General features: G+C 35.6%; 3 protein-coding genes across 3 annotated transcripts; all 3 read left to right on the top strand.

The window, feature by feature from the left end:
* Positions 1–39859: 39859 nt before the first annotated feature.
* LOC111876694 (uncharacterized) lies at positions 39860–41640 on the top strand. The gene is made up of 4 exons (XM_023873269.3): positions 39860–40299; positions 40590–40851; positions 40949–41016; positions 41258–41640. Exons 1-4 carry the CDS (start codon positions 40165–40167, stop codon positions 41507–41509), a joined length of 717 nt encoding a protein of 238 aa, XP_023729037.1. The 5' UTR covers positions 39860–40164; the 3' UTR covers positions 41510–41640.
* Positions 41641–63593: 21953 nt separating this feature from the next.
* LOC111876912 (uncharacterized) lies at positions 63594–64175 on the top strand. The gene has a single exon (XM_023873470.1). The coding sequence runs from the start codon at positions 63594–63596 to the stop codon at positions 64173–64175; it is 582 nt and encodes a 193-aa protein (XP_023729238.1).
* A 4546-nt stretch (positions 64176–68721) lies between these two features.
* Positions 68722–70684, top strand: LOC111876904 (probable polygalacturonase). Its single transcript, XM_023873461.2, has 6 exons — positions 68722–68754; positions 68867–69196; positions 69312–69432; positions 69531–69705; positions 69786–69856; positions 69936–70684. Exons 1-6 carry the CDS (start codon positions 68722–68724, stop codon positions 70628–70630), a joined length of 1425 nt encoding a protein of 474 aa, XP_023729229.1. The 3' UTR covers positions 70631–70684.
* Positions 70685–72089: the final 1405 nt, after the last annotated feature.

The raw sequence follows: 72089 nt of genomic DNA, 5'->3' as shown, positions 1-72089 counted from the left end.
AAATATATAGATGTATGCAATGATCATATAAATTAAAGCATAGCCCGCATTTATTAATATATAATTAACTATAAGTAATAATTTTTTTAAGTTTTTAATGTTTTTAACATATTAAAGGGTAAATAATGAATTAGATGTATTAGGAAAATAAAAGGTCAAATTGTTATTGACGTAGAAATTTATAGTTTATACTTATGGCACACTTTACATGATTTTATTAAAAAGCATATATGTTTAATATTTAGAGTGTGTAATATAAAATGTATCCGATTAGAAATTTACCTAATATTAAAACTACGAATTACTTAAATAAATAACACTTTAATTAATAAACTTATTTTATAATGGTGATAGCTTTTTAATTTCTTAATGATTCAAAACATGTACAACTTAACGTTAAGAGACATGATTTATTGGTTTTATAAACCCAAATGACGAATGCATATCTAGTCTTGGATTTGACATCTGTTCCTACGCCTAAAAAAATCCCCCTGTTCAGTTTGTAAATCAAAATGCCAAAGTATAATTTTCGATAATCTAATCGGCATTGTAGCATCATCACAAGGTTTTTACTCCTTCATTCTCCATTTCTTAGAAATAATTTATAGGTTTCAATTTGGAGTGATCTTCATAAGCGAAGCATAAGTGTCCAATTTTTTTAAAAGAGATTAGAGAGAGTATATCTGGAATCAGAAGAAACACAATTGAAAGTATTATAAAGACAAAATGGTGGAGATTGTCAGCCTTGTTGTAACAGCCCGAATTTCCAAGTATCTTTATTGTTTATGATTTTGGTGTTTTGAGAGGGGACTCGGCGAGTTGGAACTCAGACTCGCCGAGTAGGGTCGCGATTCTGGACGCGGGATTCGCCTGGACTCGGCGAGTCTAGAATATGGACTCGGCGAGTCCGCGCTGTTTAATGAAACCCTAATTTCTCGGGTTTGGGACCTATTTAAAGGGTCTTATGGCCGTCATTTGTGCTCACCAGTCCCTTGAGTGAAACCCTAATCGAGTGTGAGCGTTTGGAGCAAAGTAGGAGGCCATTATTGATCTTGGAGGTGTCATTTTGCAAGGAAAGGGAAAATCAGCTAAGGGGAAGCAAGAGGAGCCATCTTCTGAGGGTTTGGAGTCCAGAGCATCACTATTGTGGTAATACCTTCGAGCTATCCTCTTCTATGTTGATGTTTACATTGATTTAGGGTTTATTGAACCCTTTTGTGGCTAGATCTTGTGCTCCCTTGGTCCCTTAAGCAATTTAGACCATAGATCTGGACCCTTGGAGGTCCAGAGTGTCCCTTTGCCCAAGCTTTTTGGGAATCAATGGAGGTTTTGGATTGGAATCCTTATGCCTTAGATCAAAATGCTACTTATGAGCCATGGGGTGTGTTATGGACACCAAGTTAGGGGCTTTACGTGATGAATCAGTCTAGGAAGGCCAGATCTATGAATTGTTGGAGCAGATCTGACCTTAGAAGCGAGTTTGAGTGATTGCATGGTATGGACTCGCCGAGTCCGATGAGAAGGCTCGGCGAGTAGCTTGAAGATTGCCTTGAGTTCGCTCAGTGAGTGGTCCAGTCGAGTCATAGGTTGACTCAGTGAGTCAGGGTGAGTTAGAGAGGGTTGACAGGTGGACTGAGTCGAGCTGGGACTCGCCGAGTTGTTCTTGAGACTCGGCGAGTTGAGTCGGGGTGGCCCCGCGATTCTTCCAGGTGGAACTCGTCGAGTCAGGGGGAGTACTCGACGTGTAAGAAGGGAATCCTAGAGAGTTGGTGAAAACGTCTAGACTCGCCGAGTTGCCCTTGTGCACTCGTCGAGTCCGGTCAAAGTTGATCGTTGACCGTTGACCAGAGTTGACCTGTGTTGACTTCTTAGGGATAGTCAACCTTAGAGATAAAAAGTGTTAATAAGAGATGTATGATGTTATAGGGAGATTGTAGCTCGGAGGATCGAGCACGAGTGATTTCGGGATTTGCTAGCTATCGATATTCACGATGTGAGTCTTCTCACTACACTGTACCCGGAAGGGTTTGATTGTGTGACCGGAAGGTCGGATATGATATGAGACATATGTGTTATATGTGATAAATTAATTGTTATATGTGCTATGTATGATAAGTTTAATGTGGGCCGGAAGGCATTATGTTATGGGCCGGAAGGCGAATATGTTATGGGCCGGAAAGCATTGTAGTGTGGACCGAAGGGTTGGCGTGGGTAGGACCGGAAGGTTTACCCAGCAGGGACGGAAGTCCCCTGAGACACATGGACCGGAAGGTCAGGGCCTGGAAAGGCGTATGTGCGTAAGTTGTATTTTGGGGAACTCACTAAGCGATTATGCTTACAGTTGTTGTGTATGTATTTCAGGTACTAGCGAGGACCGTGGGAAGGCGCCGGCGTGATCTGTACACACTGATAGATGATTTATGATCTTGGGATTCATATGATTTGTATTATGATATGACACGTTGAATGTTTATGCCTTGTTTTGGATGAAAATACTTTCTTTTGAAATGAAAAAAAAATTGTTTAAAAATTTCCGTTGTTACACTTGTCCTTGTGATTTTGCTATAAATTGGCGGTCCTCATGGAATATAATCGAAATGAAGAACTTTGGGTGACATGAACAAAAGGTAAAATCTTTTTTGTAGAAAACTGGCAAATTTCTCGGGTTATGTGATTTCATTTTCAATAAATTATCTGCTTTCTTTACTTCAAGGATCTTAAAATCTTTGAAGCAACCATGATCCTATAAAAGAGTAGAAAAAGTGGTTATAGTGTAGTAATCATAATGTTAGAAACAAAGAAAGTAAATTGCTACATTGGCTTCAAGAAATTTGAAAGTAGGTTGTTATTTTGATAGATTTTAGAAGTTGAAAAAATATGTGAAAATAGCAACATACTTTTATAGTGTATAAAATGTAATAAAATCAAACCATTATAAAAGGCTATAATGGGATTTTTTTTATTATATGTTTCTTTGTTAGAATTAGGATGCATCTTTTTTTGCATTAGCTTGACAAGAAACAATCACATTACAATCATTTCAACCGTGTTTAAGCAAATAAGTAAAATTAAAAAAAAATAATAATAAAAGTTTTAAGTTTACACAATTTAGGTTAAATCTAATTAGGCTACTATATTTGATAGAAAATGAAAGTTCAATGCTATTAATTGTTATTCAATAAACATAAAGACAACAACACTATGATTAAGGAAAAATAAATGAAAAAAATATTGAAACTTCATTACAATTCCTTGGATGTTAGCAATAAGATAAACAATTACTATAATTTTCAGAATTGGTCCCTGGCTTATTGGTCAATCATAAATGGTACATGTTTTCATCTAACATCATAATTTTCAAAGTATAATAAAACCTTAAATTACCTCTACATGCTCTTTATTTATTGATTTTCCCCTTATTTATTGATTTTCCCAAATTATCCTTATCTCAAAAAGGTGCTTAAGGTGGATAAGTAGTAGTTAGCAAAAAGGTAAACAAATACAAAAAAATTTCCGAATTTATCCCTATCTAAATACCAATTCATAAATGGTATATATTAAAAATTATAAAGAAATTTCCATGTTTAAAAAAAAAGTCAAATTTGGTTCCTTTTATGTTAAATTTACATAATTGTCAGTGTCATTAAGAAAATAAGTAAAAATAGGAAAAAAATAATAAAAATAATAAGTTTACACATCTTAGGTTAAATATAAGTATGATACTATATTTGACAGAAAATTAATTACAATATTATTAGTTGTCATTCAATAAACATAAACACAACACTATGAGCAGGAAACTAAATGAAAAAAAGTAATGGATTTCGCCATTTTAACAATTATAAAAAGGGTATAATGAGAATTTTTGTTGCATGTTTCCTTCTTCGGCTTAAGATGCATCACTATCTAGTGTGTGTGGAGATCAAAATTACAAAAAAACACATATATATATATATATATATATATATATATATATATATATATATATATATATATATATATATATATATCGCGAATATAAAACCATTATCTACATATTGCATTTAGTGCTATTTCATTGTAGGTTGCTATTTTGATAGATTCATGAACTTGGAAAACGAAAAACATGAAGTGCATTCTCTTCGGTCTCATGATTCTCATCTGTTTCCAGATTTCATCCATAAGATCCCAACAACATTCACCATACAAATATGGATAGTGCCTCAAACAGTAACGTAGCATATATGTATAAAAAAATGTTACAAGAATGGTCCATATCAAAAGAATGAACAAAAATAGTTTATGAATTACATGTTTAAAGTAAATGTATAATTTATTGTCCCACTAATTATTCAAAAAATAAAGAATTTTATGTTCTTATTGTTTGATTTTATGTAATCAGTTGTTAACAATTATGTTGTTTTTTCCAGAAAAAGATTGTTATACTCATGCGACATATCCCATATTACTTCCATCCAACCATGGTCAATTAAAATGTATAATATTTTTACCTTTTTATGCATTTACCAATTTTCTGTATTTTTTTCTGAATGGTGTTTGTATGATGGAATCAGGGAAGAATGGAATGGTTCATTTCAATGGAATGGAATGAACCAAATGTAACAAAATGTTGAATCTTCAATTGTAAGACCAAAACAGATGAAGCATCTATGTGTATGTGTGTGTTTTTTAATTGTGTCAATTTACCTTTCCTTTACCATATACTTGTTGAGAGGATGATACATTAGAAGAATCATAACAGAAGGAAAAGAAGAAAGAAATAAAGTAAATAACAAAATGTAGATCATATCACATAAACATAAATCAATGAACAATTATTTATTTTATACTAACCTGATGTGAATGCAGATGGTAGTTTGAAGAGATACAGGAGGATTATCGATTGAAAGCTTTGAAGACGCGAATAAAGAAAACAATTTTAGGGGATCGATTTTTATAAGTCTAATGAACAGGTAAACATATATAATCAAAATTGAAATTTAAATATTCAAAATCTTCATAATATGCGTAATTAATCACCCGTATGATTGAATTCTTGTTATGTTGGAGGTATATTTGGTATAAGATAAGGTAATTGAAATATCGATAGCTGATTTTAGGGGATATCATATATCTATTTCTTATTGTATTTACATAATTAAAACGTAATTTCAATGTTGTAAGGGAATAAATAATGAAGTATTAAAACCGATCTCCGGATTAGTAGGAGTTGATGATGTTGACTTTTGCATCAAGGAATAGACGGGAACTGCAGACAAAACATAGTTGTAGTAGTGACACGTGGCAAAAAGGTGGATTATAAGGGTAACATATGGTAGTTTAGAGAGTCTTTTATAAGAATAGAGATAGAGATTAGACTTTGATAAAAACAAATAAATGTTATAATGCTAAATTGTTGTATCATTTTGTAAGAGTTTATTTTTTTAATCAAAATAATGTTTTTGGAAAAAATATTTATCATATGTATAGCTTTTAAAATATTGCCAAATAAGTATAATTTAAAATTTTAATGTTTTTTTAGTTTCAGTTTTTTATTTCTTTTTACTGTTTTTTTATTATAATATTTTTCATCTTTTTAATTGAACATTTTCTTATCAATTTTTTTCTATTAATAATATCAAAAAGAAAAAAAATATACAAACACCATTATGACCATTTTTTTTAATATAAACCAACAATGCCTTCATACAAAAACTAACAAATAATTTTTGAATCTAAACCAACAGACATCGCCTTAAATTAAAATAACAAACATCGCCTTAAATTAAAATAATGTATGCACATCGTTTTAAGTACAAAATCTAAAATCCTTTTTATTAAATGTTCGTTTTAGTCAAGATAAATTAGATAAATAAAGGCATATATTTAATATTTTTTTGTTTGGTTCATTGGTATGACTTTATAATTTATATCCCTTTTTTTAATTTTTTTTTTCAAACAGGGTTATGAATCAAGCTACTCCGAATATTATTTATTTTCTTTTGAATTTTGTAAGCAATTGATTTGGTATATATTAATTTTAAAATATAAACATGTGTATTTTGAATAAGAAAAAAAATACTCAAATCTTTTCTTTTTTTGTGTACCTAAAGCTTTAGACGCAACAATAAAAAGAAAGAGAAATCCCTTTCTTTTTCTTCGACAACAATAAAAAACAATTAAAGAAAATGTTTTTTTTTTCTTGGTGTAGAAGTACGTATAAGCTATAACGATTTTTTTTTTCTTTTTGTGTTCCTCCAAGTGTACAAAACCATTTTTTTTTCTTTTTTCTTTTTCTCTTCTTCTAACGGTTGATGTGTAACAAAAAATCTTTTTTTATTGTTGAATGTTGAAACGAAAAGAAAAAAGCAAATTCTTTTTCTTATACTTCTATTTAGTCTATATACATACAAAAATTATTTGTCAAAAATGTTTATGTGTATATTGCATATACATAATTTTTCTCATTTATGTATATAAAGTCATACCTTATCAAGATGAATTATAGTAAAAAGGTTGAAAAAAATCATAAAAAGTATACTAAGAAAACTACAAAATAATTAAAAGACCAGAAATTTTAGAAAAATATAAACTTTTGAAACTACATTTATTTGGTATATATATATATATATATATATATATATATATATATATATATATATATATATATATATATATATATATATATATATATATATATATATATATATATATATATATGGTAAATATAATTTTTAGAAAACACTATTTTAGTCAAATAGTCCATTTTGTAATGTATACAATCCCATTTATCCACAGTAATAAATTTTCTGAATGTATTTGTTGTCCACAATTATTTTATTAAATTAGTTTTAGTTTAGTGGTAACAAGTGATTTTTTAAAATAAAAAGTCATAAGTTTAAGTCTCTGTATAAAACAATAATAATATTTAGAAGTAGATTTGTTTGTCGTTTCAAAAAACAAAACAATAATTATTTTATTAGTTTAAGATAACTAATTTCATGTCTTTGATTTTATATTTTATTGATTTTATATGTATGATATGATTTGTGCAAATTAATATTTATAGTATAACTATTTTGTGATATAATTAATTCATTAATTTAACATATTTTCATTTTTGTTTGATTACTAATGTACATCTTAGAAAATCTATAATCTATAATATGTAATAAATAAATATAACTTGTGTCACGTATCATTTTTCTAAAGTATTAGTTTAAAATTTTATCTTTTATTCTCATATTGACATATTTTTCTTTATTAATTTATTTTTTAAATTCATCATTTAATTTGAAATTTAAAATTTGAATTAAGTTATGAGATTTTCTTTATATATATATATATATATATATATATATATATATATATATATATATATATATCCAACGACATGAGATAAAGTCGGGTGATGACTTATTTTAAAGTGGTGACTCGTGAGGACATTTTAAAAAAATCTATAAAAAAAAAAATACAAATCATAAAATCGAGCATATATCTATGTCCGGGAGAAAAAAAATTAGATCATAATGATGCAAAATAAAAAATTAAAATTGAATCATGGATCAATTTTAATAATGCAAATTTTGTTTCTTCCAATTTTTTTTTCTTCCGGACATAGATCTATTCTCGATTTTATAATTTGTATTTTTTGTTATATTTTTTTCCAATTTTTTAAGATGTCCTCACGAGTTCTCACTTCAAAATGAGTCCTCACAGGAACCGAACCCCAACGACATTTCCTAATATATACAAAAACCACCTATACAACTATTTAGAATAATTATTTTATTATTATATCTAAAGTTTATAAACTTTATTCTATTGACATATATTATGAAAAATGTAAATAATCTCAAATCTATTATAATAAATAATTTTTTTTTACCACATGTCACACTCTCATTCATTTTGTCTCATGTAATTTTGTGTCTATAAAATTAATTTTTTTATAAATCCTTGGTTTCCACGGATCTCTAACCTAATACAATTATATAATAATTATTACATAAAATTCGTATGTAGAACATTACAAATGCTTTAAGATAAATATTAAACTCATATAATATTAATGGTCTCAACTCATAAGTTATGAATTAGAAATTAAATATAACTTTTCTTTTCGAACAGCTAATATATTATTAAGAAAGTTAGTAATCCGCTAACAAATAATTACAATGGAATAGATAAAATTGGATTTATAAGTCATGCTACTCGACTTATAAATAAAGTTTCTATTCCTATTAACAATCCAATTATATGAATAATCGGTTAATGTATCAATCAACAAATTCTTTCTTACATTTTGATCACTAAAAAGAACATTCCTAAAATTCCATAGGAGTCACCACATGACCACAACAATTGATTATAACAACATTCGTTTTGTCTTGGATAGTTGCATCGAATCCACTCATTGAATTACATCTTCAATTTGACTAAAACCATGGACATTAACACCACACCATTTTCCAAAATATCGCCATAATTCCACCGCTACTTTGCAAGAGATAAAAATATGTGAAATCTCATATATGTCTTCGTTACATATACCACAAACAATGGAAGGTATGTCAATACCTTTGTCATCTAGATTTATTCGTGTTGGTAGCCTGTTTAGTCTTGTTCGTCAGTAAAAAATATTCACTTTTCTAGGCAGATATGTACGCCACCTTGTAGACACCACACCATCCGGAAGAATATTATCATCAATAAATTTCCGAACTTTCGAAACAGTAAATTCAGTATATCAACCTAACTTCCATACCCACTTGTCATGCAATGTTGATATATTAACTGCTTGAAATATTTCCTCTAATTGTTGTACATGAGTTGTTGTATATAAGCGAATAGAGTACCTGATGTAATCAGCCTACTCCAAGCAGATGTAAATGTAGCTCCATTCCAACGTTGACTAATCATCCATCTCCATAATAAACAATCTAGGAGACCGAGTGTGACATCCCCATTTTCTCGTAAAAAAAAACCGATTTTGTTTATGCTTTATAAAAATCATAGTACCTCTTGTAATAAAAATGTTTGCGGAATTTGTTCCCAGTAAAACATGATAAATACGTTATCAAAGCATTTCCGAATCAATGTATTTTTATTCATTTTAAAACATTTGGGATGTCATCGTCAATACAGAAACATAAACATAAACAGAACTTACATTCATTATCACTAGTGATTTATATCTCCTTAATCTCTCAGTGTAATGTGACTCATATCAACATCTGTGATATAAATAAACTGAGTGGGTCAGATTGGGAAACCTGGTGAGTACATAGGGATTTCAATCCCACAATGTTATATCATATATATAATTTAGAACTCACAAAATATACAACTTCACCATATGTGTATAAGCAACTCTTATCTCACCCCGTCGATCCTCACAACGAGACTATCCATACTCTCAGACCTAAGATTAACCGTTTTACCTAATCCATACTCCCGGATCAGAAATGAACGGCTTTACCTAATCCATACTCTCAGATTAATGACAAATGGTTATGCCTAATCCATACTCTCGGACTAGGGACGAATGACTAATCCATACTCTCGGATTAATGACGAATGATTATGCCTAATCCATACTCTCGGACTAGGGACGAATGACTATGTCTTAATCCATACTCCCGAACTAAGGACAACTGGCTATGTCTTAATCCATACCCTCGAATTAATGACAGTTGACTATGTCCAATCCATACTCTCGGACTAGGGACAATGATCGTGTCTAATCCATGCTCTCGGATAAATGACATATACTAAAGTTCTATTCTCCGAGTATAACTCACTTGTACTCGTAAGAAAATACTACCCAATATTCCTCATAATTAATTTAGATCTACTCTTTATCCTAAATCATCATATATAATCAGGTATGTTATTTAACACGTATTTCAGGCAACAACAATTAACTCGCACATAAACATATAATTAATACTTCAATCAATAGTTGTATTAAAATCATTTTCATGAAAGGGACTATGCACTCACCTGATACAATGGTGATTCCGAACTCAGACAGTGGTTCACTTCTTAAAAAAATAATTTCCTTCGACAAAACCTAGTATTATTACCAGTAGCGTTTAGTCTATTATTCGCCAAGACTAATTAATAATCTAGCTATTATTGCTATTATATAAGTGTTAATCAATACTTATATAACCCATAATAATAGCCAAAGTACTTATTATAAGTTCCTAATAACGTTACTACAATTAAATAAAAGCTATTTAAAAAATAGCGTAGACGTAGCTCACTTACAGCGGGTTTTATGGAAAACCGAGCTATGCTGGAGCAGTAAGCTTTTCTTCTCGGAGCCGTCGGGTGCTCCGGGGCTTCCTTCTCGTGCTAGGGAGGTTCCCTAGACTTGGGAGGGGCTTAGGGAGGCTAGAGAGAAGTAAGAGAGAGAAAGAAAGGCTTATGGTGTGAAGAAAATATGAGGAGTTCACCCTTTATTTATAGGAGTTTTTATAGTAAAGTAGTCTCTAAGCTTCGTCCGTATCTTCCGCGTACGAGCTCCGTTTTCTATGTTATTTATATCCATGCGTTAGTATTTACGAGTACTACAACTTTCATTTAGACCCCGTCGGCTTATTCTTATTGTATCTCAGATTTACAAAACTGTATTCGAATTCGTCGCGCTCGAAAAGTAGAGACTAAGCTTCGTCCATATCTTTCGCATACGAGCTTCATTTTCGACGTTATTTATATCCACGTGTTGATATTTATGAGTACTACAACTTTCATTTAGACACTGTTGGCTAATTCTCATTCTATCTCGGATTTACAAAACTGTATCGAATTTGCCGCGCTCGAAGAGTAGAGACTAAGCTTCGTCCATATCTTTCGCATACGAGCTCCATTTTCGAATGTCTTTTTATCGTTTAACTCCTATTAACGATATCTTCATTTCTCGTTTAGATTATTTGGCTGAAAATCAACCGATCTAAAATTCGAATTTTCGGGTTGTGCATTGTTATGCTAAATGTTAGAAAAATCATAACTTTCTCATACGAAGTCAGATTTGGGCTTTCTTTTGATGGATGTTCTCGGTTTAACGTATACTACAACTTTGGTTTAGATCACTAAGGCTAAAAAGTCCTCTATTGTAAATCAACTATTTATGTCTCACGGTGCCGTGCCGGTTTTGCCGAAAAACTTCGACGGGCCATAACTTCTTCGTTATAACTCGGATTTCGGCGTTCTTTATATGTACGGAACCCTTGAGATATATTCTAAAACTTGGTTAAAATCAATCCTTCTAAATAATCTTCCATTAAAAAACTCATTTTTGATGCTCATTGTTTCTAAATTGGCTAGCCCGAATCTGCGGGCGTTACACCGAGCCATCAAAGTATTCTCTCCAATCCACTAATCATTCCAAAACAAAGTGGAAGCCCCGTCACCAATCAACTTTTGAATAGTTTTATTTGGAATAATATCTGAATCATGTAATTGGTTAATTGTACCAATTAAATATAACTTTTAATATCAAATTTTAAAGATAATTAAGGCTCCGCGATGAGATGTGGCGGTTGATGTGCGAAATTTTACACAATAAGTTTACGATTTAAAGTCTGACATGTCCAAAATATTGTTAGTGTTCCGCGATTGACCTCTTACACGTATTTTTAAGTTTGATGACATTGACCGATCATATAACATTGATTACCATTTTTTAAAATAATTAATTAGCTATATATAGTTTAATAAATTAAAAGGCAGTTACATTAAAAAAAAATATTTTACATCCACCATCATATTGAAATTTATAAATTAAGTTATTTTGCATTAAAGTTGAATAGTTAACATTCAATCAGAATAAAATGAGTTTAATGTATTTAAATGCCATAAATATAAATTAGTACACCGGGTTAAAATAGACTTTGATATTGGTTAATTAGTATAGACTTTAAGTGTTTTTGTATTTAATACGTCAAGATAATTGTCATCATACAACGATGACATATGCTTAAGTAATGTGTGTGGCTTGATGTGCTATGGAAAAAAAAATCTTAACAATAATATAGTTGATCGCTTAAATTATCACATGGGTCGAAAGATTTAATGGGAGGACTCGTGTCTAGGGATGTCAAAAAGTCTCGTGGGACCCCATTCCTGTGGGGTCTCTGTTCCGTTTAGGGATTTTTTTTAAAAAAAAATCGGAGACGGAGACGGGGTGGAGGTAAGGTTAACCCCCGTTTTAATTTCGCTAGCGGGGGAAGGGGTAGACAACCCCATCCCGAAACCTCCATGGGGACCCCGTCAATAAATTACACATATATTTACATATATTAATTATATAAATATAATAAACAATAACATGATTTTGAGCTTCCAAAATTCATCAAAAAACATGTTTTTAAGTTGTTAGTATAATGTTTTTAAGATGCCATATGTGACAACCCGGAAGATTTGGGTCAAGCAAGGTCTAGATTGTAGTCATGTGCAAGTGAATTCACATTGTAACCTTGTTACAATAAAACCCTGAAAGCCAAAAGGGCATATATATATATATATATATATATATATATATATATATATATATATATATATATATATATATATACACACACACACACACTTTGGAAACCATATTTACAATGACCTCTTGAAAGTAAACAAGTTATAACAAAGCAAGACTGGTCAAATAGTTGGAATAGAAATTAGGGATTTAAAACATTGTTTTATAGTATTCGGCCTAGTACCCCACCCACCCTAGAACACCCCTAAACCAAAATCAACATATGTGGAAGGATTATGACCGAAATCACCCTTAGTGGCGATTCCAAAAGCGAAAACACACACTAGAATGAACCTAGGACCAAAATCTCTCACCTAGAACCGACTAAGGTCGAAAACACTACCTTGGAGCACCATTTGGACCGAAATCAACACCACCCAAAAGTCTAGGCCGAAATCACATGTGATTTCGGCCATGTTAAGGAGTTTCCATGGAGTTTTCGGCAAAATAAAGGTGATATGAAGTGTTGACTTATTGATTTGATGCCTAATATTTTCCCATGCACAATTCAACAGTATCCCAAGCAAACATCCAGTGAAGAAACATATTATCCAAAAAATAACTAGGCATGAGTCATATCACCTTTCCCTCTTAAAAATCCACATGAAGCACCCAAACTCCACCATTCTTCCATTCTACTTCCTGTTAATCTTTCCTTATGCTCTCAAAAAACAGATCTAGGATCTTCCAAGTTCAACATTCTTTAAGCATCATCCTTGGAATTTGGTAAGTATTTTCGAGAGTTCCTAGTGATTCTACATATTTTATGTTGGTTTCACTCTATTTACACACATTAAAATGTGTTAAAACCTTTAGGATAACATTATTCTCAAGGAAGTTCATCAACTTCATTCAAGGGTTTAGGCTTGAAATCTTCACACCATATTCTCAAACAATCCACAAATTCACTCAAGGTGAGTTCATACCCCACATTTTCAAGCTTTTTCATGTTTTTTTTTTTTTTTGGGGGGGGGGGGTGTCACACCCCCGAACCAGACGGCGGAAACGTCCGAGGGCTATTGTGACTTAATTGAATACCATCACAATGATTATACATGAATCATAACATCATTCATCACCATGCATTGAAATATTACAACTGATATTGTTTACATTCGATACATTGTTTTAAACATTACAATTTCATAACATAATTCGTTGGATCATTAATCTAAGTAAAACACCATGATAATACTTGATACATATTCTTCTGTTTACCTGTTACCTGAGAATACAAGTTATTTTGAAAACGGTCAACATATGAAATGTTGGTGAGTTCATAAGTAATGTTATGGAAAATGACTTTTGTGAAGTTTGAAAACCCAAAAAATCCGATATTTTCTGAAAAGAGTATTGTTTATAAAAAGTGTGAAGATCCGTAAATATGCTTGTCGGTTTTGAAAACATGAGTAATTGTTGAACTTTGTATACATCACATAGGTAAAAGTATTGAACTCCCCGGGAAAACCTGATGTTTTCCCCATACATAAAATTACGTGTCTTATTTATTGTTATACTGATACGACGATTGTCTTTGATTACCCAGGTGACATTGGATTAATTATGGGTTGTGAGTTGTTATAATCACGCATTAATGAAAATGACTAGTTTATAACTACCAGTTACAAACGATCCTTTAGGCGGCGTCCGTATTACTCACTTAATCCAACCACCCTGACTTCTCTTGATTTACGCCACGAATCTGTCTACTCGATTTCTCATAGCCCCACAACCGAGGAGAAAGGAGGGTATGAAGCCCTCTTTATTTCCATAGATTGTTCAAGGCTATCCGGAATGCGAAAAGCACTTGGCCCGACTCGCATTTGACTTCTTGACTTCGCTAGCAGTACCAATGGGCCCTTGGGGCTCAACAGCACATTAGAGCTATTGAAAGTCCTTTTACATGGAATTAGGTCATAGAAGGCCCATTAACATGTAAGCGCGTTCCTTTCGAGCCTAAAGATCATGTTATTGGGCTAGCAAGGCCCAACATGCACGATTTGAAACTTTCAATCCCAAAGATTGAATATTGACTCCACGTAGATTCCGCGTGTTTATTGAAGTACTATTGTTTATTGATTTTTGTTTTGTTATTGATTCGAGACCGAATCAATTCGTTTGGTAACGATATTGGTGTTGAAAGTGTATTTGATATTACGTTTCGCCGGTAGTCGTGGATCTCGTATTTTGTATTAAGGGATTTATTTGTTTAAAGTAAGATTTTACCTTTTCACAACCCTTCTTGGATAAAATTTGCACTTTTAGTCTTTTATATAAAAGAATTACCATTTTAGTCCTTAAACCATTTTTCTTGACACTTTAGTATCATAACTTATTGAAAAGACATTTTCAGCCCACATTTACTTTGTAAACGACTTAATTCCTTCCAAAAAGAAGTTTTCTCGGTTGGAACCCCCATTTTCGCAACTTTTACAGTTTTGGCCCAAAATGGAAAATTTTTGCATTTTTGATCCTTTTTGACTTTGAAAAACATTTTTGACCTTTGAAATGGTTTTAATACACTTGAAATCCCCTGTTTTACAGAAACCTGCATTTCAGCCCCTCAAATTCAAAAATCTCGCAAATTGGAGCTTATTGGGTCGAGAAGCCCATTTTAGCCCATTAAGTTCAAAATTTACATTTTAAGCCCCTCAAAAATGTTGATATTTAGAAAAATTGTTTTAGAAACTGTTTGGACCCTTTTTAACCTCCAGAAATTATAATTTGTCATTTTGGGTCCTTAGTTTTGTATTTTTGACAATTTAAGCCCAAAAATGGGTTTTATGTCCTAATATGTTCATCCTAACCAAATGAAGTATTTTTCTTGACTTGATTAGTGTAAAATGGTTTAAGTTATGTTTATTTCATTCCTCATGTTATAGATCTCGGTTTTTAGATACTTTTTGGATAACATATTCATCACAACACAAAATATTACACACAAACATGCATCAAATCACACATAGCATACATTTACTCATAGATCTACACATTTGCTTGTATTGTCCCCCATAAAAACTCATAAAAACCGAAAGAAAAGGGGTATGAAGCTCACCTTGGGTGTGGTTTCGGTTTTTGGAAGGAAAAATGAGAAAAATTCGGCCCTAGCAACCTTCCTTGGAAGATCTCGAACTTGGATGCTTCTAAGGTGCTAAATCATAAGTTTGAATGAATTAAGAGATGATTCTTGAATGGAATGAAATAGCTATCTTATGGATCTAAGCAACATCTTACCTTAGATGATGATTTTTATGTAAGAATCCCCTTGAACACCACTTAGATCTCGAAAATATGGAGAGGGAATGAGAGAGTTTCTTGAGATAATTGTGAGTGAATTGTGTGTGTGTGCTTGGATTCGGCCGAGAGCAAGAGAGAGAGGGAGAAGAAGAGAAGTGCTTGCATGGAAAGATGAGATTGCATGGATGTTTGAAGTGCAAAAGCTTAGATATCCTCCATATAAAAATGAGGTGGCAAGCAAAGTCAACCCTTCTTCTTGGGTTTGTAGTTTGGGCCGAGAGATAGAGAAGAGAGATGGAGATTTGGGCCTTTTATGTTTAAGTCCATAATATGGAGCCCAAGTTAATGTTTTTCTCCCCATTGGCCCTTTTCGAGTAATTCACGGCCCAAATAAATATAAATATGATTCTTATGGCCCATTAGGGCTAATTAGGTTAGTTATGGCCCAATGAGGTCTATTAAGGTGTTTTATTTCATTCTAGGCCCAATATGGCCCAATATGTTAAAATGAATGAAAGTGGGTCCAATTAGAGCCCATTTAAGAGTTCTAAGCCCAAGATGGTCAAACTGGAAGCTTATTGGTCCATTGGGCCCAATAGGGAAGTCCTAGTCCAAAATGGACTTAAACAAGAACTTCTAGGGTTTCTAATTGCTTATTGACTACTTGAAATGCTAGTATGAGGTGTTTTATTGAAATTCTGTTGTTATATACTATGCATCATGCATGCTATCATGTCTTTGATTCATAATTTGGCTTAAGTGTTGTAGTCAAGGCACAAAAATTTCCAGTTGTGACATCATCCCCCCATTAGAGGGAATTTCGTCCCGAAATTCTTTTGAAAGCTAGATTCGAGAATGCTAGAATAGATGAGGGTACTTTTGCTTCATTTGGTCGTCGCGTTCCCACGTGAATTCTGGCCCACGATTCGCGTTCCACCGTACTTTCATGATCGGGATGCGACTTTGTTTAGTACGCTTCACCTCCCTGTCCATGATTTCGACTGGTTCTTCAACGAACAGGAGATTCTCGTTGATTTCAATTTCGTCAAGGGGAATGATGAGAGTTTCATCTGATAGGCACTTCTTTAGATTGGAAACATGGAACACGGGGTGTACACTGCTTAGCTCAGCGGGTAGCTGCAGTTTGTACGCAACTGGACCTATTCGGGAAACGATCTCGAAAGGTCCAATGTATCGTGGGTTCAGTTTTCCCCGTTTTCCGAAACGAATGACTCATTTCCAAGGTGAAACTTTTAACAGCACTCGATCCCCGACCTGAAACTCTAAGGGCTTTCGTCGTTTATCGGCGTAGCTCTTTTGTCGGTCGCGCGAGGCTTGTAGTCGAGCTCTGATTTGGACTATCTTTTCTGTTGTTTCACGTATGATTTCCGGTCCCGTTAACGCCTTGTCCGATGATAGTTCCTTTGCTAGCTGGGTGTCGCCCACCTCAGCCCAACACAACGGTGATCTACACTTACGTCCATATAGTGCTTTGAAAGGAGCGACTTTGATGCTCGAATGGTAACTGTTGTTATACGAGAATTCAACTAAGGGTAAGTGGGTATCCCAAGACTTCCCAAAGTCTATCACACATGCACGAAGCATGTCTTTGAGCGTCTGGATGGTTCGTTCGCTTTGACCGTCCGTTTGTGGGTGATAAGCGGTGCTCATGTCGAGATAGGTTCCCAGTGCCTTCTGAAGTGATTGCCAAAATCGTGAAGTGAATCTACTGTCTCTATCTGAGATGATAGACACTGGTACTCCGTGAAGCCTCACGATTTCTCGGATGTATATTCGTGTCAGTCTCTCCATCTTGTAGGATTCTTTTATTGGCAGGAAATGGGCGGATTTCTTCAGTCGGTCAACTATTACCCATATAGTGTCTAATCTGTCCGGCGTCTTGGGTAGCTTGGTCACAAAGTCCATGGAAATCCCTTCCCATTTCCACTTGGGGATTACTGGTTGCTGTAATAACCCCGAGGGCTTCTGGTATTACACCTTTACTTGGGTGCAAGTAAGGCACTTGTTGACGTATGTGGCAATTTCTGCCTTCATGTTAGGCCACCAATATTGTTGTTTAATATCCAAGTACATTTTGTCCGAACCTGGATGGATGGAGTATCGCGTCTTGTGAGCTTCATTCATGACTACCTCCCTAAATCCTCCAAGTTTAGGGACCCAAATACGGTTCATGAAATAGTATACTCCGTCTTCTTTTACCTTTAGATTCTTCTCCATTCCGCGTAATGCTTCGCTTGCTCTGTTTTTCGTCTTCATGGCATCTGACTGGCTACCCCGATCTGAGTGGTTAGGTGAGATTGGATGGTTATTGAGAGAGTTTTCGCACGACGATTAGAGTACTCCTTTCGGCTCAAGGCATCAGCTACCACGTTGGCCTTGCCCGGGTGGTACTTGATTTCACACTCGTAAGCGTTTAATAGTTCAACCCATCTTCGTTGCCTCATATTCAGCTCTTTCTGATTCAAGATGTGCTGGAGACTTTTGTGCTCCGTGAAGATGGTGCACTTCGTACCATAAAGGTAATGCCTCCAAATCTTCAGAGCAAAGACCACCGCTCCCAATTCCAGATCATGGGTTGTATAATTCATTTCGTGTGTCTTTAGTTGGCGGGATGCGTAGGCTATCACTCTTCCACGCTGCATGAGAACGCAACCTAAACCCTGATTTGACGCGTCACAGTAGACCACGAAATCTTCTGTTCCCTCTGGTAGAGATAGTACCGGGGCACTGCAGAGTGCTTGCTTCAAAGTTCGGAATGCAACTTCTTGTTTGTCCGTCCATTTGAATGGTACGCCCTTTTGCGTAAGCGAGGTAAGTGGATTGGCGATCTTAGAGAAGTTTTGAATGAACCTCCTATAGTAGCCTACTAGGCCTAAGAACTGGCGAATTTCTGTGGGTGTCGTTGGGACTGCCCATCCTTCAACGACTTTGACCTTAGAAGGATCCACATGTATTCCTTCCCGACTAACAACATGACTTAGGAAGTTCATGCTACTGAGCCAGAACTCACTCTTGGAGAGTTTTGCGTATAGCTTCTTCGCACGCAGGGTTTCCAGGATTTGTCGGAGATGTTGGACATGTTCTTCTTCGCTTCGTGTTGGGGTGCAAAGTTCTTCATTCATGACTTTGTAAATGTTTGACTTTTGTAAAACCCACTTGCATGTGGTGCTTTAGACTTTAGACCCATTTGTTAGTGAGAGTGAGAGAGAGAGAGAGACTTGTAAACACCTCTATAAATAGTGTGTTCATACCACTTGTAGAGGTGTGCTTGAGAGATGTAGAAGTGAGTGTGTAAGTGTGTGTTAGTTATGTAGTCTAGATCTAGATCTTTTTTGTAACACCATATACATTCAATATATCTCTTAAACACCCAAATCACCATGTTCAATTGTGCAAACTTTAATTCCGCATGCCAAACCATGTTCTTTGTCACTACAATTGGTATCAGAGCGGGTCTTCAAGATCAAGGTGATATTTGAAGAACGATTCTCGGTTTGGCAATTTTTGTTGCAATTTGAATAATTTTGGTGAGTCTCTCTCTATGATCTCTCTTAATTTCATTGAATTCGTGCGTTACGTTTTTGATTGGTGATCATTTGAATCGTTGGATCAAAATTTCTTGAAAAACCCCATTGATGATCCAATAATTTTTTTTTTGATCAAGTCCAAAGCCAAAATCAAAATTTCAATCTGAAACTATTCATTCGATCCATATTTTATAAGCCCAAGTTCATGATATATTCTAGTTCGTTAACTGTTCACGAAGTACATTTGATCCAAAATTGTTTTTCAGTTACTGTTCATTGATCCAAAACTTAAGTCCAAATGAACATTATCTGTTACTGTTCACGAAAGCAATTGATCCAAATTTCAAGTTCGTTACTATTCACAACTTGATTGAGCCCACTATCTCATTTTCGATCCAGTAATCATTGTTTTTGTGTGTAAGTCCACAAATCTATTAATTTGATTAAAATTTCAATTGTTGTTCATCATTTTTGACTTGTACACACGCATCTTGTTCTTGTACCATTGACTCATGGTTCTTCATGAGCAGTTGTTCTTAAGTTCTTCATCTCGTTTTCTGAATTTTTTTCTCCATCGATGATGAATGTTTACTGATCAAATAGAATATTCTTCGAGTCGTATTTGATTGAAGTCGTTCAAAAGAACAACCAGTCAACACACAAGTCAAAATCAGATTCTTGATGAATCTCGTATCGATTTCTTGTTTATTGTTCTTGGTTTGATTTGTTAGAGAAATCAAACAGGAAAGCAATATTAGAGTCGAGACTATGAATACAAACTGAGACTTGAATCAATTTTGAGTTAATATCAAAAAGAGAATGGTAAATTTTGGATATCGACTTGGAGTCAGTTGCATTCATACAAGATTATGGATGAAAAGTCAGTCAAGGTTTTGATTTGGACTTGATTGAAATCGTAAGTAAGTTCGACTGGTGTTGCAATGACTGAATTTTAACATCAATTTTTGATTTTGAGTCAGAATCGATTCTTGGTGTTGATTTCGATTCATGTGGGAAATCGATAGTGAATGAAATCGAAGCAGTAAATAGTTGTGGATGATTTCAACGATCGATGGCAAGTAACGACGGGATGATTGGATTTGATTTCGAATATTTTTGTTCTTGGGTCGATGAAAAAGCGAATGTTTTGGGAATCGATTTGAGTTTGATATTTGAATGGTATGTAGATGATTTTTTTCTTTTCACGAGATCTGGATGAAGGAATCGAAGGGGTATAAAGGTCGTTGTGAACGAAAGGTGAAGTAGAATTAAAATGAAACTTTGATTATGAATAAATGATCTGGAAATCGAAGATTTGATTTGGTGAATAAGATTTGAAGGGTACATGCTTGGGAAGATCAGTAAGAAACGAAGACTATAAGAACGAGAATTTGATTTTGGTGATCTTGAGGTCAAGAAACGAAGGATCTATTGCAAAAAGCGAAGGGTAGTAGATGATTAAAAAAAAAACACAAAGACTGGGTTTCTGTAGTTTGGGATTTTGATTTGGAGGTTGATTGTGAATGAATACGAAGGGGTGTTTGTGATTTAGATTCGAAGGGGTTTAATGTTGAATATTCGAAGGGTATATTCTGAATTTTCGAAGGGGGTATTTTGGAAATTTATACGAAGACTTTTACTGTTCATTACTGTTCATTAATCAGTCTTCGTATGCTTCGTGCTTCGAATGAATTGAGCAAATGAGAATGTTTCGAAAACGGCCCCTAAACCTTCGAATTTTTGTCATTTTGAATTTTAACTCATGTTTCGAATTTTTGACACTTTTCACCCAACTTCGAAAATTGTTTGAGGCTTCGCATTTTTGGCACAAATCTTCGTATGTTTGAGAAAAAGGGCAGAATTTACGAAGATGGTCCCTGAGACTTCGAATTTTTGGTAGTTTGCACCCAAATTCGAAAAAGGACTATTTTTTGCTGAAAATTGAAGATTGTGCATTTCAGGCCCCTGCAGTTTGTGCAAATTGACGCTTTCTACCCAGATTTGGAAAAGGGGAGAGTTTTGCATATTTTGCTATTTTGGGCGCAACGGGTCACTGCAGAATTTTGAAATTGACAATTTCTACCCATTTTTGAGAAATTTTGTCAAAGGCGATCCGTGAACGAAGCTAAAAATTCAATATTTTTTGGATTTTCCGGATTGAAGCACAAAGTTTATGCCACATGTTAAGGGGGAGTTTTGACACGAAAAATTCCGAATAGAGCACGTTCTTTTTCCTTTGGAGTTTTATAATCAAATTTCGATTATAAAAAGGGGGAGAAGTTTTATATGGAAATTCGAACTTGAATTTTTCATATTACGCGGATTTGAAGACCGAAGTGATCTTGAAGTTTTGAAGCCTACGAGATGATGCAATTGGATGTTCGGAAGTGATGTATTCAAAATGAGTTTGGTTTTATTGAAGACTTTAGGGTGTGTTTTTATGTGCAACTTTTGGGTGATTATTTGGAGTTTGGAATACTCTTAATCATTCGTTGCTGCTCGGTTTGTATGGTCTCACATCCTAGAGCGCAAATTGAAGATTCATGGAAGAATTGAAGATTGAAGTTCGTTTCGACATGTGTCACCTTTGAGGCTCGAACCGCGTAGTGCTTGATTTTGGAAGATTTGAAGTGGGTCATTTATTCCTAACTTTGAGGGGGAGAATGTTGGGGTGCAAAGTTCTTCATTCATGACTTTGTAAATGTTTGACTTTTGTAAAACCCACTTGCATGTGGTGCTTTAGCCTTTAGACCCATTTGTTAGTGAGAGTGAGAGAGAGACTTGTAAACACCTCTATAAATAGTGTGTTTATACCACTTGTAGAGGTGTGCTTGAGAGATGTAGAAGTGAGTGTGTAAGTGTGTGTTAGTTATGTAGTTTAGATCTAGATCTTTTTTGTAACACCATATACATTCAATATATCTCTTAAACACCCAAATCACCATGTTCAATTGTGCAAACTTTAATTCCGCATGCCAAACCATGTTCTTTGTCACTACACTTCAGGAATAGACTAGAATGTCGTCAATGAAGACGATAACAAAGTTGTCGAGGAATGGTCGACAGATTTGGTTCATCAGGTCCATAAATGCGGCAGGGGCATTCGTTAGACCGAAGGGCATTACAACAAATTCATAATGCCCATAACGAGTTCGGAAAGCGGTTTTGGGAATATCCTCTTCCCGGACCTTGAGTTGATGGTACCCGGACCGTAGATCTATCTTAGAGAAGTAACTAGCTCCTTGGAGCTGGTCAAATAGATCGTCGATTCGTGGGAGTGGATAGCGATTTTTGACAGTGAGTTTGTTTAGCTCCCTGTAATCGATGCACATTCTAAAGATCCGTCCTTCTTTTTGACAAAGAGGACCGGAGCTCCCCATGGCGAGTAGCTGGGTCGGATGAATCCCTTGCCCAGGAGTTCGCTGAGTTGGTTGGACAATTCCTGCATTTCAGCAGGAGCTAGTCGGTAAGGCGATTTAGCGAGAGGAGTTGCTCCTGGAACGAGATCGATTCGGAACTCAACTTGTCTCTCTAGGGGTACCCCAAGAAGATCTTCAGGAAATACGTCTGGGAATTCACGTGCTACTGGAATGTCTTGAATGCTAATCTCTCCCTTGGTTTTATCCACTATGTGAGCCAGGAACGTCAATTCGTTCTTTCGCAGATGCTTCTGTGCCTGGATGCACGAGATGAGACGAAGGTTCGTGCTAGATTTGTCCCCGTAAATAACTAGGGTTTCGTGATTGGGAAGGTGAAGGTGAACGGCCTTCTCGTGACACATAATTTCAGCATGGTGGGGGCTTAACCAGTCCATGCCAAAATCACATCGAAACTCCTAATGGAAACAGTCATTAAGTCGATTCGAAAGACGTGTTGATTTAGGGTTAGGGTACATCCGATGAAGATTTCCCCAATGGATTCGGTTTTCCCATTGGCCATTTCCACCGTAAAGGTTTCATTGAGCTTCTGGGGTTGTTGTTTTAACAAATGTTTAAACTTATTGCTCACAAAACTTCGCTCTACTCCGGTGTCAAATAGGATGCATGCCTAAGTGTGGTTTAGGGGAAACGTACCGGTAACAACAGCGGGATCCTGAATCGCCTCCCCCTGACCCATAGTCAGCATCCTTCCAGTTCCTCCATTTCCGGGATTGTTGTTGTTGGGGAAATTTCGACGGAAATGCCCAGTCCTTCCACATCCATAGCAAGCGTGGCTAGGTCCTGCATTGTTGTCGATGGTGTTGGTGATGTTGTTGTTGCGGTTGTTGTTGTTGTTGCTTCCCTGTTGTTGATTCTGAGGAGGGTAAGTCCTGCAGTACCTTGTCGTGTGCCCCTTCCGATTGCAACTGGTGCACTACATCTCCCTGCATTCTCCATTGTGATGGAGACCGCACTTGTTGCACTTGGGAAGATTACCGGAATAAGGTCTAGGAGCACTTGGAGCAGCTGAGGCTGGAGCATGTGGTGTGGATGGAACTTGCGCGGTTGCAGCATTAACTGCCACTGTTTGCTACTTCTTGGATGATTCGGAGCCTTGACGTCCCTTCCTCTTGTTGTTCTTCCCCTTCTTGCTATCATTTTCCTTCTTAACTTCAATCTCCACTGGCTTCTCACCCTTCTTGTTATTGTGGTCATACAACTTCTTGGCCAATCTCTTGGCACTGTCGAAGGTTTCAGGATTTGCAGCTATCACGTTTCCTTGGATCGGGGAGGTTAGTCCCCAGATGAATCGCTCGATCTTCTTTCCTTCTGAGGTGATCATGCCATGGCATAACAGAGACAGTTCGCTAAACCTTGATATGTAGGCATCTATATCAGCATTCCGGACAGTGAGATTCCACAGCTCTTGTTCCATTTTCTGAATTTCACCACGAGGGCAGTATTCGGTCATCAACATTTCTTTCATTTCTGCCCATGGCATGGAATTGGCTACGGGGAGTGTCATGGCTTCCACGTGTCCATTCCACCAAGTGAGTGCTTGGTCAACGAAAGTGCATGCGGCAAACTTCACCTTCATCTCTTCAGGGCAATCGCATATCTCGAATACCGATTCCACCTTCTCGATCCATCGTTTCAGGGTGATCATTCCTCCAGTTCCGTTAAAGGTTTGTGGTTTGGCGTTGGTGAAGTCTTTGTAGGAACATGTTTTGGTAGGTCCTTGATTCATCCCGTTGTTCGAACTTCCGGTGCCTGGTCCGTTGACTCCTCCATTGTTCCCTTGGTGAATTTGGGCCATAGCCGCGGTAACTACAACCGACACCGCTGCCTGAAAAGCAACAGATTTGAACTCGGGAGGGTTTGGCTCAGGGTTTTTACGGGTGGGTCATCGAGGCATCTTTCTGTCATGGAACAGAAAGATGTGGAGTATCTGTGCTTTTTGTGAGAGTGTGATCCTATAAGCTAGGAGTGAGGCACGAACTTAGTTACTTTCACAATTTGGCACACAATCATGGATATGTAACACATAGCAGATTACAACGTCCAAGTAAAACACATAAAAGTTTACTAATATTATCAGCATTTGATACATGAAAATTTTGCTCGAAAGAGCATACATAAGTGATATTAGTTTGACAGCATAACGGCTCTATGAGTAGTGTAGTCACTTAAACATAGAGTCGGGGTACATAGCATAGATCCTAATGACATAATACTAAAGACTGATACTACTATCCCTATTACTCCACGGAGTATCCTAAGATAGGGGGTGAGATCATATGCCGAAGTGTTGAGCCAACAATTGAGCCATCTCCGTGATGTCTCCAATGACCTCATCCCTCTCATGCTCAGCTCGCACTGCACGTGCTTCCATGGTGAACAGTTGTTGCCGCAGGGCGGCAATCTCAGCTTCGGGGGAGCGATTCTCCCTTGCGGGGTTCACTGGTGGGGCAGGGTGGTCCTGCTGCGCCTCGCTAACAAACGACGTGGCATGATCTTTGCCCGAGTCTTGTCCTTCCTCCACGTCATCATCAGCCTCCTCGAACTCATAGTCGGTGTCCATGTATTCGTCAGGACCGACGTCGTGTGCTTCCCCTTGATTCCCTTCAGGTTCATCTTCGAGCATACCGTGAGCCACTAAGACTTGATGGAACTGAATACCCTGCTGCTCTCCCTCCATGAAGACTGGGAGAATGTATATGAATAAACTACCGTTACTCCTATGACTCTACAACTATTGTATAGACTAAACGGATGTTCTCTTCTTGGTGATAAAGGGGTATGTTTTTAGGTTCCCTAGTTATCACGATCTCCTCAGGACGTGTGATAGTTATACCTTAGAGGGAATGTAGTTGATCAGGCAACATCCACTCCTTGATATGACTAGAACATTTCTGGCTTAATCGAGATACTAGCATTATCTTGTTTGGTTCGGTATTATGTTCTTGTTCCTAATACAAGCAAGGGTGTTTTTATTGTTATGTTTTGCTTGTTTTGTTCAGAGTTGTGTTAGTCCCTTTTTAGGTTTATAGTTGCATATCAATGTGTGGTTAGATATGCTAGTTCACTATAAACAGAGCTCTGATACCAACCTGTCACACCCCCGAACCAGACGGCGGAAACGTCCGAGGGCAATTGTGACTTAATTGAATACCATCACAATGATTATACATGAATCATAACATCATTCATCACCATGCATTGAAATATTACAACTGATATTGTTTACATTCGATACATTGTTTTAAACATTACAATTCCATAACATAATCCGTTGGATCATTAATCTAAGCAAAACACCATGATAATACTTTATACATATTCTTCTGTTTACCTGTTACCTGAGAATACAAATTATTTTGAAAATGGTCAACATATGAAATGTTGGTGAGTTCATAAGTAATGTTATGGAAAATGATTTTTGTGAAGTTTGAAAACCTAGAAAATCCGATATTTTTTGAAAAGAGTATTGTTTATAAAAAGTGTGAAGATCCGTAAATATGCTTGTCGATTTTGAAAACATGAGTAATTGTTGAACTTTGTATACATCACATAGGTAAAAGTTTTGAACTCCCCGGGAAAACCCAACGTTTTCCCCATACATAAAATTACGTGTCTTATTTATTGTTATACCGATACGACGATTGTCTTCGATTACCCAGGTGACATTGGATTAATTATGGGTTGTGAGTTGTTATAATCACGCATTAATGAAAATGACTAGTTTATAACTACTAGTTACAAACGATCCTTTAGGCGTCGTCCCTATTACTCACTTAATCCAACCACCCTGACTTCTCTTGATTTACGCCACGAATCTGTCTACTCGATTTCTCATGGCCCCACAACCGAGGAGAAAGGAGGGTATGAAGCCCTCTTTATTTCCATAGATTGTCCAATGGGCCCTTGGGGCTCAACAGCACATTAGAGCTATTGAAAGTCCTTTTACATGGAATTAGGTCATAGAAGGCCCATTAACATGTAAGCGCGTTCCCTTCGGGCCTAAAGATCATGTTATCGGGCTAGCAAGGCCCAACATGCATGATTTGAAACTTTCAAGTCCAAAGATTGAATATTGACTCCTCGTAGATTTCGCATGTTTATTGAAGTACTATTTTTTATTGATTTTTGTTTTGTTATTGATTCGAGACCGAATCAATTCGTTTGGTAACGATATTGGTGTTGAAAGTGTATTTGATATTACGTTTCGCCGGTAGTCGTGGATCTCGTATTTTGTATTAATGGATTTATTTGTTTAAAGTAAGATTTTACCTTTTCATAACCCTTCTTGGATAAAATTTGCACTTTTAGTCTTTTATATAAAAGAATTACCATTTTAGTCCTTAAACCATTTTTCTTGACACTTTAGTATCATAACTTATTGAAAAGACATTTTCAGCCCACATTTACTTTGTAAACGACTTAATTCCTTCCAAAAAGAAGTGTTCTCGGTTGGAACCCCCATTTTCGCAACTTTTATAGTTTTGGCCCAAAATGGAAAATTTTTGCATTTTTTATCCTTTTTGACTTTGAAAAACATTTTTGACCTTTGAAATGGTTTTAGTACACTTGAAATCCCCTGTTTTACAGAAAGTTGCATTTCCAGCCCCTAAAATTCAATAATCTCGCAAATTGGAGCTTATTGGGCCGAGAAGCCCATTTTAGCCCATTAAGTTCAAAATTTACATTTTAAGCCCCTCAAAAATGTTGATATTCAGAAAAATTGTTTTAGAAACTTTTTGTACCCTTTTTAACCTCCAAAAATTATAATTTGTCATTTTGGGCCCTTAGTTTTGTATTTTTGACAATTTAAGCCCAAAAATGGGTTTTATGTCCTAATATGTTCATCCTAACCAAATGAACTATTTTTCTTGACTTGATTAGTGTAAAATGGTTTAATTTATGTTTATTTCATTCCTCATGTTATAGATCTCGGGTTTTAGATACTTTTTGGATAACATATTCATCACAACACAAAATATTACACACAAACATGCATCAAATCACACATAGCATACATTTACTCATAGATCTACACATTTGCTTGTATTCTCCCCCATAAAAACTTATAAAAACCGAAAGAAAGGGGGTATGAAGCTCACCTTGGGTGTGGTTTCGGTTTTTGGAAGGAAAAATGAGAAAAATTCGGCCCTAGCAACCTTCCTTGGAAGATCTCGAACTTGGATGCTTCTAAGGTGCTAAATCATAAGTTTGAATGAATTAAGAGATGATTCTTGAATGGAATGAAATAGCTATCTTATGGATCTAAGCAACATCTTACCTTAGATGATGATTTTTATGTAAGAATCCCCTTGAACACCACTTAGATCTCGAAAATATGGAGAGGGAATGAGAGAGTTTCTTGAGAGAATTGTGAGTGAATTGTGTGTGTGTGCTTGGATTCGGCCGAGAGCAAGAGAGAGAGGGAGAAAAAGAGAAGTTCTTGCATGGAAAGATGAGATTGCATGGATGTTTGAAGTGCAAAAGCTTAGATATCCTCCATATAAAAATGAGATGGCAAGCAAAGTCAACCCTTCTTCTTGGGTTTGTAGTTTGGGCCGAGAGATAGAGAAGAGAGATGGAGATTTGGGCCTTTTATGTTTAAGTCCATAATATGGAGCCCAAGTTAATGTTTTTCTCCCTATTGGCCCTTTTAGAGTAATTCATGGCCCAAATAAATATAAATATGATTCTTATGGCCTATTAGGGCTAATTAGGTTAATTATGGCCCAATGAGGTCCATTAAGGTGTTTTATTTCATTCTAGGCCCAATATGGCCCAAAATGTTAAAATGAATGAAAGTGGGTCCAATTAGAGCCCATTTAAGAGTTCTAAGCCCAAGATGGTCAAACTGGAAGCTTATTGGTCCATTGGGCCCAATAGGGAAGTCCTAGTCCAAAATGGACTTAAACAAGAACTTCTAGGGTTTCCAATTGCTTATTGACTACTTGAAATGCTTGTATGAGGTGTTTGATTGAAATTCGGTTGTTATAGAGTATGCATCATGCATGCTATCATGTCTTTGATTCATAATTTGGCTTAAGTGTCGTAGTTACAAGGCACAAAAATTTCCAGTTGTGATAGGGGGGATACAAGTAAAACTTTGTTTATCACACAAATATTTACATTTTTTCATCTTTATGTTAAAGATAAGATATTATTTGCATAATCTATGTTATAAAATCATAAGAAATTTATGATTTGTAAAACTACATGATTTTTGAAGCTTTTACTAAAATATAACTTTCATAACAAAGGGAGTGCATTCTATTTAGTTACTATTTAGTGGGTTACAACCCAAAACATAAGGTTTTGACATTCCATTTTGAAATTAGACAAGATAATTACTACATATTTATATAAATGGTTATATAAATGTACTTAACAAACAAACATGTTAAACTATAATAGGTATAGTTTATGGAACATACATACTATTTCATTAAGTCCAGGATATAAAACAGAAACAAACATATAAACTATAATAGGTATAGTTTATGAGACATACATACAATTTATTCATTACAGAAAGGCTTTTTTTCATTATTCTACACGTAACCGTCAATATAGCTTTGTGAGACACACTTCAAGTACTTATCTAAGTACCAACAAAAGACCTGACATTATAACAAGAGTCTCCTGAAGGGAGAGTGTGACACTTGTGTATAGATCTATATATGACTGACTATTGGATTAGTGTCTAAGTCCATAACTATTTTGGTATGTACTTGACCCGATGGTACATGGTCCTTCTGGGTTGCCTTTACCAAAGCAACTTGATAGGATAAATTATGGAGAGAGAGGATTAATTATGATTTATTAATATATTATGAGAGTAATATATTAAAAGAGAAATCATATTGTTTAATTAATATTAGTCAATAATTAATTAAGAATTAATTTTATGGCTAAAAGATATTAATTAAACTTAAGGGACTAGAACTGTCAATTGTGTGATAGTTGAATATTGGGCTAATGGACTCCATAGAGGATGGTGTGGACGAATTCTATGGGGAAACCCATTAGAAATCGTCCAAGGCCTCTAAGGAGGGAGTCCATGGGTTGCTTAGAGTCTAAGCAGTCAAATTAGGGTTTCCTTGTTAGATAACCCTAATAGCCTCACTATTTAAGGATCCCTAGGGCACCCAAACGTGGCCAAGAGTCTCCTTAGGGTTTCTACACATTTTTGGGTGCCTGCTCTCTTCTCATTCTTCATCCTCTTGCTCTTGGTGTTTGTGAGCCATTAGAGGAGTGACATTTGTGACTCTAAGCTTTCTAAAGCCATTACAAGGAGGATTTGAGATTGTTATTACTACATAACAATGAAGGTAAGATCTAAACCCCATTCTTGTGTTAATATTGATTATCACATGCTAGATCTAGGCTTTAAATTCTTAGATGAATTGCATGTACAGTAGAGAAACCTAGATCCAAGCATTAGGGTTTGCATGAGCACATATGATGTTCTTATGGCCAAAACCCATCAGTGGTATCAAAGACTTGATTGAATTCTATTGTATTGATGCCTTGTTTATTTGTTCAAGCCTTGAAAATCATTTTTTTGTGCCTTTGACTGATGAACTCAGCGAGTTCCGTAGTGGACTCGGCGAGTAGCTTCAACTCGGCGACTTCATAGTGGAACTCGGCGAGTTCGAGCGTCAGTTAGAGCAGATTTCAGGATTTCTTGTTGTTTTGCTTGAGGATACTTGCCTTAATTGCTTTGGGTCATTAATATCCGAATTTTATCATATATTTGAGTATATTCTTGACCAAACAAAAGATAATTACCATTTGATTGAATGATAATTTCCTTATATGATAATAATTGATTATTTGAATTAAATTGGTAAATTGTCTTGCAAGTAATATTGACTAGGTCATATTTAGATAATCATTAAATTAATTGTTTAATTTAAATTATTTGCTATTTGATCCTTTGTGTTTTAAAAAGTTTCAAAACTTGCCCTCAAATTTTGGAATTTAAATTTTTTATTTTGAAATATTTAAATTCTAAACCCTAATGATTTGAAATGTTTCAAAACTTGCCCTCAAGTTTTGGAATTTAAATTTTAATTAAAAAGTTTAATTTTTAAATGTTAATTTCTAAAACCCTAAGTTTTGAAAAGGTTCAAATTGCACCCTTATGGTTTTATTAAATTAATTAAGTGTATAATTAAAAGAGAGTTAATAAATCCATAGTGATATGGTTTACATTTAATTAAATTAAAAGTATAATTTATTAAATTAGACCTCCTAGTGTTTTAAAAGTGTAAAATACACCCATATACTATATATAACATTAAAAGTCTAATATTATATATGTATAAGTTAAACTGCTAGTCTTGCCGTTAGTAGGCCTCATTCACGAAGCCGATCTATAAGGGGGTATAAGGTTATGGCCTATAAAATGGCCGTTTAATGCGTGTCCACTCTCACCCAACGCTTCCTTGATTGGTGGAGGGTCGTTAGCCGAACGGGTAGGATAGGGCAAACCCTTTCCATCAAAAGTATAATGAAGTATAAAGTAACTAAATGTTTTATACAAAATTCACAATCCTAGTTACTTTAGGCAAAAGTAAATTTATGCAATTCCATGAAATTACACTTTGTGCCCTTGCGAAGACGTTAGTGGAGCATGTGTGGTTAACCGGCACACTAAATGGTTCTAAGCAAAGGTAGCAAAGGGTGACTCAATTTTTGTCATAGTTCGGTGGAGCGTGTGTGGTTAACTGGCACATCGAATAGGTGGCTGTAACATTAGGGGCACCATGTAAGTTTGCATGGTTATTCACACCCTGTTTTGTGATCCTCGGCATCCCAGTCACAAATCAAGGGGCATATCGAGATTTAAACATGTCATTGAAAGGTTCAATGAATCTCAAAGGATCTAGGAGTTTTCAATGCATTTAAAACCTAATCTCTTTTCATTTTTCATGGTGGAAAATTAGTGAATCATCATTCACTTACCTTCAAATATTCTGCAATTTGGGTTACGGCATCCCTCTCCCAAGTTGTGGAATATTGTGTTGGGTCCTAACCTTAATATCTCATTTGGGTGATTTATTAAGGACTCAATTAATCAAATAACTTGATTTTCTCCCGTTTTTAGATGTCAAAGTATGACAACTATGGTCTTCCCAAATCCCGTGGAACAAGCTTTCCCCATGAAGATGATATTCCACGGTTCGATCGAGGAACACGAGATCATGCTTCACTTCCTCCACCTCCTCCTATTGTTCTCCCTAACCAACAAGTTCAAAGGCTTGAAAAGTTCAAACTCACTCAAGCCCTTTTGGCAAGTAAACATGAAGAAGGAAAGTTAGTGTGTGCACACGTCCTAGAGATGAAGTCACACATTGATAGGTTAAGAATGTTGGGATCCGTTGTCTGTGAGGAGCTGGCTGTTGACTGGGTTCTTCAGTCACTTCCTGACTCATATAGTGAGTTCGTAAGAGAGTACTATATGATGAACCACGACGTGACCCTCATAGATCTCACCTATATGCTTATTGCTGCTGAATCAGCAATGATTTGGTGCACTGGAAAAGCAAGGTTGATTGGTGGATCTGCATTCCAGAACTCTATGGATATAGGCAATAGCAACGAAAGGCATGTCATGGTCGAAAAGTTTGATCATAAGAGAAAGTCAAAGTCTGAAGTAGTTCCGTGTGCTGTTCCGAAAGAGTCAATTTGCTTTTATTGCCAAGATAAGGGACATTGGAGACGAAGCTGCCCTATCTACTCGAGAGATCTAAGAGATGGGAGAGTCAAGACGTTTGGCTCTATTTCAGGTAAAATCTACTATCTAACTCCATTAAGTTCATATTCATTAATTCTTAATACATAATGTGATAAGATTACATTTGAATGTTTTGCAGGATCAATGAAAATATAGGAAGCTTGATGGAAGAGCAAGATGAGTCTGATCATAAAGAAATGGATCATGATCGCATGGATTCACAGATCAGATTTTGAGCTTAGAAAGTTATGATAGAGTTGTTAGGAATATTTGATTACATAGTTTTTCAGTTGATTGTGCATTGTAAGGACATGCTTTCCGCTGCTTTTATGAGTAAAATAAATTTTGATTTATCTTATTTATGTATATCTTTGCAATGAAATCTTTGTGAAAAATTGATGTTTGTACATTTCTATAAATGGATGTGATTCTTAGTTATGTTGTGGTAGTGTCAAAATTTTCTAAGTAAGGAAAGATTTCCATCACCCAAGTTTCAATTGGACAGAAACTTGGAATCATATGATTTGAATCATGTGATGTATGGAAATCTTGGTACTTAGGAAATTAAGACCAAATCCTTGATCACACAAGTATGTGAGTCAAGTAAAGGACTAAAGGAATAGAACACAATGTTGTGCACTAGTCAAGTCCACCACAAATAACAATAAAACTATTCGTCATAATTTACTAAAAGTCTAGTAAATGTGATTATGCTTACAAGATTAAGTAGAATTCTGAATCATTGAAAAGGTTTCAATGAATGGCAGAACGAATAAGAAGAATCAATTAGGCAGAAAGATAAAAGTTTCTTCAATCTAAGAAGAAGGGAGAGTACTTTTGTATCGGTTTTATGATCATCTTAATGATTAAGAACCATATCACAATTGATACTCTAAGGACATCTTAGTGCACTGGTATGGCTAAGAAGAGGAATCATAAATTGTTGAAATGGTTAAATCAAAAAGGATGAGTCATACTTTGTTCCAAAATCAAGTCTTAGAATCGTACTCCAAGATTTTGAATTGAGTGACACACATTCATCAAATGTGAAGTAGAAAATTATTTTCCTACTCTTACACATTTGAATTTGGTATGTTGTGATGTCTTGAAGAAGCCAAAGACCAACTAAGACCAAATGTGTGTAATGTTTTGTCTTGATATAGACACACACTAACTCTTGGATATTTGTTTATCAAGAAATGTTCTTGATAAGAGAATCTAATATGTCAAGAAGTCAGTGGGAGTCTGAAGATCTTGAAAGGATTCAAGAATTAATCAAGAGTAAACACTACCGCATGACTTGAGGTTTGTAACCTATCGTGTCGACAAAACTCTATTTCTGTGCCAATCCAGGTGAGTGATTATGCATACAAGTTCTACGAGTTCTCAATAGACTGCATAAGTCAACACCTTGTTCAATGAAAGTACATTGACTGGCATAGGTGAGGTGCTAGATAACTTGGAAGCAATGGTGGGACCCTTGATGGCAAGAAATTAAGAATGAACAAGTTCTGTCCATAAGAGTTTGAATTTGTCACAAACATTATCCTTCGATTATGGTAATGGAAAATTCACATGGATAGGAACACATACACCATACAATCTAAGTGTCATAAGGTTTCTCTCCTTCATGAAAATGATTGTGAGGAAATGCTTTCACTAAGAGAGATTTTACGAAGATAGCAATTGTGAAAATTGAATTCTCAAATTCGATTATGGTTATGGCGTCCCTTTCCATAGTTCGAAATGTGAGATTTGACAATTAGTCTAACATTTGGGACTTATTGATATAAGCTCTGAATTTTTTAGACACACATATGAGCTAAGGCAAAGGTGTATGAGTTTAAATAGCTTAGATAAAGGCTTATCAAAGCATTAGGTATTAGAAATATGAACTTAAGAAATTCAATAGGTATTGTTTCTGGAAGTTCAACTGTTTTCTGAATACATGTCAAAGCTAGTGGGAGCATAAGTGTTATGCTTGTATGATAATAATCATCATGATAGTGGGAGCATAAGTGTTATGTTTGTATGATTATTATGGCAAGTATTGCAAGTTAGCAATATTAATTATAGAAAACGAGAGTTATACTTTGCAAAGTCGTAAGGGTTGAAAAGTTGCTTTGCTATAATTAAGGGAGAGAATATTATGCTTCATTTCAAATCTAAAGGCTTAGATTGTGGAATTTTAATAAATTTAGTCAAGGATACATAGTGTGTTCTCAAATTTCGATTATGATTATGGCATCCCTCTTCATAGTTCGAATTATGAGAATGTGACACATAAAATATTATGGCAGAAGATTGATAAAGTATCATATCTTTATGTAAGACATTATGCATCTTGTCCCATACGCTTCGGGTATAGGATCGATTGCAAATGCTATAATATTTGACCATTCTAAAATTTTCCAAATGTCTAGCGCATTAAGAGGGAAAAAGGACTAGAATCGGTTTTGACTAAAATAATTAAACAACTATCAAAGGACGATCCAAAGTTCGCTGAAGATTGGTTGCTTGTGAGTAGTTGGAAGTATGATATTGGATGGACCATATCGACATTATTATGAATAGATAAGATTCTATTAAGAATGAGTTGTCATATGGCAAATATGGAAATGTTTGCATATTGGGAGTTGGATATTGAGAATCTATATTAGAAACTTTTATGCAAGAAGGATGTTCAAATGAATGTACTTTGAGCGAGAGACATCAAATCTATAGAATTGTTTCTGATAGAGATTGGCCAAGTCTTGATGATTTTGAGCTATGAATTTACGAATGGATCATTGCATAAAATGTTAGAATCTAGCATATTCTATAAGTGGCAAGAATTTGATATTCTTATACTTATAATAAGGATTGGGAGTTGTGAAGTGAGTATGATTGGAAATGTGTTCATTTGATCTATTTCGCAAAGTAAGGACCATAAGTAAACATAGTATGCATGCTGAGAGCATGGGACAATTGTTGTTATAATTCAAGTAAGAAGTTGATTACCCGAAACAACAAATAATGAGTAATCAATATGGTGTTTAAATAAAATGTTTTATTTATACCCAAAGTTTGGGTCCATATGGGATTAGTATTATTCTTGTGTTTCACTTTGCATGTTTTGACTTCCTGAATAATTAAATTATTTCAGAATAATCAAATTATTCGAACGGTCCACAGTCGTTCATATGTTGGAAGTAGGTATGAATGAAGACTGTCATGAATTGGTTTGTAGATTGTCTAAAGTGTATTAGACATAGAAAAGGTTTGCTACAACGTTCGTGAGTGCTTATGAATATGATTTTGAGCATTGGATTAAACTGACGCTCACTTGGATCACTTCATGGATTTTATCACGAGTGATTAGTGAGTTGATAATATCTTATATTCTTGAAACCGAGATGTATGAGTTGTATCTTGCGACTTGGTTACACATTGATAATATGTAAACGCACCAGTAACTTGGTGTTATAAAACATATCGTTGTGTGTGATTCGATGAGTGAGTGCAAGTGAGCATTGAGTCGAAGTTTATCTGTTCCTTTTACCCAAAGTGGGATAAAAGCAATATCTGTGGGCCCCTCGATGATTTAGTGATGACACCTTAAGCGCTTGGCCAAGTTAGGACTAATTTGATGTGTTCAATTATAGTCTATTGTCAGTCGTCATAAACCGGAAATCAGGAAACAACACATAGACTAAGAGAATGATTTCAATCCATGTCTCACATCTATGCGATATCAAAAACGGAGGAATATATGATCCCTTATCTAAAGGATGCGCATCTGATAGGATCAGAGTTGACAGCGACTTTTAAAAGCTACGATTGCGGATCAGGATCTGAAGTCATACGCATAATAGTTATTAGACTTATCCAAGTGGGAGATTGTTAGATTAGTGTCTAAGTCCATAACTATTTTGGTATGTACTTGACCCGATGGTGCATGGTCCTTTTGGGTTGCCTTCACCAAAGCAACTTGATAGGATGAATTATGGAGAGAGAGAGGATTAATTATAATTTGTTAATATATTATGAGAATAATATATTAAAATAGAAATCATATTGTTTAATTAATATTAGTCAATAATTAATTAAGAATTAATTTTGTGGCTAAAAGATATTAATTAAACTTAAGGGACTAGAACTGTCAATTGTGTGATAGTTGAATATTGGGCTAATGGACTCCATAGAGGATGGTGTGGACGAATTCTATGGGGAAACCCATTAGAAATCGTCCAAGGCCTCTAAGGAGGGAGTCCATGGGTTGCTTAGAGCCTAAGCAGTCAAATTAGGGTTTCCTTGTTAGATAACCCTAATAGCCTCACTATTTAAGGATCCCTAAGGCACCAAAACGTGGCCAAGAGTCTCCTTAGGGTTTCTACACGTTTTTGGGTGCCTCCTCTCTTCTCGTTCTTCATCCTCTTGCTCTTGGTGTTTGTGAGCCATTAGAGGAGTGACATTTGTGACTCTAAGCTTTCTAAAGCCATTACAAGGAGGATTTGAGATTGTTATTACTACATAACAATGAAGGTAAGATCTAAACCCCATTCTTGTGTTAATATTGATTATCACATGCTAGATCTAGGCTTTAAAGTCTTGGATGAATTGCATGTACAATAGAGAAACCTAGATCCAAGCATTAGGGTTTGCATGAGCACATAGGATGTTATTATGGCCAAAACCCATCACTAACAACCCCACACTTAAACTGTTAGCTACAATTAGGCCGGCAAGCCTGGGGTGACAAATGTCGTATATTTTCCGACGCCTGAAGAACGTCGTATCAGACCATCCTAGGTCATCAAGCATGGTTATAATAATCACAATTTGGTATTAAAAATGCGATTAGTGTATGAATACATGAATAACTTTAGTTAGTTTTATTTAATAGTAAAACTACAGTACAATATTTTACAGTACAGATGGTGAATCCAGACACATACATTAAAAAGGATTACATACAAATAAAATTACAATATATTATTTTCTAGTATAGTACAACTTACATTTCTGATAGGACAATTATCGTTCTCTCTATAATTTCTTAGTGTATGCGTTAGGGTTATATAAAATGAAGAACCGATAGGCAGTCGAATGTGTGATTTCTGCTTTACTTCCTGTTTCTTGTTTGGTTGTGGGCTTAGGGCAAAATCATTCAATCGACTATTCGTTCGATCTTAATTATATATAACTTATATACACTAGCTGATCATAGAAGGAACCAGTAAGGGGTACACTACTTACATGAATTTCATATTTCGCATCACAACTTTTAAGCATAAGAAAACTTGTACATTTTTTGTATTAAGGCCTAAGAATACATTTCATTTACAAAAGAAAATATTGGATTTTCTGAAAACATACATTATTATCTTACAAGGAAAAGATACAAAGGAAATACATACATTTATAGTTCATATTAAAGAAAATATTGAATTTTCTAGAAGTATACAAATCATTTTACACGAAAACGTTACAAATCCTTCTCATACAAAAATGCTTATGAACTCACCAACTTAATTGTTGGCACTTTTCAAAATCACTTGTATTATCAAGAACCCAGTAGACAGGTATTCAACCCTTCTTGAGGGTCGGCGTCGTCATTTCATGTTTTCTACTTTTCGGTTATTTGTATTTAACTTTTGAACAAACAAAGTGTTGTAAACAACTTAAACTTGGATCCTCAATGTATGAATGTTTGTGTTGCTATGTTTCAATTATATTCAATTGTTATGATATTGTACATGAAGTCACTCCATCCGCCTCAGACGTTTCCGCCGTTCTGGTTTGGAGGTGTGACACCATAATTTTTTATTTTTAATATGTAAAATTATGTTATAAATAATTATTTGTTACCTAAAAAATAGTTTCTTTTAATCTAAATAACAACTTCTTTTAACAAAAAAAAAAGGCAGTCCAAAATCAATCGGGAGCGGGGGTAATAAAGGGGATTTGGGGGCAGGGGCCAAGGTAGGTTGAACATTTCGGGCGCGGGGTCGGGGGATGCACTCCCCGTCTCGTTTGCCCCCGTTGACATTCCTACTCGTATTTAAATCTTGATGAGCTATAGGAAAATCAAATAGAGAGTCCTAACAATGACATTTGCTTAACTAATGTGTGTGGCTTCATGAGCTGCAGGAAAATCAAAAAGAATCCTAACAATAGTATAGTTGATTGTTTAAATTATCACGTGGGTCTAAAGACTTAACGTGATGACTCGTGTCTAAATCTTGATGGTTAGTCTCGATCTACATTATCAAATACCAAAGAGGCAAATCCAGGTTGGCCAACGGTAACAACATATGTATGTTATCCACAAGATCTCCCATATATAGCAAAAATGACAAAATATACCTATCATAAATAACAAACATTTACCTAACCTCGTATATTAACACCCACAAATAACTTTCCAAATTAGAAAATATCATCAGGATGTCCTAAAAGCTTATCCTATAAAACATATGAGAAGATGGACAAAGAGAAGACAACTAACACATATAATTATATACACATATATACACCTTCACCTATTATGATTGATTAGATAGCGTTACTCCAACCTCATAGATCAGTGAATATCGACGTAACATCAATCACATATCATATTTGTGAACTAGTCTTAACAATTTAGCCATTATCCTACCAATAACAAGCAGAACTACTAATTTCGTAACGAGTCTAGGATGAGTTTCCAAAAAGAATATGAAATTTGCTCATCACAGTTAAAAACATAAAAAAAACTACTTGTGATAAGAAAACCTATCAAATTGTTCTTATATTAATGATATTTTGTTATGGAGCAAATTTTTAATCAGTAACTTAATTGTTAAATTAGTAGTTATTCTTATAATTAACCAATATATTATGTCATTTTTCATTTTTCGTTTTTTCGAGCAGTACGTTGATAAGTTCTCTTGTTATCCACTATACACCGAGAAGAATGGGAATGACCCTAAGCTTGGAAGTTGATTCCATACATTTTAAACTTACCTAAAAGTTAGTTTTTGACATCTCATGCTCAAACCTAACTTAAATAAAGAAACACCGTTTCACATTATGTTCAATGAGAAACTGTCTTTTTGCATCTAGGTATTAGGTTATAAAATTTTCTTCCAACATAACATATATGTGTATAGCTTGTTGTATATCTTGTTATTTGCTTCAAATGTAATGCATATGTAGTAAATTTTCTTGTAAATGTATAAATTCTGCCTTATGAAAGTTTCACATTCTTTTTGAAGTTATATTGCAGCAAATCAGTTATGTTTCCTTTTTTTTTTTTTTTTTTTTTTTTTTTGTGTGTAATAACATTAATTTAGAATTAGATGATGCTTTTTAACTTACTCGAAAAAGCAAAAAGCATTTCATTAACGTCTTGGTTCGGTTGGCCACACGAAGACTTAAAAGGTTAAATTGAATAGAGAAATGGCGACACATATCTCGTGGGAGTGCCACTCCAAAAAGGAAGACCTCTACGATCGAAGTTCACGATGAATTGATGACGACTGTTGTTCGAGTTCAAAATCCGTTTTTTCCTACTACTTCCCTTTTAATTCATTTTGATTCGTGTTCGTCATTCTCAATTCCGAAACAGGAGGATTGATCTCAAATCAAGATAGTGTGAGGGAGGGAGAGGCGAGAGTTAGGGTTTGTGGATCCAGTTCAAATAGAAATAAAACGAACAGGGAGATGACGGAGGTGATGCTCCATATATATGATGTAACCAACAGTGATTCCGAAAAGGCCAACAACACCATTGTTCAGATCAACAAGATTTTCAAAGATGGAATAGGAATCGGCGGTATCTTCCACAGCGCTGTTCAGGTCTTCTCCTCTCTTTCCATCTCTCTCTCTCTCTCTCTCTCTCTCTCTCTCTCTCATCAATCGATTAAATTGTTGGTATATTGATTTAGGGTTTCAGTTATTGTTCACTGGTTGTTGAATTTTGCTTTGCGTTTCATCTATTACAATTTTGGAGTGGATCTACTGATTACTAAACTATAGAATAGATCAATTACTGTATAGAGCACTCGTGATAAATACAAGTTCACTATTTTTTATCAATTACCTAATGAATATTGAATTTCCACATCATAATTTCATATGTATGACAGGTTTATGGAGCGGATGAATGGTCATTTGGGTTTTGTGAACAGGGAAGTGGGGTTTTCAATTGCCCTTCTGGGAAAAATCCCATGTACACATATCGAGAATGCATTGTTCTTGGGAAAACAGGTCTTTCAATCTTAAAAGTGAATCAGATCTTGAGGGAACTTAGTAGGGAATGGCCAGGAGACTGTTATGACTTGCTGTCAAAAAACTGTAATCATTTTTGCGATGAGTTTTGTGAAAGACTCGGTGTGTCTAAACTTCCAGGTTATTCCCATTCTCCTTTACAAAATGTATAATTTTATACAACACTATTTTATGGTTAAAGATTATATAACCATTTTATACAACAATATGTTAACAGGTTGGGTGAACAGATTTGCTAATGCTGGGGATACTGCTGTAGAAATAGCAGAAAACACTGCTTTTCGGGTCAGCAGTTTTGAGCTTTTATATATACTTAATCACAAAAATGACCAAAATAACCAATTTTTCAACATCTATTACATAATTATCACCTATTCTTTCATCACGAATCTTTTTTCACGATCATTGGTGTTGTACTCTTACCTATTATTGTCATTTTTGTGATTGAACTCTTTTATATTAACAGTTTGCTACTTTGCTGCAATTATATTGGTCTAATTTAAGTTATTTATTTAAATGAATGTAGTTGAGGCAAGCTAAAACAGAGATTGTGACAGCTAGCAAAGTGGCGTATCAATTTCTTGCTGGAATAGCTTCAAACACCACCACAAGTGTGAGTATGGGTACGGATTCATCAGGGAGTTCAAGTAAAGGGGGTGGCCCACCTCTTTGGCTTAAAAACCTTGTGGCAGCTGGCGCAAAACCATCAAGTAGTAGTACACTTGAAAATGGCGATGATGACTTTCTGCATAATTTGTCACCAGATATACCACGATGATGACTACAAGATAATGTAACACACATTTGATGTTTTCTTTTGTGAAGTAGTTTTTTTTTTACAGACTTTCTATTCATGTAGTGAACTTTGTAACACAAGTTTGGAGTATATGGCAAGCTTTTATTTCTCAATTCTCACACTTTTTAGTTGCAAGGCAGGAACAAAGAGAGAATGATGTTTACATGATTCTACTAAAATATTCACTTTGAATTTCAGTATAGAATGTACGTAATAGGTAGTAATGTTTTGAAGTGTCATTACAGATTGTTCTACTATTGCCGACTACAATGGCATGTGTTTCGGACTGCATTCCGGAGAAGTTCTATGGATTCCAGACTCGATCTTCACATTTCAGAGTGTTTAGGAAGTGGGAACAAGTTTTTTTAGGGTTTTACTTGTAGTAATTGTTGCTAATAGAAATACTAACCGTACAAAAAGGCTAAATACAACCAAAATCTAGTTAACACGTATTATCTTTTCTAATAAATGAAGGTTTTTTTTTTTTTTTTTTTTTTTTTTTTTTTTTTTTTTTGTCATTTGTTACACTCTTGTTCAATTTGTTGAATGTCATTTTGTGGTTATTTTGAGTTATTTTTTTTTCATGTATTATTTTATGAGTTTTTCTATTTTATTAAATTTCAAATAATATTTTAATATAATAATTGCAACAAATGTAGTAATAAATGGATATAAATTTCATATATAAAAATTTATCTTTTAATTTCAAAATTCTCAAAATTAAAGCTCATTAGTTTCTTTTCTTTATTTAAATTATTTGTTTGAATTTAAAAGATATAAAACATTTCCATTATAATAAATTATTAATTTTTCTCAAATATTTTGATATTTATATTTAACTTTTTTTTTAAAAAAAAATTAACTCATGCAATACATGGGTGTCACAACTAGTTTCCTATTAAAAGCTACTAACAACACACTAACATTTTTTAACATACTAAAAATATGTTTAGTTGTGGAAAATTTTCTACTTTTCTATGAAATTTTTCATAATGAAAATGAAAATTTTGAAAACGTGTTTGGTTAAGTCAATTTTCAAAATTTTTTCAATAAAATGAAAATTTTCTATTTTCCAAATTGTATGTATATCAGAAAATTGAATTTTATAGTTTTCCAAAGTTTTCTAAATTTCTAAAATATAAAATGCAAACTCCATCGATTTCAATCAAACGCGTTTTCTAAAATTTTCATTGAAAACTGAAGATGAAAACTCAACTTTATTTTCTGAAAAAATTTTCTTGAAAAATGAAAACAATTTTACACAACCAAATGCACCCTAAGTGAGGTAAACCGATAATAATATATAAAGTAAACGACACATTCCCATAGATGCTTGAGCTCTCCAATGTCAGGCGACATCTTTCAACAAAGTGTAAGTCCGAAATGCGATTTCATACTTTTTTTTTGAACGACAAATACAATGTATTTCTAAACTACTCTTAAATCCACCTATGTATCAGACGAAACTTGAACCCTCAACCTCAAGGAAAGAAGCCAACACCTGATATCGTTAGGCTAGAAGCCCTTGATTTCATGCAACTCCCAAAGGTTGGTTGTAGAATAAAGTGTAGTCTGAAATGCGTGACTGGAGTCGTTGTTCGAGATGATATATATAGGGGACCACAGGTCAGATTAAAGATTAACGATGTGGATGATCCGAAATATGTTTAGAATGTAGCATTCCAGAAGGTGTGGTTATTTTTTAAAAATAAAAAAAGATGGTTATTTTGTAAAAAGGTTTATAAAGTTGTTACATTTTCAAACAAAATTAAAGTTCCCACTTATTATGTAATAATACAATTTCTTAATGTTTATTTTTCATTTCAATAGTGTTGGATTTAGTAATGTCGGATTTATGGTGCGTTTGACAAAACTAACTGATAATTGGAAGTTGAAAGTTGTAACTTTTATTATATGAGTGTTTGACAAAAATAATTGGAAGCTTTTGAAATATAAAATTACAAAAAGGACACCGGTCTAAAAAAAGTGAAACATAATAAATAAAAAGGCAATACTGAAAATTAATTAAAAAGCTTAATAGTTTTTTTTTTCTTTCTAAAAGCTACATAAAGTAGCAAGGTACTAGATGGGGTAAAACACAAGTTTACATGTACAAAAAAAAGGAGAAATACATTGATTTTGCCAAACTAATTTCTCTTTCTTCACCCCTATGCTTAAACCACAAAAATACTATAGATATAATATTATAAAAAATAGAGGAAAGGGAGGAAATTTTTGTTGAAAGTTAGCTCATTAATCGCCTTCCACATGCACAAAACTGCACCATAACAAATTCTTGGAATAGTTTTTGCTTTTTTGGACATCACCCCAACATGTAGCAAAACTGAAGATTTCTTTGACTGATTGTATCACTTAAAGAGGAACACCACACCATTTAACACCCTCACCCGTGTCGCGCATGAACATGTAACCAACATGTGATCCATCGATTTGACCATAATCGAACATATACTACATGTGATAGGGGTAACACAACTTTACTATCCCGGAGAGACAACCGTCAAAATTCAACCTAAACTTGCTTGCTAAATCAAACATGAGACCTTGATCGGAACATACTTAACCCACTTGAAAGCATTTCCTCCCAAAACAGTTAATTTTCTATCAACGACCAATCTTTAGACCTTCCACTGTATATTTATAATCCAAAGCAAAAGAACAATGAAATCGATTCATTTTTGTGTGATTTGTAAAAGACCCCACGACTAAGATGAGTTCGGGCATTTCGATCTCTTCCAAGTTGTTGCTCGTAACTCTTTTCTACGACCACGAAACACCACCCAGAGATATTCTTCGACAAGAAGGCAGTTCTTTGATTTCTATATTGTAGGTTTAGGGAATGACACCCTTTGTTGGAAAAACCTTTGAATTGGATCGAATACTCTTAAAGATAGGATTAGTACATGTCCACATAATGAGGACATGTATGGAAATATTCTTCGACAAGAAGGCAGTTCTTTGATTTCTATAATGTGGACATGTATGTAATCCTATCTTTAAGAGTATTCGATCTAATTCAGAGGTCTTTCCAAAAGAGGGTGTCATTCCCTAAACCTACAATAAGAGAGAAAATCATTTTATTGCTAATGTCAATGCTATATATGTCTGAGTTTGTTTACAATTTAACCATCGAAGCATGGTATTGTTTGTGGTAACCTGTAAATTGAGCTAAATTGCAAGTAATAATTGGTTCTAGTGGTTAAATTGAATATATATATATATATATATATATATATATATATATATATATATATATATATATATATATATATATATATATATATATATTGTGACGTTTTTGTCGATAGAACCAAAATGTAAGAAATTCTTTTTGCAGATTTTACTTTATATATCCCATATTCATATCAAACACATTTAGTGTTCAAAAGAAATATATATATATATATATATATACACACACACACACACACACGGAGATAACCACTATGCAACAAATCAACAAATATAATTAATTATTTTATTACCAATAAAACCTAAAAAATGCTATGACGTAATATTGTTTCCATTGATTGTAATTTTCTGCTAAGAAACACTCTCAAAGGATGAACTTTGCCTTCGTCAAATTCAAATTTGTGGAAGATGAACAACCATTGGAAAAGAAACTGTCACACCCCAAACCGAAATGGCGGAAACATTCGGGGCGGAGGACGTCATGTACAATATCATAACAATTGTATAATAGTAATCAAACCAAACACAACCATTACATTGATAGAATATAGTATTTACATCTGTTCAACACATAGTTTTTATGACATCAAAAGTGTACAACAAAAGTATAAAAGACACGACTCTATAATCTCCGTCTTCTCAAAATTTGTGGGTGTACCTATCTACCGGGTCCCTGAGAATACAAGTGGTTTTGAAAGTGTATCAACATTTAAGTTGGTGAGTTCATAAGTATGTTTTTGAGATGGAAAGCTTGTTCTTGTTTTTTGAAAATGTTTTAGTCTACTTCCAGAAAATCCAATATTTTCTTTAGTGAATGAAATTTAGTCTTAGGACTTCAAGACCAAAATGTAAGTATGTTTTTGTACTTTGAAATAGTAATCTGTAGTCTTATTAACAAATAAAACCATATCATTATTGTTCTAGAAAAGTTGTATGTTATACTAGTGTACTCCGTACTAGAAAAGTAGAATATTGCAGTAGTGTCTATAGTAGTGTTTGTATGAAAAGTTCTTGTATGAGTGTCTGGAATCCACCAGATATAGTGTAAAATAGTGTATTGTAGTTTTATTATTTAAAATAAAACCTTTGAAGTAGGGTTAATCCCGTAAACAAATGTTTTAGTTGACATTATTGTGAGTTTCATATAACCATGCTTGATATGACTAGTGGCCTCTACGATGTTCTTCAGACATCAGAATGTTATGACATTTGTCACCCCAGGCCTACCAACCTAGTTGTTGCAAGCAGCTCAGGTGTGGGATTGTCAGTTCCGTATAGATCTATATACAAATTCACGCTCTCCCTCCAAGAGACTCTGGTTATAATTTATAGGACTTAGAACTGTACCATAGTGGGTACCCCGAAGTAGTGCCTCACAACCCTGTATTAACTAGTTTACGTGTAGTGTAGTAGTGTTCTCTTATACTTGAAACGGTATGCATTACCTTGTAGTAGTGTACTTTGCAATGTAAATAATTATACTTAAATAATTATTTAGTAGTGTATCCTTGAATTAGCGTAATAAAGTAGTGTTCCATAAACTATATCTATTATAGTTTATATACTGGTTTCTGTATTGCGTTCTTGAGCTTGTAAGATAGTGTAGTGCTTCCTAAACTATACCTATTATAGTTTAAATATATGATCTTGTATTGTTTATTGAACTTAGCAAAATAGTGTAGTGATTCACAAACTATACTAATTATATACTTATAAAGGAAGCATTTTTCCTTTCACCACATTCATTTGAAACTCCCATTCATTTTTTCTTTCACCACATTCATTTGAAACTCCCATGACTTTTCAATTTCTTTCTAATAATGATTATAAGTTGGTTAATAAGGTTAAATAAATATAAAACCTAAAGTGTAATCATATATAAACTAAATTTCAATATTAAAAAGAATATATTTTCTTCTACTTATAAAGTTATGTTTTTAACTTTTAACATATTATACTTAATTTATTAGGTCTAATATGTTGTTGTATGTAAACCATTATCATTTTAAAGCTACAACTTTTGAACAATTTGCATAAAATATTTAAATTGTTAATTTAAATATAACCTTACAGGATCAACTTAAATATAAATTTTAGTTCAACTTAAACAACCTAAAAAATATTTTGTAAATAGTTAAAAGTGTTAAATTATAGTGTCTTTCTAATAATGATTATAAGTTGGTTAATAAGGTTAAATAAATATCAAACCTAAAGTGTAATCATAAATAAACTAAATTTCAATATTAAAATAATATTTTTATTTCTACTTATAAAGTTATGTCTGTAACTTTTAACATATTATACTTAATTTATTAGATTTAATATGTTGTATGTAACCATTATCAGTTTAAAGATACAACTTTTGAACAGTTTGGACAAAATACTTAAATTCTTAATTTAAATAAAACATCACAGGGTCAACGTCAATATAAATCTCAGTTCCACTTAAAAAACCAGAAAAATATTTTGTGTATAGTTAAAAGTGATAAATTTTACTGCTAAATGCAAAAACTAAATTGTAATATGAATTTAACTAAATATTCCATAAAAATATTTTTATAATCGTTAAAAGTTTTCAAATAAATAGCATAAAATAACTTACAATAACAATAGTTAAAAATAACTCTATATAAATGATTATATTGTTACCTTTAAAATAAAATAAAAAAATTGTTTGATAATTTAAATAATTAAAATAATAAAAATTAAAACGTTAAGCAAATAAATTTTAAAAAATTAATTAACAATAACAACAACTATAAATAACATTAAACCATATATTATACTTAATTTTATTCATGAGTAATCTGCGGGTAGAGGTCATTCAAAAGATTGAAATTATGCAGTTTTAATAAATGTATATATTATCATATAATTTAAAATAATCAGTATATTATATCATCTTAGTATACATTTTTTTTTGAACCGGCAAATATAATCTACTCCTAAACTAATACCACCTAATTCCACCTATGTCCACAACGGGACTTGAACCCTCGACCTCAAAGAAGGAGGACACCACCTGATACCGCTGGGCTAGAAGCCCTTTGGTATCTTAGTATACAAATTATTATATCAAATTTAACAACAACATTATTGTTATATTAAAAAAAACATATATTTGTAAATATTTCAACTATGTAGATGCTTTTGCGCAATGCGCGGGCATTCGTCTAGTTATAATATAAATGTATGACATGAAATGAACTAGAACATTTGCAATTTATCGGTATGTATAAAGCGGTAGTGAAAGATTTATAGAAAATACTCTTTTGCTCGACATGCTACAAAAGAGTTAAAAACATATATAAATATATTTTGATAAATGTAGTGGTAATCGGTTTGAAACAGTTGCAAATGTTTTAAAATGGTTTGAAATCTTTTGAATGTGAACACAAGAGTCCTTGTGTTTAACTTGTATTCCCCCCTAAAAACATTGAAAATAGTGAAAACATAGGGGTATGAACTCCCCTCTAGTGCGTGTTCGCGTTCGTGTAGCAAAACTGTAGAGACGATCATCGGGCTAGTGTACGTGCGAATAACGTTATCCTAAAAATAATTGTATCCGACGTCGTATTTAAATTAATAAGATATTAATTTAAATAATAGATTAAATAATGGTTTAGATAATAATTAAATTGTTAGACAACACTTTAATTATGTAAGGAATACTTACAAAGTTATTTGGAATTATTTGAAGTGTTGCAAGACGTTTACGGTGAGCAAAAGGGGGTTTTCGGTGCGCTTGAGGAGTTTTTGGTGTGTTCTTGATGTTCTTGGGGAAATTATGAAGATTTGAAGATTGTTCTTGGTGTTCTTAGTGGGATTATGATGATTCTAGGCAATATTTCATGAAGATATGAAGGTTTTTGGATGATACTTGAGAGCAAATTGAAGGAGTTTACAGCTTGAAAAGTGAGAAATGAATTGAGTTTACTGCCAAACACTTATATATAAAGAGGGTTTTCAGTACTAATGGGCCTCAAACCTTTGTTTGCGGTCTAATATAATGGGCTTGAAAGGGTTTCCGATGGAAAAGTAGCACAAAATGGGAGTTTGCGGTCAAAGTGGGACCCTTTGCATGTTGATTTCGGTGCTGACCGAAATCAGTTCATGGTCCGAAGAAAGGTGGGGTCCAAGGCGAGAGTTCACGGTTGAGTGGGGGAGTTTTCGGTCCAACTTAATTCAATTTCAGAGTTTTCGATTAAGTGAGTTGTTATCCCAACTTTAAAATACTTATATCATAAAATTATTTTCATGTATATTGAATCAATATTTAACACTTATAACTTAGCAAATAAATAAAAATTCATTTTTATTTAGAGGGTTTGATTTTTATTGACTTTTGTTGACTTTTATTGACTTGAAAATAATGGGTTGTTACATTATCCCCTTATTAGAGAGAATTTCATCCCTAAATTCTTTCTATAGCGAGCACATCATGGACTAGGGAAAAGATGCGAGTATTTTTGTTTCATTTGATCTTCTCGCTCCCAAATGAATTCTGGTCTCCGCTTGACATTCCAACGAACCTTCACTATTAGTATGTGACTTTATTTCGTTCACTTGACTTCCCTACCCATGATTTCTACTAGTTCTTCCACAAAGTTAAGAATCTCGTTTATCTCGATTTCATCGAGTGGAATCACATGAGTCTTGTCGCATAGGCATTTCTTTAGATTTGATATGTTGAAGACAGGATGTACGTTGTTAAGTTCTTGTGGTAGACGAAGTTTGTAAGATATTGGGCCGATTCTAGCGAGAATCTCGAATGGCCCTATGTACCTTGGATTTAGCTTTCCACGCTTTCCGAAGCGTATCATGCCCTTCTAGGGTGATAACTTCAATAGAACGTGGTCACCAACCTGGAATTCCAAGGGTTTTCATCTCTTGTCTGCGTAGCTCTTTTATCTATCTTTAGAGGCTTTTAGTCATTCTCATATTAGGACGATCTTTTCTGTGGTTTCTCGAATAATCTTCGGGCCAGTGAGAGTACTATCAGGGACTTGCCCTTTAGCTAACTGTGTGTCGCCTACTTCAGCCCAACACAGAGGGGATCTACACTTGCGGTCATATAGGGCTTCGAACGGGGCAACCTTAATGCTAGAGTGGTAGCTATTGTTGTATGAAAACTCGACAAGTGGAAAATGAGTATCCCATGCTTTAACAAAGTCAATCACACAGGCTCTCATCATGTCTTTTAGTGTTTGAATGGTTCTCTCACTCTGCCCGTCAGTTTGTGGATGGTAGGCTGTACTCATATCCAACCTAGTTCCCAGAGATTTTTGTAGCGACTGCCAAAATCTTGAGGTGAATCTACTGTCTCTATCAGAGATAATAGAGATTGGCACACCATTTAGTCGTACAATCTCTTTGATGTATGTCCTGGTCAACTTCTCCATCTTGTCTGTTTCTTTTATTGGTAGGAAGTGACCGAATTTGGTTAATCTATCGACGATTACCCAAATGGTGTCGTGACCACCCGGGGTCTTGGACAGCTTGGTTATGAAATTCATTGTAATCTGCTCCCACTTCCACTTAGGCATCTCTGGCTGTTGAAGTAAACCTGAGGGCTTTTGATATTCTACCTTGACTTTGGCGTAAGTTAGACACTTGCTCAATAAAGTTTCTTGAGATCCAGATACATCTTATCTAAACCTGGATGAACGGAATATCGAGTCTTGTGGGCTTCATTCATGACGGTATCTCTGTAGCCACCAAACTTCGGTGTCCAGATCCGATCCATGAAGTAACAAACTCCGTCACCCTTGATTTCTAAATTCTTGTCCATTCCTCTTAAGGCTTCATCTGCCACATTATTCGGCTTCAAGGCTTCTAATTGAGCCTCTTAGATCTGTGCGGATAGATGTGAATGGATTGTCATGGTTAATGCTTTCACTTTACGACTTGAGTACTCCTTTCGACTAAGGGCATCTGGTACTACATTGGCTTTGCCAGGATGATAGTGAATTTTGCATTCGTAATCATTGAGTAGTTCTACCCATTGTCGATGTCACATGTTAAATTTTTTCTGATCAAAGATGTGTTGAAGGCTCTTGTGGTCGGTGAAGATGGTGCACTTGGTACCGTAAAGGTAATGTCTCCAGATTTTTAGTGCAAAGACTATTGCTCGCAACTCAAGATCGTGAGTGGTGTAGTTGACTTCGTGTACCTTAAGTTGTCTCGAGGCATAAACAATAAGCTTTCCTCACTTCATAAGCACACAACCTAGCCCCTGATTGGATGCATCGCAGTATACTACAAAGTCTTCTGTCCCTTCTGGAAGAGACAAGATAGGTGCGTTGCACAGGGCTTGCTTTAGTGTTTGGAACGAAGTGTCTTGTTTTTATCCCCAACTAAAAATTACACCCTTCTGAGTTAAGCGGTTTAGCGATTCTAGAGAAGTTTTGTATGAATCTGCGGTAGTAGCCAGCAAGTCCTAAAATTTAACGGATCTCTGAAGGCGTTCTGGGTGCTGACCAGTTCTCGATTGCCTTTACTTTGGAAAGGCCCACGTGTATTCCTTCTTTACTGACCACGTGACCAAGGAAATTTACCTTTCTAATCCAAAATCACACTTTGAGAATTTAGCATAAAGCTTTTCCACCCTTAATGCTTCTAAGACTTGTCTCAGGTGCTGGCTATGTTCTTCCTCACTTTATGAGTAGATGAGTATATCATCTATGAATACTATCACGAATTTGTCTAGGAAGGGTCGGCACACCCGATTCATTAGATCCATGAATACTGTGGGTGCATTAGTTAGACCGAAGGGCATTACTACAAACTCGTAGTGACCATAACGAGTTCAGAATGCTATTTTGGGAACATCATTCTCATGGACTCGTAATTGGTGATACCCCGATCTTAGGTCAATCTTTGAAAAGTAACTGGCTCCTTGGAGTTAATCGAAGAGGTTGTCTATTCGCGGAAGAGGATATCGGTTCTTAATGGTAAGCTTGTTTAGTTCGTGGTAATCTATGGACATTCGGAAAGATCCATACTACTTTTTAACGAACGGGACCGGTGCTCCCCAGGGTGAAGAGCTTGGTATAATGAATCCCTTATTGAGCAGTTCGTTTAATTGGATGGATAATTCCTGCATCTCTGATGTCGCTAGGCGATATGGGGATTTGGTTACACGGGTAGCTCCATGAATCAACTCAATTCGGAACTCGACTTGGCGTTCAGGAGGAACTCCTGGATGGTCTTCAGGGAAGATGTCAGGAAAATTACAGACTTCGGGAATGCTCTCGAGGTCTTTTACTTCTTGTTTTTCATTGACTACATGGGCTAAGAATACATGACACTCTTTTCGCAGGTATTTTTGAGCTTTGATGCAAGAGATGATGTTAAGGTTTGTACTGGGTTTATCACCATAGATAACGAGGGCTTTGCCATTTGGAAGATTGAGGTGAATGACATTTTTGTAGCAAAGGGTATCAGCACAAGGAGGACTTGTAACGTCCCAAAATTCAAGACTAAAAATTTCTTTTAATAAAATATTACTTGAAGTAAAATCATCGATTCGAAGCATAATCAAAGTAATATTTTTCAAAACACATGTTCATTATCAGAGTAAAACATTCCCAGGCTGACTAATCTATGGTGTGTGCCATGCGATCATCCCAAGCTCCATCATCCGCTACCGGAAGTACCTGAAACCAAAACTGAAAACCGTAAGCACGAAGCTTAGTGAGTTCCCCCATCATACCTCATACCATACAATCACATAACATACACATATTTTCAGACATACCTGGGTGCCCGACCTACCCCTTCGATCCTCTCGACCGGATACTGGCTAGCATATCTGGGTGTTGGCCTCCCCTTCGGTCCTCTCGACCGGATACTGACTAGTATATCTGGGAGCTTACCTCCCCTTCGGTCCTCTCGACCGGATACTGACTAGCATATCTGGGTGCTAGTCTCCCCTTCGGTTCTCTCGACCGGGTACTGACCAGCATATCTGGGTGCTGGTCTCCCCTTCGATCCTCTCGACCGGGTACTGGGGACTATTTCACCCCCTACTACTACCACATAACACATATATCACATAATCTATCTAGCATGGCTGGGCACGACCGCCCCTTCGGCCCTATCGACCGGTAGTCTGGGGGACTATCTCCCCCTACCGCCTCTAACTCATATAACAGATCATGCTAGCATGTAAACATAATATCACATACTGTCAGACGTATCTGGGGTGTCTGACTACCCTTCGGTCCTAACAAACGATCTCTACTGATGAGTCATGAAACCCCGTCCATGCTCCCACTGATAGTGAGATACGGGCCCAACCCACACTCACTCTTTCCCTAACTTGGGCCTCGCCCCTGATCTGCTGCTAATGAGATGTGGAACACCATCCACACTCTGCTATTGGTGAGATGCGGGACCTTGCCCACACTCACCTCCCTACCTGGCACATACAAGTATCACACAGACAACAAGTATAAACTATCACATAAACCATTCCTTGGGCACCCGCCCGCTATCACTAGACCTCGTCCTGAATATCATACTAGCATACTGTGCCTAGGTCTAACCCCCGGGTCTTCTACTCATAACTACATGGGCCAGCATTGTGGCCGTAGACCCATTCATACAAAAGGGAAACTCACCTGCATTGGCTGAACTTGCTGATGATCCCACTAGCTGCCGACCGGCAACTCTCTGAACTCCTGCTCCACTAGCTCCCCGAGCTACCAATATCAATGCAACACTTAGTCTAACTGACCCCCGACAGTCAACCAAGTCAATTCTGGTCTAAGTCAAAGTCCTGGTCAAAGTCAACCTTCCAGGTCAACCCTACTCGCCGAGTCCGCTTACTGACTCGCCGAGTTCTTATGCTCAAAGTCCTTCCAATCGCGACTTGACTCGCCGAGTCATCCCCTGACTCGTCGAGTCTACTAATTCCCGAATCCTGTCATGTCCAACTCACTGAGTCCTTGCTCGACTCGCTGACTCGAGTCTTAACTTGAAGGGTTTGGGGTTTCATGAACTGACTCGCCGAGTCCGAGAACAGACTCGCCGAGTACAAGGCAATCTTCATCCAACTCGCCGAGTTGTTCTTCCAACTCGCCGAGTTCATGCCCAACTTCATCCGACTTGACGAGTTGTTCATCCCACTCGTCGAGTTCCTCCTCATCTTCAAGCTACTCGCCGAGTCCACTCGAAGGACTCGCCGAGTCCATTCCGATCTACATACATGCAGAGGACTTTTGAGTCATGCATGGACTCTAAACTGTAGATCTACCCTTCCCAAGCCTATTCCTCACATAAAGTTGCAAACTTTACGTGTAGAGAGGGAGATCTAGGCAAAATACACCATAAACTAGGGGTTAAGGCAAGAAAGCTCCATAATCGACTTAAGGGCTGATGCTTTACGGGATTCTAAACCAAAACAAGCATGGATCTGAGGTAGCAACCTCAGATCTGGACTTCAAGCTCGAGATTGATCTTAAACATGGCTTAAAAGCCCCAAAACTCATAACCAAAGAAGATCTAAAGGAGAGGAACGACTTAATACCTTCAATACCTCAGAAGGGTTCCCCAATCTTCGGATCCAAGGCCACTCCTTGATGCTTCAATGATTCCCACTTCTTCTTCTTCCTTTAAATCACTCAAAATGGCTAAAAGCTTAAATGAGCACAATGGAGGCTTAGGGTGTGGTGTTCTGGGTGTGAGAGACAGTAAAGGAACCCTAGGGGAGAGAATGAGACGATTAAATAGGCTCCAAGCCCCGAATTTAGGGTTTTCCTCATACAGACCAGACTTGTCGAGTCTCTTTGGCCGACTCGCCGAGTCGGTTACTTACTCCTCGGCCCGGATCCCACTCGGACTCGCCGAGTCAGTCCATGACTCGCCGAGTCCCTCCTTAAAGTTATGGTTTCCTTTCCTTTCTTGAACTTCAAAACTTTGGGTGTTACAGGACTTAATCAATCCATGTCGATAATAACGTCGAAGCTTTTTATGGATACTGGCATAAGGTCGATTGGGAAGGAGTAGTTGTTTAGAGTGATGGTACACCCTGTGAATATGTCGTTAGTGCTCTCTTTCTTCCCGTTAGTCATCTCGACGGTGAATGTTTCACTTAGTGATTGTGGTTGGTGTTTGAATAAGTGCTTAAATTTATGGCTAACGAAACTCCTCTCCGCACCACTATCAAATAGTATACATGCATAAGAGTTATCAAGAAGGAACGTACCTGTAACTACTGTGGGATCTGCTACTGCCTCCTCTTGAACTATTGCTAGCACTCTTCCTGTGCTGCAAGCATTTCTTGCTTTTGGGCAATCCCTCTTGTAGTGTCTTGTTTCACCACACCCATAGCATGCCTGGCCTACTCCAGCTCCGGGGGTCTAAGCATTAGGTTGTGCCAGTGTTTTACAGAAACGGGTTGTATGCCCCTTTTTTTTGCAGTTGGTGCATTGTATTTCTCAACAAGGCCCGTGGTAGTGGAAGTTACATTTGTTGCACTTCGGTAGATTACCATCATAGCGACTCGGAGGTGCTGGAGCAGTAGGAGTAACAACAGGAATGGTAGCAGCATGGACTGCCACTATTTGCTGTTTCTTTGAGGGCTCCTGCGAAGATTGGCCCTTTTGCTTGTTCCAAAACTTCTTTTTACTGCCACTCTCTTTGGGCTGCTCGGGAATAACTGTTACGGAGTCTTGGTGATCTCCATGATTCACTAGGGACTGTGCCAGCCACTTGGCACTGTCGAAAGTAAGTGGATTGGCAGCTAGAACATTTCCTTGAGTCGGGGGAGTTAATCCCCATATGTACCTTTCCACCTTCTTACTCTCCGGGGTGACCATCCCGGGACACATAAGAGCCAGGTCACCGAACCTAGCAGTGTAAGCAACGATATCAGAGTCCTTCATCTTCAGACTCCATAGCTCCTGCTCTAGTTTTTGCATCTCGCCCCTCAGGCAGTATTCTGTTAACATTAGTTCCTTTAAATCATCCCAACTCATAGCATTGGCTATTGGGATAGTCAGTGACTTGACTTGAATGTTCTACCAAGTGAGGGCTCTATCTGTGAAACTGCATGCTACAAATTTCACCTTGCTAGACTAGGGGCACGCACAAATTTCGAATATTGATTCGGTCTTCTCGAACCAACGTGTTAAAGCAATGACACCTCCAGTGCCATCGATGGACTTGGGTTTAGCATTCACGAAGTCCTTGTATGAACACTACCTTAGGTGTCCATGACTATCCCCGTGATGAGAATGGTTGACACCACTACCAGCCTCGCTAGTGCCAGTTGCATTAATCTATGTCATGGCGGCAACCACGACGGCTGTTACTATTGCTTGGAAGACAGCAGGGTCATATTGAGGAGGTGGTGGCGGTGGTGGATTTGTTGGAGGGTTGTTTTTCTTCCTGTTGGACTTCTTTGGAGGCATCTTTTCTAAAAAGATTAAAGAGGAAATGACGATGAGTTCTCTATAGTGATCATGAGTCAGGTGATATTGAACAAGTTATATCTTAGTCCTAAGTGTATCACAACCTGACTTTTATAGTGTTCTATCAACGATTTACAATAGAGGTTTACTAAAATAAGTAGATAATCGCAAATTTCAATTGTAAGAATTAGTAATACTTGTAATGAATCTGTATAGTGTTATAGTGCTATAAAAATACTCCAATAGTATTTTAACTTTATGTTTGGTTCAAGTGTTTCCTTTATATAAAGTGTTGGTAAGTTTTAGATTCGTTGCAACACCACAGTTACTCCCAAACACATGTTGGTCGTATCTTGAACAAATATAGTTGATCATGTTATATTTATCCCATATATGATTACATAACTACCCAGGTTTAACTGTAGTGTCTAACTTATCCAAATACTTTTATGTAGTTCTTACTGTGATACTGTTATGGTATATATGCATATTCGTATACTTCTTGTAAAATACTTATATTTTAAAAGTATACTTGTAGTTCAGAGTGCTTCGGCCCCAATAGTGTTTATAGTTGTATATCTAGTAAGGTTTGATATACTTAGTTCACAATAAACAATGCTATGATACCAATCTGTCACACCCCTAAATCGGAACGACGGAAACATTCGGAGGCAAAGGATGTCATGTGAAGTATCACAACAATTCTATAATAGTAGTCAAAACAAACACAACCATTATATTGATAGAATATAGTATTTATATCTGTTCAATACATAGTTTGTATGACATCAAAAGTGTACAACAAAAGTATAAAATATGCGACTCTATAATCTACGTCTTCTCAAAATCTGTTGGTGTACCTGTCTACCAGTTCCCTGAGAATACAGGTGGTTTTGAAAGTGTATCAACATTTAAGTTGGTGAGTTCATAAGTATGTTTTTGAGATGGAAATCTTGTTCTTGTTCTTTGAAAATGTTTTAGTGTACTTCCAGAAAATCCAATATTTTCTTTAGTGAATGAAATGTAGTCTAGAGACTTCAAGACAAAAATGTGTGTATGTTTTTGAACTCTGAAATAGTAATATGTAGTCTTATTAACAAATAAAACCATATCATTATTGTTCTAGAAAAGTTGTATGTTATACTAAGTGTACTCCGTACTAGAAAAGTAGAATATTGTAGTAGTGTCTATAGTAGTGTTTGTATGAAAACATTCTTGTATGAATGCCTGGAATCCACCAACTGTAATGTAAAATAGTGTACTGTAGTTTTATTACTTATAATAAAACCTTTGCATTAGTGTTAATCCCGTAAACAAATGTTTTAATTGATACTATTGTGAGTTTCATATAACCATGCTTGATATGACTAGTGGCCTCTATGACGTTCTTCAGGCGTCGGAATGTTATGACATTTGTTACCCCAGGCCTGTCGCCCTAGTTGTTGCAAGCAACTCAGCTGCAGTGTTGTCAGTCCCGTATAGATCTATACACAAATTAACGCTCTTCCTCTAGGAGACTCTGGTTATAATTTATAAGACTTAGAACTGTACCATAGTGGGTACCCCGAAGTAGTGCCTCACAACCATGTATTAACTAGTTTACGTGTAGTGTAGTAGTGTTCTCTTATACTTGAAACAGTATGCATTACCTTGTAGTAGTGTACATTGCAATGTAAATAATTATACTTAAATAATTATTTAGTAGTGTATCTTTGAACTAGTGTAATAAAGTAGTGTTCCATAACTATACTTATTATAGTTTATATATTGGTGTCTGTATGGCGTTCTTGAGCTTGTAAGATAGTGTAGTGCTTCCTAAACTATGCCTATTATAGTTTAAATGTATGTTTTTGTATTGTTTATTGAACTTAGCAAAATAGTGTAGTGATTCATAAACTATACTAATTATAATTTAAATGTATGACCTAAAATGAACCAAAACATTTGCAATTTATCGGTATGTATAAAGCGGTAGTGAAAGATTTATTGAAAATACTCTTTTGCTCGCCATGGTACAAAAGAGTTAAAAATATATATAAATATATTTTGATAAATGTAGTGGTAATCGGTTTGAAACAAGTGCAAATGTTTTAAAATGGTTTGAAATCATTTGAATGTGAACACAAGAGTCCTTGTGTTTAACTTGTATCCCCCCACTTAAAGACATTGAAAATAGTGAAAACATAGGGGTATAAACTCACATCTAGTGGGTGTTCGCGTTCGTGTAGCAAAACTGTAGAGACGATCATCGGGCTAGCGTACGTGCAAATAACGTTATCCTAAAAATAATTGTATCTGACGTCGTATTTAAATTAATAAGATATTAATTTAAATAATAGATTAAATAATGGTTTAGATAATAATTAAAGTGTTAGACAACACTTTAATTATGTAAGGAATACTTACAAAATTATTTGGAATTATTTGAAGTGTTGCAAGACATTTTCGGTGAGCAAAAGAGGGTTTTCAGTGGGCTTGAGGAGTTTTCGGTGTGTTCTTGATGTTCTTAGGGGAAATTATGAAAGATTTGATTGTTCTTGGTGTTCTTGGTGGGATTATGATGATTCTGGGCAATATTTCATGAAGATATGAAGGTTTTTTCGGATGATACTTGATAGCAAATTAAAGGAGTTTACCGTTTGAAAAGTGAGAAATGAATTGAGTTTACTGCCAAACACTTATATATAAAAAGGGTTTTCGGTCCTAATGGGCCTCAAACCTTTGTTTGCGGTCTAATATAATGGGCTTGATAGGGTTTCCGGTGGAAAAGTAGCCCAAAATAGGAGTTTGCGGTCAAAGTGGGACCCTTTGCATGTTGATTTCGGTGCTGACCGAAATCAGTTCATGGTCCGAAGAAAGGTGGGGTCCGAGGTGAGAGTTCACGGTTAAGTGGGGGAGTTTACGGTCCAACTTAATTCAATTTCGGAGTTTTCAGTTGAGTGAGTTTTTATCCCAACTTTAAAATACTTATATCATAAAATTATTTCCATGTATATTGAATCAATATTTAAACCTTATAACTTAGCAAATAAATAAAACTTCATTTTTATTTAGAGGGTTTGGTTTTTATTAACTTTTGTTGACTTTTTTGACTTGAAAATAACGGATTGTTATAGAAACTACAGGGGATAAAACACAAAGGGAAGAGTCTTCTGATCAACCTCTCAAGACATCCAAGGAAATCAAAGAGAACCCAACACATACCTGTAAGGAGAAATACGACGCTGATTCATGCTCCCACAAAACCATACGGGTTAGAGATGGTAGATCGTTTGCACAAGTAACCTCAGGGAGACAAGGGACATATCCTACTCCTACTCATGTTCCCCACTCCTCCACCCCACCCCGATGATCATGTTAAATCCACAGATCGAACTTGAAAAACTGGTTAAATAACAAATTCTTAATTGGGGATGCACATAGTATCGATCATATGGCAAACTTGCCATCATCACTGTTGATGTACGAAAAAACAAAGTACCTGGGAGGGTTAAGATTAACCTTGGAATTCGATAGCTCAAAGAAGGCGATTGAGTTTCTTGAAGACCAGTCCAGATGTAGTGATTGGTTCAAATGGTTAATCACTGAGGATAAGTACGAATTTTAGTACAAAAGAGTAGCATGGTTAAAGATTATTGATCCCCCGCATAAGCTATGGGGAAAAGATAACTTTTCAACGATTGCCAACAACTATGATAGAGTCATATCCCCCTTTAGTGACATAAGAAACAGAAAAGATTATTCCATGGGTAAGGTTGGAGTGTTAACCTCAGAAAAGAAATGGATTAATGATCAAACTACAGTATGTGCTAATGGTGAAATATTTAGTATTGGTGTTGTTGAGTATACTGATAATTGGTCCCCGTTTCACCCTGTCCCATATGACAAAGTTAATGATGATTAGACATAGAAGATGAAGAGGGCGATGAGACAGAGGTGGAAGAGGATGATGACGCAAACGAAGGAATCTCTGATACATGGTTAGGAGGTTAGAATCAAAATGAGGATATGGAAGAAGGTGAGATAACACCAAAATAGAATAACTCTGGTAATGGTTTGGGCGGAAATGTCTTTCCGGTTGGTAAGTCGATGGCCATCGTAAACGTAATGGTGTCACCGAAGTTCGTAGGAAATGATGCTGAAATTAATGCGGAGGGTTCACCGAAGACGGTTGCAATTCCAGATAACAACTCCGGGGAACTGACGGATAACACTACAAATAAAATGACATTTAGTGACACAGAAAAAGTGCTACTAAAAACCAAAAAGTGCCACTAAAGACCCCCTTGGCAGTCAGCGACACAAAAAAATAGTGCCAGTAAAGACGCTGCCACTAAAGACCTTTAGTGGCACTTTTTGGTTGTGTTGCTGCAGCATAATTGGGTTTTAGTGACACTTTTCGATTATGCCACTGAAGCACTTTTAGCTTTTAGTGACACTATTTTTATGTCACTATTTAATTGCAAAAATAATTATTATTTTCATTAATAAATTATACTAATAAATTATTAATAACAAGACAATTAAGATAAAACAAAAACAAAGCATCATTACATTAATTCAAATGAAATATATAATACTAATAAGAGAATTAAGATAATAAAAGGAAAACACAATATCATTACTATTTAAACTTGTCTAACAAATATCGTCAAAATTTAAAACACAAATATCTTCAAAAAGGTTTAGTAATCAAAATTTACTGGATTTATAAAACCATTATTTTCAGTAAACTTCTCGGTATCTATAGTGTTCATAGTATAAATGGATTGAATTTTTATCATTCAGATTCATAAATCTAGTAGTTGTTGAGGACCATTTTATCTATTGCATTTGATACCTCATCTTCACCTTCTTGATTACTAAAATATGAACTTTAACTTTAAATTTTTATCTCAGACATTTCATCAAACATGTTATGTGCATCAAGATATTCACATCTATCTTGATACTCTTCGTTAATTACATCTAAAATCAAGTCTGATTAACCTATTCTGAATTTTTTCAAAACCCCATCAACAGTTACACATAATCGGCCAATAAATTAATCTATAACATAACCAAATCTAATCATACCTGCAAATATATCGGAAGAATTAAGAGCATATGAATGGATGAGATAGCCCAAGGTGATCACTGACGTATCCCAACTTCTCATGTGGCTTCGTCCAACATTGGCACCAACGTTAGAGCTGGCAACGATGAATGGATGAGAACGAGGGTTTCCTGTAAGTGTGCGATGGTGATGGGGTTACGACCAGGGGCGAGCGACGAGGGATAAGAGCAGATGAGGGATGGAGTGAAAGAGATTATTTGTTAGGTTTGCCTTTTAAAACTTTACCCTAAATATTTTGTTATATTTCAATGTATTTGAGGATTGAATTTACGGAAGCCGCGCTTTCTTTTTATTTTAAAAAGTTTTGATGTAAATGCGTGGAAAGAGGAGGGAACCAAAATTTGATTCATAAGAGTGTCACAACAAACAAGTGCCACTAAAACACATGCTTTAGTGGCAGAAAAGTATTTTGCCACTAAAAACTTGTGCTACTAAATGTAATTTTATTTGTAGTGTAACGAACAATTAATTCCCCACCCAATTTTTAAATTTGACGCTAAATAGGATATACAAATGGACTCGGAGCGTAGTAAGTTTGGATCAATTAGCAAATTGGTCCCTTTGGGATGCTTTGGGCCTTTCCCGAAATCTCAGCCCAATATCTTTTCTCACCATGACCAGTCATTGGAGCCCCAATGGAAATTGTTCAGACAACCACTTGGTAAAAAAAAGAAAGAGGTGCCATGAAAAAACCTGTGATATTCCTTCGAAACAAACCAGCTCACAAATCCCATTGACTTCTACGATGCACTTTAATCCTCCATCTGATATCAATGCGCCCAATCTAAACCTTAATCAGAGCACTAATTTTGAATATGTTCCTGCTGTTGAAGCATCAGAGAGTTCATGTGCAGATGAAGTGGCTCAAACTGCAAAAAATTGGGGAGGAACTTGGATACCAAATTGATGGTGATAGCAGTATTCTCAATGCAGTCATTGGCGAAGCTGGAGTTCACAACCGTGACTAATGCATTTTATGTCACTCAACGTTTAGGGCATTGGGGTCGATGCCAATATGAAATGGATAAGGAAATTAAAATTGAAACACTGTATCAAATTTATTGGATTACAGGAAACACAAATCTCCAATTACTCTAATATTGATGTGAAAGGATGTTGGGATGCTACTGAGATGGATTTTGAAGGGGTGGACTCCGCTAGGCGTTCTAGTGGATTGGTCATGGGTTGGCATGCTACAATCATGACTAATGAATTAAGAGTGAAAGGATAATGATGTGAAAGGATGTTGGGATGCTACAGTCGTGACTAATGAATTAAGAGTCGCTATTATTTAATAGTTATTGGCTCATGGGTTGGCATTCTTGGGCATACTATCATTGCAAATATCTACGGTCCTCAAACACCATTGGAAAAGAAAGCACTTTGGAGGGATCTAATGCAAATTAAGCAGAATTGGTCTAGAAATTGGCTCCTATTTGGGGACTTTAATGTAGTGAGGCGCAAAGAGGAAAGCTTTAGTTCCCAATTTTGTGAAGCCAGTGCTCGTGACTTTAACCAGTTCATTCATGAGGCAGGCATACAAGATTTCAATATGGGTGGAGAACAGTTCACATACATGAGTAGGTTGATGCGAAACTAATCAAAATTGACAGGTTCCTTGCATGCTCTAATTTCCTATCTTCCTATTATGTACTCACAACAATAGCTCATCCTATATATCTATCTGAACATTGTCCTATTACACTCACATCTGGTCCTACGCCATTTAAATTCTTCAATTCCTGGTTATTGGTGGATGGTATTGATCAAGTAGTAGTGAATGAATGATCTGAATTCAAAGGTTATGGGTCAGCTGATGCTTATGTTGCTGCTAAACCCAAACATGTGAAAGAAGCTACTCGCAAATGGCGTAGAATTGAACACAATAAGGAAGATATGGAAAAATAAACAATGAAATCATTATGGTGGAAATTGAGAATGTGGCAGAAAATCGTTTTATAACTAAAAGTGAACTAAAAAACAATAGCAATTGGCTGGAAAATCCTTGAACTTGAAAGGTTTGCTGCTGAGGACTTAAAACAGTAGACGCATATTAAGTGGAATGTGGATGGGAATGAAAACACATCGTTCTATCATGGATTTGTTAACAATCATGACAGGAAGATGGTTTAATGATCAATGACATATGGAGCATTGAAGTTGAGGAGATTAAAGAAGAGGTGTTTAACTTCTTTCAAAACAAATTTAGAGAAAGATAGACCTCCAAACCAAAACTTGTGAATTCCTGTTTCAAATCAATTTCGATGATGGAGACGATTTGTATTGAGGCCCCCTTTACTGTAGAAGAAGTCAAAAGGCCATGTGGGCTTGTGGTGGTGATAAGGCTCCGGGTCCCAATGGGCTAACATTCAAGTTCATCAAACGATATTGGGATATAATAAGTGATGATTTGATGAGGACTGTCCGGAAATTTGAGGATTATGGAACTCTATCTAAAGGTTGTAACTCCTCGTTCATTACGTTAGCTCCTAAATCTAAGGATCCGACTTTCCTGGTTGATTTCAGATCCATTAGCTTGATTGGTTGTATATACAAGATAATATCCAAAGTGTTGGCAACTATATTAAAGACAATAATTGGGAGTGTAATCGATGAAGTTCAGTCTACTTACGTGGAGGGCAGAAGTATACTTGAAGGGCCCCTTATAGTCAATGAAATATGTTCGTGGGTCAAAAAAACAAAAAAGAAGGTGCTACTCTTCAAATTAGATTTTGATAAAGCGTTTGATTCTGTCAATTGGGAGTACTTTGACTCAATTCTCAATCAAATGAGATTTGGGAATAAGTGGAGAAAGCAGTTTCGAGGATGTTTGTCATCTGTCCATGCCTCTGTTATCATCAACTGTAGTCCAACTAAAGAATTTAACATCTTAAAGGGGTGAGACAAGGAGACCCTTTATCCCTTTTTCTATTCATTATAGCAATAGAAGGACTAAACGTATCTATGAAGACTGTTGGTGAGAAAAACATATTCAAAGGGATAAAAATTTCAGGAGTTGATATCAAACTATCGCATCTGTTTACGCGGATGATGCGTTATTTGTGGGAGAATGGTGCAGATCGAATATGAAAAACTTAGCTCGTATCTTACATTGCTTCTATATGGCCTCTAACCTCAAGGTAACTTTTTTCAAATCCAAGGTATATGGAGTTGGGGCATCTAGTTGTGAAACTGCATCTGGTGCTAGGATACTCAGTTGTGAGGATAGTGTTTTACCTTTTATCTACCTTGGAGTACCAATTAGGGCCAACAAGAACCTGGTTAGAAATTGGCAGTCAATTATCAATAAGTTTCAATCCAAGCTCATGCGATGGAAAGCAAAAACATTATCTTTTGGGGGGAGATTTAACTCTTATTACTTCTGTATTGGGACATCTTCCCACGTACCATCTCTCGCTTTTTAAATCTCCTCTAAGTGTAATTGAGAAGCTCGAAAAGATAACAAGATCTTTCCTATGGGGGAAGTGATGAAAAAAATAAAATACATTGGGTTTCATGGAAAAAAGCCACTAACCCTAAAGAGCTAGGTGGTTTAGGTGTTGGTTTCATAAGAGCTCTGAATATTGCACTATTGGTCAAATGGTGGTGGAGGATGAGGAATGATACATTAGCTCCGTGGAGAAAAATTATATGTGGAGTTCATAACTTATTCAAAAAACCTAAAGACTATCTTTCTAAGAAATCTCTCAGTGGTGTATGGAACAACATAGCAGGTGTTAAGAATGACTTGGAATCTATGGGCATGAGTATCAATGATGTATTTAGACAATGTGTCAAATATGGGGACAACACTCAATTTTGGAGCAATATTTGGATTGGATCCTTAGAATTAAAAAAAGGTACATCCAACTCTTTATGATATAGAGGCTCAAAAGAGATGCATGGTGAAAGACCGAATCAACGAAAACGGTGTTATCAGTTGGTGTTGGAAGTCCAACACATCAAACTGTGGGTTGTAAAACTGCCTATCGAGCCTAGTTTAGGATGTTGAATCGATTCAGCTGCATCCTGGGTCGGATTATAAACATTGCTCTATTGCCCCTGATGGCATCTATAGAGAGAATCAACGAAACGGTGTTATCAGTTGGTGTTGGAAGTCCAACACATCAAACTGTGGGTTGCAAAACTGCCTATCAAGCCTAGTTCAGGATGTTGAATCGATTCAGCTGCATCCTGGGTTGGATTATACACATTGCTCTATTGCCCCTGATGGCATCTATAGAGTTTCGATCCCCAGGCATTTAATTAACCACAACCATGATAGTAATTTCTCTCATGCTATGATCAGCTGGTGTAAGTTAATTCCCATAAAAGTGTTGGACTTCATTTTAAGAGCAGTGTAGGGTGGTATACCATGTGCTATGGCACTTATTTACAAGAAAATTCCTATCGATTCCATGTATTGTGGATTCTATGTAAATCAACAGGAGGATGCAGATCACATACTCATCAATTGTCTGTTTGCTTGTCTAGTTTGAGGAAAAATCCTCAGGTGGTGCGGGATTGCTGATATGGCAGTAAACACGGTGGGTGAGTTTAGGGATGAGTTATAAAACCGGAAAACCAGACCAGAACCGGAACCGGTTCAACCGAAAAATGCTTAAACGGTTCGGGTATTGGGTTTAAAAATTAGTCTTATCCGGGTTCCGGGTATTCCGGGTTTTAGAACCGGATTCGTAAAAAAAATCGAAACCAGGTTTAATGGACCAGAACCGGTTTGATGGGTCATGGAACCTGAACCGGGGTTACAACATTGTACTTTTAGAATGGTCTTTTTTTTACTAAACTACCATTTCTCTGTTTCTCGAAATCTCTCTGTATATATTTCTCAAAATCCACTGATGGTCTCTTTTTCATTTCGCTGATACACACACCAAAAGTTTCATGTGTATGTATGTATGTTCTTATTCCCCTTTGTCACAAACACAGTGAAACACATCAAAGCCCCATTAACCCATAAATCTAACTTAACTTCCTTTTTTGTTTAGTTTTCTCTCAATTAATAAATCAAATATAAAATATATAAAGTTTTATATACTTTTATAGTTTTATGTGACTTTTTGAATTTAGTAAAAGAAAAGGAAAAACAATATAGAATTTTTGGTGTTTGGATAATAAGTGGGAGGTGATATTTTATTTATTAACTAACAAACTCAACAAAAATGAAGTTATATTGAATTTATGTCAATGGACTTTTATGTGTTTAACTTGGGAATGAGAACAAGCAAAACTCACACATACATACATCCCTTGTGTGTGTATTGATGATAAAGTGAAAACAAACAGAGCACATTGATAGAGTTTGAGAAAAATATACACAAATATTTCAAAGAGATATTGAAAAGGTTGTTTAGGAATACGATATGGTATTTGGCCAAATTTAACTGTTTCAATTCCAAAATTTCAGGTTTTCGGTTCTTTCCGGGTCTAATACACGAGTTCGGTTCCAATTTTCAATTTCCGGTTCCAACTGGTTCCATAACCACTTTACCCGGTCCGATACCCGGAACCGGTTCCTGTATACCGGTCCGGTTATCGGGTCTTATAATTCGCCAATTTCGATTTCCGGGTTTTCCGGGTCTGGGTCCAACGATCCGGGTTTGAACCCACTTTCCCTAGGTGAGTTCATTGAGTTTACATCCAAATGGGGAAACTGTTTAAATCGTAGGAAAAGATTCATTACAATTTGTTATGGGATGTTATGGGTTCTTTGGAAATCACGGAACAAAATTTGTTGTTTCATATTTTCAGTTTTTTTTTTTTTAAATAGAAAATTAATCTTATAATTACAAAACTGATCATTTGCAATTTAGTTTATTTAACCAATTCAAAATTTGTTATTTCATATTTTCAATTTCTGTAATTTATTTATTGTAATTACAAAATTAATCTTTTATAATATTATTTAATGTTTTTTATTTTATTATCATTGACCTCATATATTAAAAGTAGATTACATGAACGGTTCTTATGATTTGAAATAATTAATTTATATAATTGTTTCTAACTTTTTTTTTTTTTTTTTTTTTTAAATTAAATAGTCTTTTAAACTTTAATTTGTTAGATATTTCGCTGCTAACATACATATAAAATAATATTTTTCCCTTACTCATTTATTTTTTATTTTTTTTATTCTATAGTTCATTTTTATATTTTATTTTGTTAATTTATTTACTGAGACCCATTGATTTTAGGGAAATTAAGTATTCTAACCATAATAACCGTTTTTTTTTAATCTTTTTAAAAATTGACCATTCCGGAGTCGAGTATAATATTCCAGAGTAACATATACATTTATGTGTTTTAATCAATTTTGAAGTGTGTCCATTGCAAATTAAAGGTTGGTTATTTGCAACATGTACATTTATGTGTTTATTTATGGTTAAATGAAGCTTATTGAACACCATCTCGAATTGACGTCGCCACCTAGGGTTTCGTCTCAAGTCGTTGAACCTTCTCGATCATCAAACATGATAAAATGTCTTGATCTTCATCAACTTTACAAAGAAAACCGCCTTTTCAGGTAAAGAGAGGAGAGTGTGGGAACAAATGATGGTGTTCCAACAAAAAAAATCGAAGGGTTGTTGATGAGGTTATATATATATATATATATATATATATATATATATATATATATATATATATATATAGAAATGGGTTAGTTTATTTAAATGCGATGATGACAATGCGACGACTGTGAAGGGGCAGAGATGACAAAGTTGAAGGTACGGAGGATGGTGGCGTGTAGGTAGGAGGCGGATGAAGGATGGAGAGAAAGAAGTCATCTAGTGATTATTTGGGAATGAGTTTGGTGGAGTTTTTAGTTAGAATTGGCGGAGGAAGATTGGACTTTGGAATAATGTGTCAAAGAACCACCATTCGTAGTTGCCAGCACTTGCAGTGGGTGGCGATAAAAAAACAGAGAAAGAGAAAGATTCATCTCGCCGAAGAAAGGAGGAAGAGCGCCGAAGTTGGGTGGTTTTCGGTTGTGAGTGTAATTGAGAGAGAGGAAGAAGGAAACCGGGTGTATATGCCAAAATAATGTAAAATAAAGGACCATATAGGTAAAGTTTGTTAATATATGATGGATTATGAATATTCTAAAAACCAAAATCAACAATAATGTAAAACAAGGGATCATGAATGTAAAATTTGTTTATATTATGATTTGGTTAGAATTACGAAAACAAAGTGGTTTTTGATTTTTTTTTTTTAAGTGGTTTTAGGTGTGAATAACTAACACCCATGGGTATTGCATAACAAATTTGATTCGCTTGCATAAGCAATCATCCTATTCCCATCGATTACAAAAATCTATGAGTATCTTTTGTGCGTTAAACACCATTTCTTCATAAATGAATCTGTTGTAAAACTAAAGCCTTTGGCTATAAATCTCCTGTCGCTCGGTTTGAGACCATACTCAAACAATGGCGTTGTCTCAACAATCGGCTGTTACTATTGTATGTATCTCCATTTTTTTCAAGTTTTTAATTATCCATTCCATTCAGTTTTCGTATCAGATTGACAGATTTCTTCACTTTTTTCCTAATAATTCGACTTTTCATCTGCTAGAATTTGGTTGCGACGTTGTTCTTGCTTGGATTGATAAAATTCTCCATCATTGAATGCCGAAGGCTTGAGTCGACCGGTTCCGATGTAACATACACTGCAATCAACTGCCGAAAACATACGGCGTTTTTGACAGATTTCGGAGGCAAGGGTGACGGCAAAACATCAAACACATTAGTTTTCCGATCGGCGGTTCAGAATCTCAGCCAGTTCGCAAATGATGGCGGAGCACAGCTCGTTGTACCGCCGGGAAAATGGCTCACTGGTAGCTTTAATCTCACCAGCCATTTCACCTTGTATCTCCAATTCGGCGCTGTTATTCTTGCCTCTCAGGTATTAATTAGTTTATGAACTAACATCTAAGGACTACGATCGAATGAGTGAGAAGATCGTATGATCTATTAATTTAGGAGAAAATGTTGTTAACCAGATATGATTTTGGTGGCAGGAAGAAGGAGAGTATCCCCTTATTGAACCATTGCCTTCGTATGGTAGAGGAAGAGATGGACCAGGAGGAAGGTTTAGCAGTCTGATCGGTGGATCACACCTCACCGACGTTGTTGTTACAGGCATTAATTAATTCTGATCACAACGTTTACTGTTCACTTTTCATGATGATTTTAATGATATTCAAGTAATAATCTCTGGAATTGTTTTGTTGTTGAAGGTGGTAATGGGACTATTGATGGCCAGGGTTCGTTGTGGTGGAAAAAGTTTCATAAAAAGCAATTGAAGAACACACGACCCTACTTGATCGAGCTAATGTACTCAAAGCAAATCCAAATCTCCAACCTCACTATGATCGATTCACCTTCATGGTTTGTTCATCCAGTTTATAGCAGGTCTGTCCATCCAATTGCCTCACTATGTTTTAGATTGTTCAACACTATGTCTAACACAATCGCGAAGATTGTAATTGCAGTGATATAATAATGCAAGATTTAACAATTCTCGCACCAGTGGATTCCCCAAATACAGATGGAATCAATCCAGGTTTGAACTTTGAATTAGATCATCCTTTTTTTTTGTTCACTTATAAAAAATGCCAAATAATGTGAATTTTTTGTTTCAGATTCTTGTAAAAATGTAAAAATCCAGGATGTGTTCATAGTCTCCGGTGACGATTGTGTAGCAGTGAAAAGTGGATGGGATGAATACGGGATAAAATTCGGGATGCCAACAGAAGAAACGATCATAAGGAGGCTAACTTGTATTTCCCCCGATAGTGCAGTGATAGCACTCGGAAGTGAAATGTCCGGCGGAATCAAGAACCTTAGAGCCGAGGATATCAGGGCTATCAATTCCGAATCGGCGGTGAGAATCAAAACAGCTCCGGGAAGGGGAGCGTATGTGAAAAACATCTTCGTGGATGGAATGAATTTGAAGACCATGAAGTACGTTTTCTGGACAACCGGGTCATACGGGCAGCATCCGGATCCAGGTTATGACCCGAAGGCATTCCCGAGAGTTGATCGAATTAATTACAGAAATGTGGTGGCGGAAGATGTGAAAATGGCCGGGAATATGGGTGGGATCGAGGGAGATCCATTCACCGGATTTTGTCTTTCGAATGTTACGATTGGGTTGGCTGAGAAACCTAAAAAACTGCAATGGAATTGTACGGATATTTCCGGTGTCTCGAGTGGCGTAACTCCGGCGCCATGTGAGCTTTTGACGGATAAAGAGTCGATGGAGTGCGAGTATCCATCGGATAAGCTCCCGATTGATACTGTGGAGTTGATGACTTGTTCTTTTAAGGAATTTTAGTAAGAAATTGCATGGATCATAAATTTAAATCAAAAGTATATTTCAGAGTATAAAATGAAAATTCAAATCATATCAGATAAATTTACACCAATCATGCAAGCCATATATACGAATTAAAGATTTTATTTAAGGATAATAACTTAAAAAGGTAATATATTTTTAAATTTTTATTTATTGTTTTTTTTTTCACATTTACCCTTCAACTTGTTAAACTGTACATATTTAGTCCTTATGACCGGTTACTTCAAGTTAGCTATAGAAATGACTTAATAAGTAATATATTTCTTATTTTCTAAATATTTAATCTTTAATATTTTTGTATACATTTAATTCTTAATATTTTTTTTTGTGACAAAAATAAACCATTTTTGTTTTTATACTTATTAAGTACTTATGAATGATTTATTTAGGTTTTTCTCACGACATCTTACGTGAGATAATCATTAATGATATGTTTAGGCTTTTGATATTTATGTTCATCGCGATCTCGACTACTTAGTTGTTTAGATCATGTGTTCTAAACATCATAACTTATTCATACGATCTTTATATCCATGCGTTCGTATTTTAGTCCACTACAACTTTTGATTAGATTATTCCCGTTAAAAAGGAAAAAACATCACAAATGGTCCCTGTGCTTTCCCAAAAACTGAAGTTTAGTCCCCGTAGTTTAAAAACGTCATAGATGGTCCCTGTGTTTTCAAAACTTATGACGATTGGTCCTTATTGCTAACTCCGTTAAGTTTTGTCCGTTAACTGAAGGGTATTTTTGTCATTTCACTACCACAGGGACTATTTATGATATTTTCTCTTATTTTATAAAAAAATGAAATAATATACAAAGGGGGTCCCACCTCTCTCTCTCTCTCTCTCTCTCTCTCTCTCTCTCTCTCTTTCTCTCCTGTTTTCTTCTTCGTTTAGCACCTCACAAAAACCCCCGATACTTACTATTGTTGTCCCTATTTTTTCTTCATTAGAATGCCAAGACTCACCCACCAGAGGTGGGTGGTCCTCCGATCGCCAGAAAACGCGAAGATGAGAGAGAGGAGGTTGTTGCCTCCATCCCAACCTCCAACAGATCCCTTCCCATCGAAGATCAACCCTTGAACACCCCCATGTCGTTGCTCTCATTTTCTTCTCCTTCAATCTGATGAAGAAGAGATCCCACGCCCCCACCCGACATCTGATTTTGTCTAGTTCTTTCTCAAACAGGCGAGGGCCAAATTCCTCCCTTCCCCTTTCGCGTTAGCCGGAAACAAACAGACAAGAGAAGGGCCATCGGAAAATCCAACAACCCTTCTTCTTATTCACCGATTTTGGTCGTTGGACCACCTCTTTTGACCACTCCGTTAGATTTCCATTCCCATCAGATGAAGACGATGACCAAGGCGAACATGAAGGCACGTCGAGGATCAGTTATTCCCTCCTCGTGATCTATTAAACCCCACCGGAGAACCTC

The sequence above is a fragment of the Lactuca sativa genome, chromosome 8 (assembly GCF_002870075.4).
Source record: "Lactuca sativa cultivar Salinas chromosome 8, Lsat_Salinas_v11, whole genome shotgun sequence".
Classification (NCBI taxonomy): Eukaryota; Viridiplantae; Streptophyta; class Magnoliopsida; order Asterales; family Asteraceae; genus Lactuca; species Lactuca sativa.
The sequence above is the reverse complement of the archived record's forward strand: the minus strand, read 5'-3'. Positions and strand labels throughout refer to the sequence as shown.

Excerpts from the sequence above, each read along its gene's own strand:
- LOC111876912 (XM_023873470.1), top strand. The coding sequence starts at position 63,594 with ATGTGGGCTTGTGGTGGTGATAAGGCTCCGGGTCCCAATGGGCTAACA.
- LOC111876694 (XM_023873269.3), top strand. The coding sequence starts at position 40,165 with ATGACGGAGGTGATGCTCCATATATATGATGTAACCAACAGTGATTCC. Across the intron at positions 40,852-40,948 it reads CGGTGTGTCTAAACTTCCAG|GTTGGGTGAACAGATTTGCT; the intron begins GTTATTCCCATT and ends ATATGTTAACAG. Across the intron at positions 41,017-41,257 it reads CAGAAAACACTGCTTTTCGG|TTGAGGCAAGCTAAAACAGA; the intron begins GTCAGCAGTTTT and ends AAATGAATGTAG.
- LOC111876904 (XM_023873461.2), top strand. The coding sequence starts at position 68,722 with ATGGCGTTGTCTCAACAATCGGCTGTTACTATT. Across the intron at positions 69,706-69,785 it reads GTTCATCCAGTTTATAGCAG|TGATATAATAATGCAAGATT; the intron begins GTCTGTCCATCC and ends TTGTAATTGCAG. Across the intron at positions 69,857-69,935 it reads TACAGATGGAATCAATCCAG|ATTCTTGTAAAAATGTAAAA; the intron begins GTTTGAACTTTG and ends TTTTTGTTTCAG.